This window comes from Electrophorus electricus, chromosome 1 (assembly GCF_041902795.1).
Source record: "Electrophorus electricus isolate QZ-2024a chromosome 1, ASM4190279v1, whole genome shotgun sequence".
In the NCBI taxonomy this organism is placed as follows: Eukaryota; Metazoa; Chordata; class Actinopteri; order Gymnotiformes; family Gymnotidae; genus Electrophorus; species Electrophorus electricus.
The window spans coordinates 15,290,270-15,362,358 of NC_137497.1; the positions used below are offsets into that span (position 1 = coordinate 15,290,270).

Here is a 72,089-nt window from a genome sequence, read left to right on the forward strand (position 1 = left end):
GTACACACACACTCTCACACACACACTCTCACACACACACACACACTCTCACACTCTCACACATAATATACCTGTCTCTCTCTCTCACACACACACACACACACACACACACACACACACATGAACACACACACCACCTCTCTCTTTCTCTCTCTCACACACTCTCACACACATACAGAGACACACCTCTCACTCACACACACTCTTACACACAAACACATGGTAGATCTCTCTGTGTCACACACACACACACACACACACACACACACACACACACACACACACACACACACACACACACTACAAGTCTCTTACGCAAATGTATACACACACACACTCACACATACACAGACACTACACTTCTTTCTCACACATACACGGTACACATCTTTGTCTCTTACACACACTACACCTGTCTCTCTCTGTCATACACACACACGAACACACACCTCACACATACAAACACACAGTACATCTCTCTCTCTCTCACACACACACACACACACACACACATATTTTATGTCTTTCACACTCAAACATGCACTCTACACCTGTCTCTCACATACACACACACACACACACATAATATACCTGTCTCTCTCTCTCTCACACACACACACACCTACCTCTCTCTCACACACAAACAGTACAAATCTCTGTGACACACACACACACACACACACAAAACACCTCTCTCACTCACACACACTCTCACACACACACACTCTCTCTCTGACCCCTCTCTCTCTCTCTCACACACACACACACACAATACTACAAAATACACCTGTATCTTTCTCTTACAAACATACACACACACCTCTCTCACACACACTCTTACACACACTACACTTCTTTCTCACACATACACGCTACACATCTTTCTCTGTCTCTTACACACACTACACCTGTCTCTCTGTCATACACACACACGAACACACACCTCTCTCACACACAAACACACAGTACATCTCTGTGACACACACACACACACACACACACACACACACACACACACACACACACACACACACACACACACACACTACAAGTCTCTTACACAAACGTATGCACGCGCACACACACATACACACACACACAAGTGTCTTACACAAACGTATGCGCACACACACACACAAAAAACACCTCTCTCTCTCACACACACACACACACACAACAAGTGTATTACACAAACATATGCACGCACACACACACAACACCTCTCTCTCTCTCTCTCACACACACACACACACACACACACACACACACACACACACACACACACACACACACACACACACCTGTATCTTTCTCTCACACATACACACACACACACACCTCTCTCACACACACTCTTACACACACTACACTTCTTTCTCACACATACACGTTACACATCTCTCTCTGTCATCTTTCACTCTATACCTCACACTCTCTAACACACACACACAGAAACTCACACAGACACTCACACAGACACTCACACAGACACTCACACAGACACTCACACAGACACTCACACAGACACTCACACAGACACTCACACACACTCTAAACCTCTCTCTCTCACACACACACAATAAATGATGCTTAAATAATAGACTGAGCTGCAGTTGATTTCTGTACATATGACATAAATACTGTTCTACAAGTTACACATGCTGTGGAATCATAACCTCACTGTGTTAAACTCTGTACAAATCTACACATTAAAGGTGGAAATCTTTGGAAACTGAAAGGTTTTTCATTCTGTTTTCTGAGTGTTGGAGTGACACACATACAGATGTTGTACACAGTATGAGTGAAATGTATTATAGAAATGTATTGTAAATATTTGAGATGAAATATTATTCTTATAATATGTTACTAGAGTGTAAGTATAATGTTTATCTAGCCAGAAAAGTCTGTATATTTGATTGAAGTAGGTAAAACAAAAGTAGATTAAGAGAAAAATAACTTACCTGTGATTATTTTTGTGGAGAGGCTTCCATGTTGTTTTGGAGGGAAAAGAAACCGTAGTATGTTAAAGGGGACTTTTATGGGGAATATGCCTGCCCAAAGACAGGAAGTGACATCACCTCATTTGCTGTTTTTCCATATTTAAGTTTCTAAGGGAAAATTCAAGAGAGTGGTGTTTTGATTTTGATTGATATTGGAGAATTTATGATTGCTGGACTTTTATTCTTGTAAATGCTAAACTTTCCTTTTTTGAACATTTTTGTATGTTTTTGATGGGATGTGTTTTTTCTTTTGCACTGGAGCACTGGGAGCCAATAAAAACCTTTTCTTTTGTATCCATTTGGAGTGCTTAATGTTACCGCCAGATATTACTGCATTACAGTAGTCCAATCTTGATGTAATAAATGCATGGACCATCTTTTCTGCATCATGTGAGGAGAGTGTTTTGATTTAAATTGTGCATGTGCTCATTATACCAAGGTACTAATTTTTTGTCCCTAATGATTGTATTCTTAAGTGGAGCAACATCATTAAAGGTGCACAGGAACACCACAAACAAAGCACACGGGGCAGAGCTGGGCAGAGATCTATTAATAATAAAGACAGAAACAAGGGCAGTTAAATTCCAAACTTATATCATTCTAAAGGTCTGGAGTACCAAGAGCTGAGCAAAGAGAACAGTGCCCTCACTCAGCTGGTCCGGAAATACAGTTCAGCATTAACACAGTAACACTACACTAACACACACTAACACTACACATGCTGAGGACCAGAAAATAGCAGCAAACCCAATCAGAATCACCAGAATTACAAACAACATCACTTATTGGGAAACTCAATCAAAATGTTATCTGGCCCTAAATCAAAGGTACAGCATGGCAGATTACCTAAGAACACTGTCTGATCTAAAACTGAGGTCCACCCTGACCAAGTACAGACTCAGTGACCACCGCCTGGCCATAGAGACCAGCAGACATAAACAGTCCTGTTTACCTGAAGAGCAGAGACTGTGTCAGCAGTGCCAGGACTATAAGACCCAGACAAAGCTGAACTTTCTGAATGAATGTACAACATTTAGACAGATTAGAACTAAATTCTTTAAGAAAATTAGCCACATATTCCCTGAGTTTAAAAACCTCCCTGATGAGGAGAAGCTGCCGTATGTTGTTGGTGAACATAAAGAGTTCAGCACACTGGCAGCGCTGTACGTTCACTCCTGCCACAGTCTGAGGGACAGTGACTGACCAAGTCACATACCAGAGACACTGAGACATTATTATTATTATTATTATTATTATTATTATTATTATTGGTATTGTTATTATTTTTATCATTATTGGTATTGGTATTATTATTATTATTATTGGTATTATTATTATTATTATTATGATTAGAGTTATTATTATTTTTGGTATCGGTATTATTATTATTATTGGCATTATTATAATAATAATTATTATTATTGGCATTGGTATTATTATTATTATTATTATTATTGTTATTATTATAATTATTATTATTATTATTGTTATTATTATAATAATAATAATTATTATTATTATTGTTATTATTATTATTGGTATTATTATAATAATAATAATTATTATTAGTATTGGTATTGGGTGTGTTGTAGTTATATTATTATTGTTGTTGTTACTAATATTGTAAGCGGTTATAATATTGTTGTCATCTGCTGTTAGTGTTAATGTCTTTATCAAAGCTTTGGCAAGAGAGAGGGAGATGCACACTGGGACCCAGACTGCTGATGGAGGGAGAGAGAGAGAGAGAGAGAGGGGGGGGGGGGAGGAGGGCCACACTGGGACAGACTCTGAATGGAGGGAGAGAGTCTCCACTTCTCCATCTGGAGTCCTGGTCCCCTCCCTCTCTCTCCCTACATCCGTAGTCCCGTGCGGCCCTCCCTCTCTCTCTCTCTCTCTCTCTCTGTCTCTCTCTCTCTCTCTCTCTTTCCATCTGGAGTTTGGGTCCCCATGTGGCTCACCCTCTTTCTGTCTCTCCCTCTATTTCTCTCTCTCCCTCAGTCTGGAGTCTGGGTTGCCTCTCTCTCTCTCTCTCTCTCTCTCTCTCTCTCTCTCTCTCTCTCCCCGAGACCTGGACTCCAGATGGAGAAGGGGGAGAGAGAAATTTTGAGATTTCTCAATAAACTTTATTAAACAATTATATACAAGTACATGCAAACACAACATACAGTTTCAAAAAGGAAAAAGAACATTTAAAGAAACACCAAAAAACACTCCCTCATCTTTCACAAAATATCACTGTAACCCCAAATATTTTCAAAAGTAGTTATATCATTCATAGCAGAATAAAACTTAAATCTAACACTATATGACTCTTCACCACCTTTACAATGCTACTGTCACTCTGACCCTCAAACACTTCCTACTGAGCCACACTGCCATCTTATTAAATTCAGAAGTTGACATTGTGCTTTCTTCTTCTGTGTGTAATTATACCCACAAATAAAAAGTGCTTTCTTTTGTGAGACTGTCATTGTTCAGCACATCCTCTCCACCCACAGACCAGAATGATTCATAAAACTCCACTGGCAGTCCATCAATATCTGGGGCTTTCCCACCCTCCATGCTCTGAAGGGGAACCTGCAACTCCACCAGTGACAGTGGCCCCTCGAGACCCAATACAGCCTCTTCTTCTACATGAGGGGAACCATCTAAGTAAATATTTTCCAACTCCTGGTGTGATCTATACAGATTTAGATCCTTTCTCTCTCAGTACATTCACTGTAAAGCTACTAACCCCTCTGTCTGATCACAGCCAAATCACTGTGTTCATTAATAAGACAGAGACTAGCAGTGCTGCACCCACACAGACCAGTAAGCTCTTTAATACCAGGAGACCATACAGATGGGCCCAAAACAGCACAGAAGAGTTTCAGAAAGCAATCAGCTCTCAAGAAATTCAAACATTTTTAGACACATTTCTTCAACACTCTTAATAAATCTAAATCAGAAGAATCGGCTTTTCAAAACAGTGACAAATGGATAACATATTAAATCTCTTTACAATCAATTACTCAAAAAATACAAGACCTGAACAAAAGCATATAACTAAAAAATGTTATATATTAGAACTACCAATAAAAGACTTCTAGAATCCCTTAGACTTAGAAATCAAATTTCTACACTTAAAACCAAAAAAAGGTGGACGCTTTGGGAGCCGCGGCCCATAGGATGGGGTTCTGTCATGGACTGCTCCTCCCCCATAAGTCACGTGGTACAGCTTGCCACGTGCAGGGGGATTCACAAATGTACTGTGTCTCTGTTTGTAACCACGACCCCCGGGATGGCACACACGTGTAGAGGGTGTAACGTATGGAGGCTTAAGCAGGATGTGGGGATGAGACACATTGAAACAGACATTTATTAATACACTTAAACAATAAGACGTAGCAGGCTAAGGTTTCAAACACCAACAACATCCATGATAAGACAAGGGACTTTTATACACACACAACAATGACATACAACAAGAATCAGTGAGAAACATGAGAGGGCGTGGCGATGCAGACAAAACACACATGGAGATGTTTGGGGCGGGGAGGGGCCATACCGTGACAGAGATTTTAATGTTAAGGTCTTATGTGTCTATTTAAACTGTCCATGTGTGCTCCCTTTGTTGGTCATTGTTGCGACTTTGTGTTTACATCAGTCTGTACGTACATTGTAGCAGTAATGTGGGTTTTTGTTTGTTCCTTATTGATGTGTATGTGTTCATTGTGCTAATTATTTAAGTATGTTCTCCGTAGATGTTATATGTGAGTGCCACTATTGTCCACGTTTTATATTAATAAACATCCTTCACAGATGAGGGGGTCTGTGCGTCCTGCTCCGCACCCATTGGCATTCACATATAACATCCAACGTTACAGTGTGAGTGTTTGTAAAAGCTGATATCTGTCTGTAAAGCATCCTTGAGTCTGAGAAATGTATATATTATTATGTAACTAATAAGAGGAAGAGGAGGAGGAGGAAGAGTCTACTCTGATGTGCAGGGTTCCCCTCCACTAGAACCTCTTCATGTAGGAGATGTTCTACTGTACAATGTAATCAGTGTGGATGGACCACACATAGGTGATGTATTTTCTGTTTATTAAGTTTATTAAGGAACGGTTCATATTACTGGTCAGTAAATGAGTTTATTATTCAAAACTGTGAGTTTCACTATATTTTGATTGTCTTCATACTGAAGTATATAGTGAAGTATATAATGAAAATATAAAACAGCAGATTATACTCACCTTTTACTGAAGGCACAGTCATTTTCTTTCCTACAACAACATCAGACTTACAAGCAACCAGATAGAAACATAAAAAAAATGAAATCTTGCTATTTGATTTACACATTAGGTTACCTGAGAGTATCCTGAACATGACTGTGCTCAGGCAGGTTAAAGTCTTACCTTCTATGGTGACTCTAAAGGTGAATACAGTCTCCTTATTACTGATGTCCCATATGTAAACGCCACTATCAGACGCTTTCAGCTCCTTCAACTGCAGACTGGAACTGAATGACACTCTCTGCTCATACTCAGAGACACACTGAATTTCACGACCTATGACCTCACATAATCTGACAATGTTTGGACTGTCATCACTAGTCCTGTTAATAAACATCTCCACTGGCTCCGATATGGGCACATCCAGGATAAGAGATTCTCCAGAGGTAAACTGCATGGAAACCTCAGGAGCTGCAAGGACACATAGACAAACACACACACACACACACACACACACACACACACACACACACACAGATGGACTCACCTTATTTTTTTATTCTCCAATTGCAAATGTTTAGTAGGTTAAATAAAGGAGGACACTTACCCTCCATCCGTAGACTCACATCACACATGTCTACACCAACACACTCACAGGTGTACCAGGTCCTCTTAGTGTAATCAGCATCAGTGATGGTGAGGGAGAGGTTTCCCTTCAGGTACTGATCATGTGACATGTGAAATCCCTCAGGAACTTCAAATGGGTTCCAATCTAATTCACCCTATTAAACCTAAATCATTAAGGGTTCGTCAGCAAAGACTGAGAGAACAAACCCTTACCCTCCTCTATCTGTAGACTCACATCACAGATGTCTTTACCATTACAGGTGCAGGTGTACCATGTCCTCTTAGTGTAATCAGCATCAGTGATGGTGAGGATCTCCCTTCAGGTACTGATCATGGGACATGTAAAATCCCTCCTTTGACTGGCAGGATGTCTGGTCACACTGAGCCAGAATGTCATGTGGTTTACAGGACACAGTCCATGTGACCAGACCAGAACATGTCTGAATGCAGGGGAGAGTAGCATTGTCATGAAGATTCACCTTTAGTGAGCTAAGAGATGATGCAGAATGAAGAACTGGAGAAGAGGAGAAGACGGAGGATGGAAAACTCTGTGTTACACAGCACACACTCAACACATTCAACAGCATACATTCAACACATTCAACAGCACACATTCAACACATTCAACAGCACACACTCAACTTTCTTCAGCTGCTAGATCTGAACCAGTCTTAACTTTTTCATCAAATTAACACTACCTGTTAAAACATTTTATACATTTAATCTCACTACAGTGTAAGTGAGAAAAGCTCATGATTTATGAGACAAGATCACTGCACAAGAACCAGTTCATACTTTCTGGCTGCATAAGTCATTGCTATACCAAAACACCTACTATGAAATACTGAACCAAATTCCCAACTAACAACCTAAGTCACTAACATCTTTGTGTTAGTCAGTAACATCAAAACATATCTTAATTGTGCTGAATTGTGCTGCATTACATGAAACATGATTGAAAAAACTGCAGATACACAGACAGAGAGAGACAGTGTAGAATACAAGGAGAAACTGTGTCCCTCTTCAACTTTATATTTGATTTGCCTATGAAAAGATAGAAAATTTAATAGATAGAAATTTAAACTTTGAATTATCGGTTACAATCTGCAACCCTGGTTACTTATGCAGTGGTGCCATCAGAAAATATTTAGTGGGGGACAGATGGGACCAGTGAACATGTTGTGGTGGTACACTAAATTGTGTTACAGCCAGTGGGTTAGGGTTGTGGTAGTACACTAAACTGTGTTACAGCAGAGGGTTAGGGTTGTGGTGGTACACTAAAAAGGCCTCACAGCACAGAGTAGTTTCAGGCTATGCAGGTTAATACAAAGATACAAATCAATATTATAATAGTGTATAATAAACTGAACACAATTTAATTCCTTATCAGATTATGATATTCTCATGCGATCAGCCAAGGGATCATCAATAAACCTATGAAATTCCAATTTGAATTAATTATCACCAATAAATCAAGGGTGTAGGTTAATGAAACATAAATATTAATAATTAGCTGAGAACAAAAGGTTTTATTTATGTCCAGCACAAATTACAAAAATATTTACAAATATATTCCATTCAGATCAATCTGCTGTAATTTGTTCATCTTAATATTACTAACAGAGGCAGAGATTGAAATGTCAGTATACGAGTGCAAGCAAAAAAGCCCAGATACAGGCTACAGACACAGCATAACACCTAGATACAGGCTACAGACACAGCATAACACCTAGATACAGGCTACAGACACAGCATAACACCTAGATACAGACTACAGACACAGCATAACACCTTAGATACAGGCTACAAACACAGCATAATGCCCAGATACAGGCTACAGACAATGCCTAAAGTAGCCAAACACACAGAAATGTAACATGTAACCCCAGTAAATACTGCATAAAGATACACTAACCAAATGCACAGAACTGTACATGTAACCCCAGTAAATACTACAAACACTACAATAACCAAATACAGGGAACTGTATGGGTATCCCCAGTAAATACTGCATAAAGTCTAAATTAGACAAATACAAAATTGTAAATGTAGCCACAGTAAAAAAAAAAAAGTAAAATAAAAATAATAACAAATTACACTAAGCGTCTAAGAAATTGTGCTTTAAAAAGCAACAGTGTGGGTATATGAATGTTATTGTGTTTATCTCATATGGTTGTTCAACAAAAAATGTACTTAATGTGATAATCTGTAATTGGAGGTGTTTAATGTATCAGACGTATTCTGATTGACTCTTGAAACGCACTAGAGGACTTCAGGGAAAGAGGCCGTGTAGCCTGAGCAGAGCGCTGGAACATTTGGAAGCAGCACGGTTGCAGCTGTTTGTACTTTTAATGAGCCAAAGTATAAATGGAAATGAGCAGAAATTGTGTATAACGTATTTCTTAAACATAAAACAATAAGTTTTATAAATACTGTTTTCCTGGAGGCTTCTTGGTATAGTTTGTGATGGGTGAATGACACCCATTTAAGCTCCACTTCTGAGGGTAGCACATCTAAAATGTCAATTTAACAAAAAAGTAACACGACTTAACAAACCAGATATACACACCAATAAACTACAGCTGTATCTGCTACAGACTAACCAACACTAGCCAGCCACATTTAGCCTCACAAGTAAATTCTCAACTTGTAGGAAATAGTGTCAGTTCGGGTGGCTGCAGATCCCCTAGCCACCCCTTGGGGGCACCACTGTACCTAAGGTGTTCGAGTTATTTTAGCTGTTAATGTTTTTCCAATATAAAAATCCTACCCAATATTTAATTTATGAGGTTGTCAGTATTTGTTCCAGAACTATAAACAGGTAAAACCTACCAGCTAAGATCAGTAGACCCATCAGGACTGATCTCAGGATGCTGTAGTTGTGCATATCTGTGGAACCCCTGAAGAGAAACACACATCCCTGAGGTTAATACAGGTGGTAGGGCTTCGGTTTAACTATGAGAAACACACACCTCTGAGGTTAATACAGGTGGTAGGGCATCAGTTTAACTGCAAGGTTTAAAGTTGGGCTCTTAGTTGCTTCTGATTCATGTTTTCCACTCCATGCTCTGTTATTTATTTACTTGAGTTATAAAGCATATGTTTATACTGAGAGTACATATGTAATATGTCAGAAACTGAAACCTCAGACTGTATATAATATGTTTATATGGTTGAAACGCTGGGGGAACTTAATTTACTGCTTTGCTTTTGTATTTGACTTTTAGCTAATTGTAATTCCGCTAGACAATCTGCTAGAAACGTAATTTGTATTCACCATGTGTTGAGTCAATACCACTAACATTAATTAGCAAGATAACTTATCCTATTTATAGCATTATAGCCCAAAGCTAATGCTAAATAGCAACTAACATCATGAGCATTAGGCTGTAATGAAGCATTTTATTACTCAGTAAAATGCTTTTCATTCTCAAATGTCAATTGTCACTAAATCGTTAATGTTCCAGGTACACACTCAGCCCTGTGTCTGTTCATGTGCTTGACATACACTGTAGTCAGTGCTGATCTCTTTCACTCGTCACTTATGGACAGCACTCTGTCACTTTACGGCTTTGGTTATGGACACTTGCCAGACACTTCTTATAGACAGTTGTTATACATGCATTTCCTCTTCACACGTGTACAATCATCCTGCACATTTATTTATTCATATTTAAAACTGTGCCACTGTGTTTTAGTTGTAGTGTTCTGTTCTTGCTCTATAATAATAATGTAAAGTCCAGTCCTATGCAGCACACATACTTATTTATTCAAACTCCATAACATGAATGAAAAAATGAATCTTCTTAATTGCTGGATGCTGGGCATGTGAGTCTCTTTATTTCAAGTAAAGAACTGAAAAAAAAAGTATTTATTTTCCTGTATTTGGTATGTCGGCAGGATTTATATTGTATTTAATAATAATCATAATAAACATTACTTACATTATGAACTGTGAAGATCACTTTAAATTCAAGCAAAAGCACAGCTATCAAGACACTGAGTTCTATTTGTGGTTTTACTGTCAGTGTGGGATTTTTCAGAGAAGCAAACTACTTATTTTAACGCTGCTGGCCCGAGTGCCGCAGGACGCACAGACTCCCTTGACGGTGCAAGACGTTTATTAACATTAAACACAGATGACAAAGGTGGCACTCACATACAACATCTACGGTGAACATGATAACACGTTGAACATTGGACGACTAATACATACACATGAAATGGAGATAACACAAACAGCCGTTACGGCTAGAGCGTTATTAACATATATTGACAGTTACACAAAATAGCAACAATGACCAACAGGGTGCACTCACTGAAATGGGTTTGAATAGACAGACAAACATTCACCATTAAACCCTGGGCAGGTGTGTGCAATCCTGGGGGCGTGGTTACAAACACACACGAATCCCCCTGTACGCGACAAAGTACCACGTGACTCGTGGGGGGCGGAGCGTGACACTTATTTAAACATAAATGCATCTAATATGAATTTAATGACAAACTGCTGGAACTGATTCATTTAACACACATGTTCTGAAAGGCAAGTTTAAAAATCTTCCTTCTTATTCAACTAAGCTGAGATTTTCCAATACAATAAAGCAAAACAATGGATTCCTTTAACCAGTTTATCATGCATTCCTTTATTCCAATAAAACACATGTATGTTTATCCCCGAAAATACAAGCAAATACTAGTATTGTAATACTGTATTAAAATGTTTAAACTTCATGATTAATCATGATTAGTCATAGTCTATTATTGTGATTAACTTGATTAATTTTTAATCGATTGAAACCATTTATTATTAATGAATTAGTATTATATACAGATTATGTTTGGTTAGTGATTTTCTAAAGATTTTCAGTGCTGGTTCAGAATCCCCACAGTCCTGATATTTGTTATAGTTAATCAGTTAAAAACCTTGAGTTGTGTGCAACATGTGTAATACATTTGGATGAAAAAGCTTTTGTATATCTATCAAAGTTCCCTCAGCACACGAATACTGAAATGGCCGTATATGTGCACATTGTTTTGGAGTGTATCTTTGTCCTTAATCATCAGTTCACCACATTTACAGTACAGTATAGGTGGTGGTATCTTTGTCCTTAATCAGTGTACATCAGCTGTTCTCTACATTTACAGTACACTATAGTTGGTGATACCTTTGTCCTTAATCAGTGTACATCAGTTGTTCACTACATTTACAGTACACTATAGGTGTGGTACCTTTGCCCTTAATCAGTGTACATCAGTAGTTCACTACATTTACAGTACACTATAGGTGTGGTATCTTTGTCCTTAATCAGTGTACATCAGTTGTTCACCACATTTACAGTACAGTATAGGTGGTGGTATCTTTGTCCTTAATCAGTATACATCAGTAGTTCACTACATTTACAGTACACTATAGGTGTGGTACCTTTGTCCTTAATCAGTATACATCAGTAGTTCACTACATTTACAGTACAGTATAGTTGGTGGTATCTTTGTCCTTAATCATCAGTTCACCACATTTACAGTACAGTATAGGTGGTGGTATCTTTGTCCTTAATCAGTATACATCAGTAGTTCACTACATTTACAGTACACTATAGGTGTGGTACCTTTGTCCTTAATCAGTGTACATCAGTAGTTCACTACATTTACAGTACACTATAGTTGGTGGTATCTTTGTCCTTAATCAGTGTACATCAGTTGTTCACTACATTTACAGTACACTATAGGTGGTGGTACCTTTGTCCTTAATCAGTGTACATCAGTAGTTCACTACATTTACAGTACAGTATAGGTGGTGGTATCTTTGTCCTTAATCAGTATACATCAGTAGTTCACTACATTTACAGTACACTATAGGTGTGGTATCTTTGTCCTTAATCAGTATACATCAGTAGTTCACTACATTTACAGTACACTATAGGTGTGGTACCTTTGTCCTTAATCAGTGTACAACAGTTGTTTGTCCACTGCATTTTGGTGCACTACAGGTGGTTGCTTCAACACACTTGACACTGATCTCCACGGTGACACCTACTAGCCACTTTTACTAACATTTTGATAATGCTATTCTGTGAAATAACAAAGTCTAAACTACATTGCCTAGATATTATTCTGGTGGGTTATGCCAAGTTATCAATACATATGATCAATAAATATTTCAGAGAAATCATCATACAATAATCAAAGAAACAAAATATTTCACATTGCCAGAGACAGCAAGTTGGGACTGTAATTAACGGTGTGTTTCAATACATTCTCTGTTGTGTTCTGTAAGTTTCATGTTTATTATGTGACATTTACAAAGATAACAAAAGGCCAGTATGTTTACTGGAATAAACAACAACATGGGTTCTGTGGGTTCACATGTACTCTGTAGAGTTGTGTGGGTTCACATGTACTCTGTAGGGTTATGTGGGTTCACATGTACTCTGTAGGTTTCTGTGGGTTCACAAGTACTCTATAGCGTTGTGTGGGTTCACATGTACTCTGTAGGGTTATGTGGGTTCACATGTACTCTGTAGGGTTCTGTGGGTTCACATGTACTCTGTAGCGTTGTGTGGGTTCACATGTACTCTGTAGGGTTCTGTGGATTCACATGTACTCTGTAGCATTGTGTGGGTTCACATGTACTCTGTAGCGTTGTGTGGGTTCACATGTACTCTGTAGCATTGTGTGGGTTCACATGTACTCTGTAGTGTTGTTTGGGTTCACATGTACTCTGTAGGGTTGTGTGGGTTCACATGTACGCTGTAGCGTTGTGTGGGTTCACATGTACTCTGTAGCGTTGTGTGGGTTCACATGTACTCTATAGCGTTGTGTGGGTTCACATGTACTCTGTAGGGTTGTGTGGGTTCACATGTACTCTATAGCGTTGTGTGGGTTCACATGTACTCTGTAGGGTTGTGTGGGTTCACATGTACTCTGTAGGGTTGTGTGGGTTCACATGTACTCTGTAGGGTTGTGTGGGTTCACATGTACTCTGTAGTGTTCTGTGTGTTCTGTTCTATCAGGAGGGACACGTCCACTCCAGACCAGAACCGTACCACTTACCTGCCCCGATGGCAATCACCTGTGTTCTAACAGGAGTCACCTGCTCCTCATCACAACCTAACACTATTTATATTCCTACAGGTTCGGAGGGAAAGAGCTGTGCATTATCGGACAGGGTCACAAGTGTTGGTGCAACACTACTCCGACTCAGGAGATTTAACTAAACCCATTTATTGCTTCATTAGAATTCAATGGAAAATAAAGAACATATCTGTTCGACTTCGCCTCTCGCTTCCTCTGTGCCGCCTACGTCACAGGAACATGTTTCATCTATGGCAGAATGAAATGTTGTGAATGTAGATAATTATGATTATGGATAATGAAGATAAATAAAGTAAAATAAAGGAACAATGTCTCACATTTATTATAAGATTGTATTTTAAAATGTTAGTTGTTCTGCTGTTTTGGGGCTTCTTTTTTTCGAAATTAACTCTTCAATCTGATTGGTGATTTACTGTAACAAACAACGGCCCTTCCATCAATTTAGACTAACTGATTGGTTGGTTACTATAGCCAGTGGCAGAGTCAAGGCCATGCCTACAGATGCCTGGTCAGTGTGGCCACCAGATTAAACAGAATCCAGTGTTTGAACAGTGTGGCCATCAGATTAAACAGAATCCAGTGTGTAAACAGTGTGGGCCACCAGATTAAATAGAATCCAGGGTTTGAACAGTGTGGGCCATCAGATTAAACAGAATCCAGTGTTTGACCACTGTGGCCACCTGATTAAACAGAATCCAGTGTTTGAATGGTGTGTGCCATCGGATTAAACAGAATCCAGTGTTTGACCAGTGTGGCCACCAGATTAAACAGAATCCAGTGTTTGAACAGTGTGGTCCATCAGATTAAACAGAATCCAGTGTTTGACCAGTGTGGCCACCAGATGAAACAGAATCCAGTGTTTGAACACTGTGGGCCACCAGATTAAACAGAATCTAGTGTTTGAACAGTGTGGCTATCAGATTAAACAGAATCCAGTGTTTGAACAGTGTGGGCCACCAGATTAAACAGAATCTAGTGTTTGAAAAGTGTGGCCATTAGTTTAAACAGAATTCAGTGTTTGAACAGAGTGGCCACCAGATTAAACACTTGAATGATTGAACATATCTTGACTGAAATGCTGAAATGATGACGAGCTGTGTCGCACACAGAAACACATAACAAAACAGAAATCAAAGCACGAACAGCGATACATGTAAAAGAAATGTTGCAAACACTAAGTAGGACACTAAACACTACAGAATTGGGTGGTAACAGCATATGTCAGGTTAAACACTGACAAGGGCTGACTATTACTCAAGGACTTACATATACACGTTAATGATGACTAACAAGGAACAGGTGTTAGACGCAACTAACGAGGGAGGGCCGTGATTCACACACAAACACACACACACACACACACACACACACACACACACACACACAGATATGGGGAGGAGTAAGAATAGTAAACAGATACTTCATGTCTCTTACCATATATATTTAACATCTCACAAAGCAACTCTGCCTATTGCGGATAATTTTGACCTCGCCAAAAAATTCCCTTTAGCAGATGTTTTAATTGCAAATATCTCCAAATTTGTGATCTGGGCAAGTTAAATGCCTGCACCATGTGGTTGAAAGATTTTAATGAGTCTTGATCCAAAATGTTTTTTATACCCTTCATAAATCATAAATATCTTCTATCTATACATATTTAATATAACACAGTCAACCCACTCCTTTCACATAATGGGGGATTTTGCAATACATAACTTTGGGTTTAGTGAAATGTTAGAGGATTCAAATAGGGATTACATTTAAACATATGGCTTTATTCCACATCTTTATTCCATAAATTTAGCAAATCTGAAACCAGAGTTTGAACTACTGCACCATGATACTTTTACTGAGACACAGTGTAAACGTGGCAGTGGGGCTGATGGTACCGTACCATGGGGGAGACCTTTCAGAGTGGAGTGACCAGTGAGCCAAACGTCTAGGGCTATAGTATAATAATAAAGTAAACGTTTAGGTAGCCCTAGACCACCACTCACAACAGCTTGCTGTAATTTTCCCATTTCAAATAAATCTCACACAGAGCATCGAATTGTTTAAAATATATCACAGGAACCTCCAGAGTAAGGGACTGTAGTAGATCATTAATTTTGGGTACACAGTTCACTTTAAGAATATTAACCTTCCCTCAAAAAAGGATTCAATAATTATAATAAGTGTGGGTACCGAATTAACTGGGTCAGTCACAAATAACAAAGTATCATCCAAATAAAGCATCAAATTATGAATTTATATCCACACTGTGATACCAGGAAAGAAGGTGAGAGTGGGGATCCCTGACAAGTTCCTCGCGAGAGCTTAAAGTAAACTGAAATATATACATTAGAGTTTTAGATCAATACTTTAGATCAATTTTTAACCAGTTGGTGCTCTAACATAAATCCACTGATCAAAAGTTTTTCTTTTAGTGCGCTGTTTTTACTTGCTAACACTTGTTAAGAAATAACAGCTATTTCACATGAATCATTTCCATAAAGGCTCCCCCAAATTATCAAACATTTTAAATGCCTCAAACATTATTAAAAGTATTCATTTTGTGTCTGTTACTGCAATAAATTGTGTTCAAACTGGGACTTGTAACATTTACTTCAAAATATCAAAAATATCAATCAGACTAATCGACAGTTTCAGGATAAACAGAGCATAGATGCATTTAAAATATTGTATTTTGGTAACAATGCATTAGGCATCAAAATACAGTAATACATTTAAACAAAAAGTTCCGTAAAACATGATTTCTTCTTGTATTTCAAAATAAACGCATTACATCTTATATGTCTGAGATAAAAAACAAAAAAAACAAAACACATGGCAGGTTTTTACCCATAAGGCACGGCAAGAGAAGCAGTTGGATTTGCAGAGGCACAGAGCAAAACACCTCATTAATATTCATGAGCAAAGTTTAAAACATCATTGGCTCAAAGTAGTGCTGACAGATGAAAAATAAAATTTCTAATTTTTTAAAGATAAACATTAAGCAACTCCTGGCAGTACAAATTTTGTAATGATGACATTTTATCTCCCTGAATTTGAAGGCTACAGCCACCAGGCTTGGCAAAGGGACTCAACAGTGGACCTCAAGCTTCAATGTAACGCGTGGTGGCCCGAGTGCCGCAGGGTGAGGCGCAGGACGCACAGACTCCAGTGACTGGGACGTAATTTATTTACACAGAACGATAACGGCACTCACAAGTATTACTCACGAAAAACCATGAACCTGTAACGGTTAACATGAAACAAGCACAATACACACGTATACGTTTAACGATAACAAGAACATTAACCATGACATTAAGAAGTTACATCCACAATGACCAACGATCTTGCACACTATGACGAGGGTTTAAATACTTATAAACAAATGAGGTGCAGGTGTGGCCACAAATGAGGATCCTCCCACTGCACGTGGCGGGCCAAACCACGTGACTCGCGGGAGTCGAGCGTTCCGTGACATCCAAACTACATATTATACCAAAAGCACCAGTCTGTGTACTCCTTCTCCTTCTCTCCTCTCCTTTCATTAATGCCTTCATCCTCCCTTTGGAATCATTTATTTTGATACTGATCCTTAAAGGTTTAATGTACAAGCATAAAATTTGTCAAATGTTCAGCTTATTACAAATAAATGTAGTTAAGCACATATCTGCACTTTATGAGAACTCTACTGATTCTAATACAACTCACTGTTTGTTTACAATCTTTACTTTATAGTTACTTAATGCCTGTTGATTCATCTTGTTATCTATACGCATCTCAGCTGTACCTCTAGTGAACTACTCTTGCCCTTAGACAGATTACTCCACAGACACTGTTAACTAGCAAGTGCATTTAATAATAGCCAGCTGATAAAAACAGTAAACATCACAGGGTCTGTCAATCTTTCTCAAAAAGAAATGACATGAAGCAGGCCTGTTTCCATAATACATGTCTGATTTACTTAATATTGGAGATTGCTTTACCTGGGCAGGCAAACCGTAGCTACTTATTGAGCAGAATGCTTTGAAATTAATGCGGCATTACAGCATTGGAAAAACCAACCACAACAACTGATCATAATCACCAAGACCACAAGTGAACTCTTGAAAATATAACCTGGACAATAAGGGGAGACTCTTAAATAAAAGGCAAATAAAATTTAAAAGATGCTACAGAAATAAAATACCTGTTTTTCCATGACTTGACACAAAAGCATTTACATGTGCATTAAATTACATCACAGGATCGCATAATAATATTTACATAAACATCTTTATATTACATTTGTACATAAACATCTTTGCATTACATTTACAGTACTGGGCAGATGCTCTTATAATGACTGAAGTATGTTTATCAGTATGACATCATGTGTGCTCTCTGAGGATCAAACCATGATTCTGGAGATGCATCTTACTGTACCTGCTCTACCAGGTGAGGTCAGGAGTGCTAACGTCAGAAAACTCTGATCAGGTACGATCAAACACACACTGATCTCTGACCCCTGAATGGTACAGAGAAAGGCAGTGTGGGTACATGTGTGTGTGTGTGTGTGTGTGTGTGTGTACAAGAGAGCCAAATAATGTATCATCTCTTTTAGACTTCCTCATGGTTATTACTGGGAGATCACCTCTGCTCTTCATCTGAGTGGTTTAGTCCATTCATATTAACTCCTCTGTTGTCATGGTTACAGTCTCCATTCACTGCTGATTTTTTTCCTCAGCTGCACAATCACCAGCACTGCTGCCACAAGCCCCGCCCACGTCAGAGCCAGGAGCACCGTCAACACCGTCACTGTGGAGCTCTGATCTGGACATGGCTGGACTTCTGCAACAGACACAAAGAACTGTCAGTAAATATAAACCACTATTTAAACAGTATTGAGTTATAATCATGTGTGTATGTACCAGAGTGAACACTGTGATGGGATCGAGAGGGATTGTGGGACAGGGGCAGTTCAGCTCCAGTTCCTGACAAAAAGATCACAACAGCATCACTACACAAGATCTTAACAAGTAGGTATGCATAATGTTTCACCAGTTACCATAGTAACCACTTCTGTAGAAGTGTCCGTGTCCTCTGGTGAGCTCAGCACCTCCCACCTCCATATCAGTATCTAATCAAATTCAATCAGGAAGTAACTATTACAGCGATGGAGAACTGTTTAGAAATCAAACTAAAACAAATCTGGATCTTGTAGAGAGATATTGTTGTAAATGTAGAATAGAAATATATTCAGAGTTCAAAGTGAATGAACCAGTGGAGAGAATGAGCCACACAAAGGGGGGGGGGGTACACAACAACAACAACAACAACAACAACAACCACCCTGATCACCACCTGTGCTCCATCATAACTATGATCACTGCTGAAGCTCCGGTCTGTCATATTAACACCCAGCATAATTACTGCACCATCACTGACTACATTTACATATTAACACACAGCATAATTACTACAGTGAACAGTGATATTGAGGGTGAAGTATTTGTTGATTTATTGAGGGTCGTATGTAGACGGATTGAGCTTCAGGACAAATAAATAAAAAGAAAAAGCCATACTAGAAATAAAAATTATTATTATTAGTTGGTTACATTTATTTAGCACCTTTTTCAAATTAAAGGACACTTTACAGGCATAAATCAGCTTTTACACTCAAATCACTCACAGACAGATGAGAAGCAGCAGCAAATTTACACACAGCATTCTCTCTATCAGAAACTACAGACTCCTGCGGGACTGAACCAGGTGTAGGGGAAGGGGAGGAGGTTTAGACCAGGACAGAGTACCAACCATCACTGAACACACACACACACACACACACATACACACACACACACACACACACACACACACACACACACACACACAGACACACACACAGACACACACACAGACACACACACACACACACACACACACACACACACACACACACCATGTTTTTGGGAGGTTTCCTCTGGGGTCCTACACAGACACAGGAAGAACACGGAAACTCCACCCAGATAGGGACTCGGATGCAAACATGCCAACCACCAAGCCCTGCTGCCCAAAACAACCAACTCTCCCAACTGAACACAAACAAAATTAAGTACAATAACCCTCCCTATTCCCAAAAACTAACAGAAGTAAAGAACTGAGCAAATAAAAAAGGTGTCAAACTCCACACTTCCCAACTACGATTCACGTAGGACTACTATAATACACTATACACAGAATAATATTTATAACAGTGAACACGTCCAGAAAAAGGGGACGCGATAAGTCAGAATGATTTAACAAGCAGAGGCCTAAAACCACAACAATCGGCAAACACTCCCTGAACAAACACAAGCAGCCATAGCAACAGTGGATATGAATTGCAGCCTGTTGCTCCTTCCCAGTCTTCCCCTTATGTGCGCGGTAGAATGAGGCAGCCAGTCAAGGCGCAACACAGCAGCCCAGGACAAAAGATTTGATCAGGTGGAGGAGGAGAATCATGAAGGGGAGGAGCCACAGGATGTAACATAAATGTAAACAAACACAAATAACCCTACCCATAACACAAACAAGGTTGTAACACCTTCAAATTCAAACACTTTAATTTTTCCAACTCAGTCACTCATGATTGTTTTGATATCAGTAAGCAGGCATCACACCAAGTGCTGTAAAACATCAGTGGCTGGATCCAAGAGTGTCTGTGTGAGAATCCACCACAAAGAGTCCAGTGAAAATCAACCGGGTCCACATGCTCTATTGGGGATATGCTTAGATAAACAGGACCTCAACTAAGACCAAGACCCCAAACTGAGACACTCAGTCCATGCTGTTTACATGATCCTAGCATTCATAGTCAAACTAATACTGAACCACTGATGTGCATGTAAACATAGTTACTGATACTATGTTGGGAGGGGGTATGCGTAAAGTAATTCTAGGCAACATTAAACTCACAGTAACCACACTTACCTTCCACAGTAACTGTGTATGTCTGAATAATCTCTTCATTCTTAATATCTCTGATGCTGTAAACTCCACTATCAGATGGTGTGGTTCCTCTCAGCTCTACAGCAGAGATGAGTGACGCTCTCCGAGTGTATTCAGGTTTACACTTCAGTGAGTGTCCAGCCACTGTGCAGATCTGTCCACTAGAGGGAGCAGCTGCACCTGTGCTGGTATAAATCACCTCAACTGACTCTGATATGAGCAAGTCCAGCACCAATGGTTCACCAAGCTTAATCTGAAATGAAGAATTACAGGCTGTGGAAAAAAACAATTAGCAACTTCTATGTAATATACAACTGATTTGCAGTAACCTCAGAACTGCAAATCTGATATAAACATTTAAACATTATACAAGCTCCTTCTGTTCTTCCCCACATATCTGATGTTTGTGAAGTTTCCTATGTTCTACCTTATATACCCCAGATAAATAAAGTTCTCTCTGTCTACATAAATAATGGTATAGTAACAATTACTATGTAATCCATGAGGACACTTACCCTCTATCTGTAGACTCACATCACAGATGTCTTTACCACTACAAGAGAAGGTGTACCAGGTCCTCTTAGTGTAATCAGCATCAGTGATGGTGAGGGAGAGATCTCCCTTCAGGTACTGATCATGGGACATGTGAAATCCCTCCTCTGACTGGCAGGATGTCTGGTTACACTGAGCCAGAATGTCAAGTTGTTTATAGGACACAGTCCATGTGAGCAGACCAGAACACTTCTCATTGCAGGGGAGAGTAGCAGCATCACGAAGATTCACCTTTACTGAAGGAAAAGAGCCTGAAAGAGACATTAAGAAAAGAGAGTTTAAAATGTTACACTGGTGCTTGAAAGTTTAGGAACTCTTTAGAAGTTTCTATATTTCTGCATATATATGAACTAAAACTTCATCAGATTGTCAAACAAGTCCTGAAAGTAAAAAGAAAAACAAATCAAACTAATTAAACCAAATATTAGACCCAATATTAGTCTATAATAATATTATTTATAGAGGAAAATGATCCAATGTTTCATATCAAGGCAATAAATATCAACTTGTAAACAATATTTATTATTTAGAATGTTATTTATTTTATCTGTTATATCCATGCATGATACAGCATATATAATACAAAAAATAATTCCCTACACAACTGAACCACAGTGGCTTTTAATGGAAAAATATCAGATTGGTATTGATATTAGACGACAATCAAATGCAAGACATCAGTATCAGATCAGTAAAGAGAAACTGGTATCATGCTCTCTCTATAAATACAGTAAAACAAAAAATAATTAACCCATTCACTTAGGCTACATGAATATTCTTGGTTACTCAAAGATGCATTTCTAAGTAAGAGCAGAACTGACTGATACTGCTCACTAGTACAACTGCAGAGACATCTGTGCCTTCTATGTCTGTGTCTACATGACCATTCTGGTGATCTTTTAATGAAAGGGTTCTGAAATGCAAGTCTATTAGCAAAATGACAGGCAATCTGTCCAATGAAATTAATTAATTTTATGTTTCTCACTCCGTGGGCGGGCCTATAGCAGCCTAAACCTTCTCAGTGTTCTGAAGAAAGGGTTACGATATTATTAGTGAATCATCACTGTGTTCATGCTGCCTTAGCCAGCTGACTATGAATGGGGTCTATGAGTGAGACAGACACTGTAGTTATACAGTAGGTACGACGAGCCGAGCATCCACAGTGAGTTATATAGTACAATTCTCATGAATAGCAGCAATGCAATAAATATGTTTACAATCCTTTTAAATGTTAAACAAATGGATGATATTGTTTATGCTGTGCAGCGCAAAATGAATTATTAGAAACAACCATCAGGATTTATACATTTAATTAATTTTAATAATTATTTTATTAAATATAAAAAAGATTAAATAAAGATAAAGGTCAAGCCGGTACAATAGTCCGGTTAACACACCAAAGTCATGGATGAAATTCTGATGACCTGAGAGAACCTGTTCTGTCCACTTACCAGCTATGACTGTCAGCAGCTGTAACAGCAGAACACAGTGACACCTGCTCAGCATGACTGCGGAGACAAAAGAGAACCCAGTCAGTACTGTACAGAGGAGACAGGAGAACCCAGTCAGTACTGTACAGAAGAGACAGGAGGACCCAGTCAGTACTGTAGAGAGGGGACAGGAGAACCCAGTCAGTACTGTACAGAGGAGACAGGAGGACCCAGTCAGTACTGTACAGAGGAGACAGGAGGACCCAGTCAGTACTGTACAGAGGAGACAGGAGGACCCAGTCAGTACTGTACAGAGGAGACAGGAGCACCCAATCAGTACTGTACAGAGGAGACAGGAGCACCCAGTCAGTACTGTACAGAGGAGACAGGAGAACCCAGTCAGTACTGTACAGGTAGAAGCAGCTGAGTAAATCTCAGAGTGATCACTATTAGTTAAAAAGTCACTTATTTACAGTACCCTGATTATACCCCCTGCCATAAAAGAAACAGGACTAAGGCACCATCTATCCCACAGTAGAAATGGGACTAAACCCCACTACACCTCAGCAGCACAGTAATCCTCCTTTACCAGAGGGGGTTAGTCCAGGGTCCAGAACATCACAGTCCTGCCTGCCAGTACGTTGCGTCACTGTTCAGCTCCCTTATTCCCAGCAGTCATGCTGTGTTTGATATTTCCGGCAACACTAAAGTACTAATCAAACGGGACTCATTTTCCAGTCGTGTACATAAAGCAACTTTACCACAAGACCTCTAGAGTGTATGACAGACTCACACAGGATCAGAAACCTCGGGATAAATTACAGACGTCAGTGGCTACTGAATTTATGTATTACCGTCTCACTAAAACATCCACGTGTGAAACGCAGCTTTAGTTGAAAGAAACCACAGAATATTTCAGACATCTTCTGCACAAATTCTGGCATTTAATGAAACTGCTTATAGTAATAATGACTTGGGTTTGAACATTAGCAGGTTAGGGAAATGTACTTAAAACCTCTGAGAAGTCATTTGCCCACTCGAGAACTTCCGTGACTGGAGAAAAAAGCGCCCAAACTCTGATATGTGAACCCTGGATAGTCGCCCGGGATTAAAAACCCCTGAGATTACAGCAAATAGCCGTTTATAGCAGGAAAAAGGCGCAAGAATTCTTGCTGACGCTGCAGTAGGTAAAATGACTGACATGGCGAGAGTAAAATCACTGAGGAACGCAGAAAATAATTACATTACCACACCTTGCCATGTCAAATGAATCCTGTCTGAATATTCTTAACACACATGAGGTTCTGAACCCTGGTTCTGCGGACCCACCGCCCTGTACAGTTTCCCAACTGATCCAGCTCATGAAAGACTTGATGACCCAGAAAACCTGAAGCTGTCCGCCAGTGGATGCACTGTTACCAGCCTTAAATGTTCATGACAAACACGGAAATAAACCCGAAACAGTTTTTCTTTGGGCTGATAAACTGTTCCTGGCAACATGCAGAATCAATTAGTCTGTAATGCACCTATAAAACAGGAGTATTGTAACGGTCAGTAATTTGCGGACTGTCCCCTTAAGTTACGTTTACGTAAAAGGAGTGTGCACGTAGGCCACGCGGAAGAGTTGCTTTGTACTGTGCGTGACGGACGTTGCTGGACCCAGCTCTTCATTTATCGTTATTTACTTCTTTAGTAACGCGTTATGAGCTGTGGATGTTTTTACAACTCATGTATGAGCTGTCTACAATACTCCAGGAGCGATCCTGTGCCACGTGGTGAATAAACCAGCAAGTTTACTACTAAACTGATTCTGGTCCGCATCTCCTCCACGTTTCCTCCAAGATTCTCTCTACCAGTTCCAAAGATCTGCTAATCTGGGTTGGAGTATAATTTAAACAGGACTAACTCCAAGCGTTACAGTATGTACTAAAGTAGACAGTTACTGTATGTGCAAGGCAGGTGTTCTTAATAAAGTGACCGCTGAGTTTTTGTAGCAACATTCGTACTTGGGCTGTTTATCTAACGACCTCGCAAATATTATTGTGGAGACAAATGTGGGATAAAAAATAGAGGTTGTGAAACCCACTGGCTAAGTACAGAGTGTGACAGTGTTTTTTGAATATTATTATTTAATAGCAATAAAGGTTTGTACGCCACATGGACATTATCTCCTACCAAACGCATTTACTCTGAGGTAACTGCACGCAGGAGACACACAGTCCATCTACTGAACTGCAGCATAAGAAGACAGAACAGCACGCGGAGGGAACAAAGCGCACAGCTACTATCGCTCAGTGCACGAGCTAAAGTCCCTCAATGAACACATGAACCCGTTCAACAGTCCGCGAGACCAACCAGAGTTCTTAGCAGACATGCACACTTTAAAACAGCTGCACTAAATATTACATATTTACTTATTATCTTTCCAGATACTTTTTCCGTCCTATCTTGCTGAGTCCTGAGCTAGCGCTGTCAGAATATATAAACACTTTTAAACTAACCGCTAGAGATGTTGGAACTTGAAATGTCAAAGTTTTTTTCTACTCCAAACCCTTCTCTTTCCCTTTATGGTTCTTTCAACCTACAATTCACCAAGACACACAAGTGGCAGGCCAATCCGTTTCAACTCAGGCAGGCATGTATGCTTGCGGATAAATGTAAACAAACAAACAGCTTTCCTTCTGTAAACTGACGCACGTGGACCGGCAGGCAGAGAAGGAAGGAAGCAAGCGCGCGCGCGTGTGTGAGTGTGCGGTTTATTTGTTTTTTCACGTGAAAGTTAAGAGGTGCGCTGTGACTGCGCAGGATGCGAGCGCCCCTGTTCCTCTCCGAGCAGAGGATAGGCAGCCGTATCCACGCAGTCTAAGCCACGCCGACCCGAAATGGGAACCCGAGTTTGACTTCAGCTTTCTGTTCGAGTACAGCGGCCGAGGCGGAGACACGGACACGGAGAGACGTTTGGAGGCAGGTCGCCGATTGTCGCGTAAGCTCAGGTTCAGCCGCCCAGTTCAGTAAGATGATCAAGTGTATCTATTAATATTTTATATTAACTGTTACCTTATAGAAAGCATCACCCTTGCCGTTCCTGGCAGCTTCACGAAATATTACATATTAATTTATTATCTATGCAGATGGATACTTTTTCCGTCCTGAAACTTGATTCAAAATGTTTCAAAAATTAAAACCGCGTGTAACCTCTGCCTAAAGGCGCCCTAATGAAATCATTCAGAGGGAGCACATCTCAGAAATTTCGTGTTAGATCAATGCAAGTTAGCGCGGTGCCTCCAGAAATGTGTCTAGTACTATGTTGATAGTAATAAATCCTTTTAAACCCTCTCATGATTAATGACCCGAATGATTCACAGATCAGTAAATACAACAAATGACACTTAATTAAAAAAACAAAAACAGTCAATCGAGTTTAGAGCTTAAAAACAAGTGTCATGTTTGTCATTTCAGTAATGGTTTGTTATGGTCGGTATAAGATATGTGCAGATTAAGATTAAGGGTAATTGTATCTCTTATGACACTAAGGGTCATAGCATATATTTAATTAGGCTAATATTTTTACAAATAATACTTACACTGACAATCCTCCCTGAGAGTGCACACTAGTCTGCTTTCCAGTCAGGAAGGTCTTTATAGGTTGGGGAGGGAGGACAGACAGCATTGCAGCATTATACTTCCAGATCTGAAGATACTGTGACCTCATCTGTTATAAACACTCCTGTGGATGGACTGAAATACATTTTAGAGCTGCCGTATTTTTCTGATAAATTGTAGCCATTGAAATAAGACAACCAATTCGATGACAATCATCTTTTTTTTTTTTAAATGGGCCACTACAAAATGCTCCCCGTCAGAGCGAGCACAAGTAGCAACCCTCTTGGTGGACTTAACCAGCACACCTTCCACTAATTTGTATGTCTCTGCTCTCTCAGCTGTATATGTAGCCACTCACCTCACCCTCACAGGCGCTGGCCTGGAATATGGAGATGCCAGTTTGGAAAACATTCTAAGGGATCAAGAGAAACAAACCAAAATTAATGCTAAAATTGATGCCTAAACATTTTTTAAATCAGCATTAATGTACATTACTCAGGACTATGTTAATAACATGTGTTTGAAAATGGACTTTGATAAACGGAGCTTCTTTGCAGTTAACCAGATAACTCTGTATCCCCAGCTAGTGAAGCTTAAGTGCTATTTAATTGTTGTTTGAAATAACAATCAGTCATTTTCAGTAGCACAGGTCATTGTACCGCAAATGTTAACTTCAGATGAAGTGGAAAGGACTTCATTAACTTCATTCATTCATTCACCCACAACTGATAACCAAGATGTCTGAGAGAAAACTTGCACTGTGTCCGACACAGACAGGTTAACGAGCAGCTAGTTAGCTCGGTCTGTCGGTCTGGCCACTAACTTTGCCCATTAAATCTCACTTTTACAGTAAAGTCTGGACGTACCGAGATGGGGAATAAAAGCCATAGAAATAAATTGAGCGCAACAAATTGAAGGGAAAATGTAAAAAAGGGAGCCTGGCTTCACTTACCGAATGCTTTAAGTCAGAAGTGTGGCAGGATGCTGGGACAGCAACGGGAGAGCCAATAAAAATTGGAGAAGCACGTTGGAACAGACCAATGGTGCTCTGCGGCGTTTTGGAGAATATTGGAACAGGCCAATGAGAGGACGCAAGCTCTCTGGAACACACTGGAACAGAAAATCAGGGTCAGTGGAATGAGTCAACATATTGAGACGGACAGACCCACAAAAGATAAAGAAAATGAAAGCTAAACACGATAGAACCAATACACTGACAGAAACACAACTGGGAACAGGTTACAAGGCAACAACATGAAATGAAGAAGGACCTTAGTATAAATGGAGGCTTAGTACAATAAACACAGGCTGAGTGAACAATAACCAGCGACAAGACTGGAGAGACACTAGAAATATATACACAAGTTAACAAGGAATATACACACGAGTTAACAAGGAACATATACACGAATTAACAAGGAACAACTAGAAACAGGAGAAAAGAGGCAGAACAACCAGACAAGGGGGAGTAACAGAAAAATCAAAACAAAGAAGCTCATGGAAAGAAAACCAAGTTGGAAAGCCAAAACAGAGCTTGACAGGATTGCTAAAGTGACCGAGATGACAGGGAGGGGACAACCGTGACAATGCAGAGTAATAATAATAATAATAATTACTCAGATATGCAGGAATATACAGTGCAATAATAATTACTCAAACATGCAGGAACATAGAGAGTAAAAGTTACTCAGGCCTACAGGAACATATAATTATTCAGTCATATAGGAAGAGTGTTCCAAAGTAGGACACTGAAGGCACTGACGTTTATACCTAAAATGTTTGTTGAAAGACATTTACTCTACAACACAGTGCTCCAATATTCCATCATCATCACCATCATCATCATCAGTCTTTTCACCCTCGTTGAAGCACACTGGGATGTGACGCAGCTTACATATGTAGTACAGACCTCATCCTGTATCTCATCATCACTACATATGTAGTACAGACCTCATCCTGTATCTCATCATTACATATGTAGTACAGACCTCATCCTGTATCTCATCATTATATATGTAGTACAGACCTCATCCTGTATCTCATCATTACATATGTAGTACAGACCTCATCCTGTATCTCATCATTACGTATGTAGTACAGACCTCATCCTGTATCTCATCATTACATATGTAGTACAGACCTCATCCTGTATCTCATCATTACATATGTAGTACAGACCTCATCCTGTATCTCATCATCACTACATATGTAGTACAGACCTCATCCTGTATCTCATCATTACATATGTAGTACAGACCTCATCCTGTATCTCATCATTACATATGTAGTAGACCTCATCCTGTATCTCATCATTACATATGTAGTACAGACCTCATCCTGTATCTCATCATTACGTATGTAGTACAGACCTCATCCTGTATCTCATCATTACGTATGTAGTACAGACCTCATCCTGTATCTCATCATTACGTATGTAGTACAGACCTCATCCTGTATCTCATCATCATTACGTATGTAGTACAGACCTCATCCTGTATCTCATCATCATTACATATGTAGTACAGACCTCATCCTGTATCTCATCATTACATATGTAGTACGTATTAATACTACTATATAGTAGTATTTATTTAGGTAGTTTGTTAGTTATCTATGTATTTATTTCCAGCTTTTAAAACTGTTCTGTTGCATCGAAAAGCATGACATTTGTTGTTTCAATAAAAGCAACTAATAAAACCAAATGGACTGTTGTGCATGTCATTAAAATCTCATTGCTGATTTGGGTACATACATCCAGGGTTTGGCAGAATACTTTGATGGTTGAATAATGTGATGTATTCTATTACAATACATAAAACAGTAATTTATTCAGAATACATTTAGAATGCACCCAGAACACATCTTACTAAGTCACATTTAAGAGCAAAAATATTTTATATATTTTAAATTGAAGTTCTAAATTGTGAACAGCTTATCATTAAACAAAACTGATAAAATGCCATCAATTTATGACTTTAGAAATTAAAGAATTATAATTATTATTATAATAGTGCTTTTATAAAATACTCTACCTTATTTGATGGTAAAAGTTAAAAGTGTTCAAGCTTCAAAACGCTTTTTCTATTTCCGGCTCTGTGGTCACTCTAGAATGAATCAAGCACGAGCACAAATCCATTGGTTTCATTTCTGAAGCGCGAGGTTCAAGTGTGACATTTAGCGGTGAGTTTAAAAGTGTTTGTATGTCGATTTACTTCTGATTACCGTCCAAATATGCGCGCTAGCTGTCAGAAAGTCTGATTTATGAACGCAACTAGCCAGCTACATAGATAATAAGTTAATATGTAATGTTTAGTGCAGCTGTTTTAAAGTTTGCATGTCTGCTAAGAACTCTGGTTGGTCTCGCGGACTGTTGAACGGGTTCATGTGTTCATTTAGGGACTTTAGCTCGTGCACTGAGCGATAGTAGCTGTGCGCTTTGTTCCCTCCGCGTGCTGTTCTGCCTTCTTATGCTGCAGTTCAGTAGATGGACTGTGTGTCTCCTGCGTGCAGTTACCTCAGTAAATGCGTTTGGTAGGAGGTCATGTCCATGTGGCGTACAAACCTTTATTGCTATTAAATAATAATATTCAAAATATTCTTAATAATAATAATAATAATATTGAAAAACACTGTCTCATTCTGTACTTAACCAGTGGGTATCACTACCTCTACTTTTTAAATCACATTTTTCTCCGGAACAATATTTCCGAGGTCGTTAGATAAACAGCCCAAGTACGAATGTTGCTACATAAACTCACCGGTCACTTTATTAAGAACACCTGCCTTGCACCTACAGTAACTGTCTACTTTAGTACATACTGTAACGCTTGGAGTTAGTCCTGTTTAAATTATACTCCAACCCAGATGAGCAGATCTTTGGAACTGGTAGAGAGAAGCGTGTGAAGCACGTGGAGGAGATGCGGAGCAGAATCACTCAGTTTAGTAGTAAACTTGCTGGATTATTCACCACGTGACACAGGCTCGCTCCTGGAGTATTGTAGACAGCTCATACATGAGTTGTAAAAACATCCACGGCTCATAACGCGTTACAAAAGAAGTAAATAACGATAAATGAAGATCTGGGTCCAGCAACGTCCGTCACGCACAGTACAAAACCAACTCTTCCGCGTGGCCTACGTGCACACGCCTTTTACGTAAACGTAACTTAAGGGGACAGTCCGCAAATTACTGACCGTTACAATTCTCCTGTTTTATAGGTGCATTACAGACTAATTGATTCCGCATGTCGCCAGGAACATCTTATCAGCCCAAAGAAAAACTGTTTCAGGTTTATTTCCGTGTTTGCCACGTACATTTAAGACTGGTAACAGTGCATCCACAGGCGGAGAGTTTCAGGTGTTCTGGGTCATGAAGTCTTTCATGAGCTGGATCAGATGGGAAACTGTGCAGGGCGGTGGGTCCCCAGAACCGGATTAAGAACCTCATGTGTGTTAAGAATATTCAGACAGGATTCATTTGACATGGCCAGGTGCGGTAATGTAATAATTTCCCTCGTTCTTTAGTGATTTTACTCTCGCCATGTCAGTCATTTTACCTACTGCAGCGTCTGCAAAAATTCTTGCACCTTTTTCAAGTTTCATGTTTCAAGTTTCAAGTTTAATTTCCTGCTGTAAATGGCGGTTTTCTGTAATTTCGGGGGTTGTTAAGTTTTGGCGCTTTTTTCTCCAATCACGGAAGTTCTTAAGGAGGCAAATGACCTTTCAGAAGTTTTAAGTAAATTCCCCTACACGTATGTAATTCTGTGCAGATATGTGAAAAATATTTACTGGTTTCTTTCAACGAAAGCTACGTATCACACGTGGATGTTTTAGTGAGATGGTAACACGTAAATCCAGTAGCCACTGACATGTCTGTAATTTATGCTGAGGTTTCTGATCCTGTGTGTGAGTCTGTCATACACTCTAGAGGTCTTGTGGTAAAGTTGCTTTACATACATGACTGGAAAATTAGTCCCGTCTGATGAGTAGTTTAGTGTTGCCAGAAATATCAAACACAGCATGACTGCTGCAAATAAGGGAACTGAACAGTGACACAATGTACTGGCAGGCAGGACTGTGATGTTCTGGACCCTGGACTAACCCCCTCTGGTAAAGGAGGATTACTGTGCTGCTGAGGTGTAGTAGGGTTTAGTCCTGTTTCTACTGTGGGATAGATGGTGCTTTAGTCCTGTTTCTTTTATGGCAGGTGGTGTAATCAGGGTACTGTAAATAAGTGACTTTTTTCCTAATAGTGATCACTGTGAGATTTACTCAGCTGCTCCTACCTGTACAGTACTGACTGGGTTCTCCTGTCTCCTCTGTACAGTACTGACTGGGTCCTTCTGTCTCCTCTGTACAGTACTGACTGGGTTCTCCTGTCTCCTCTGTACAGTACTGACTGGGTCCTCCTGTCTCCTCTGTACAGTACTGACTGGGTCCTCCTGTCTCCTCTGTACAGTACTGACTGGGTTCCCCCTGCCTCCTCTGTACAGTACTGACTGGGTCCTTCTGTCTCCTCTGTACAGTACTGACTGGGTTCTTCTGCCTCCTCTGTGCAGTACTGACTGGGTTCTCCTGTCTCCTCTGTACAGTACTGACTGGGTTCTCCTGTCTCCTCTGTACAGTACTGACTGGTTCTCTTTTGTCTCCTCAGTCATGCTATTCTGCAGCAGATGTCACTTTGTTTTGCTGTTACAGCTGCTGACAGTCATAGCAGGTAAATGGTCAAAACAGGTTCTCTTAGGTCATCAGAATTTCATCTTTGATTTTGGTGTGTTAACTGAACTATTGGACTTGCTTGACCTTTATGTATTATTTAATCATCTTTATATTACATAAAATTGAGAGTCAGCTGGCTAAGGTAGCATGTACATAGACAGTAGTGTTTTATTAATAACACGGAGAACACGGAGAAGGGCCAGGCTGCTATAGGCCCACCCCCAGAGTCAAAATTATTTAATTCATGAATTTAATTGGACAGATTCCCTGTCATTTTGCTAATAGACTTGCATTTCAGAACCCTTTAATTAAAAGCTCACCAGAATGGTCATGTAGACACAGACATAGAAGGCACAGATGTCCCTGCAGCCGTACTAATGAGCAGTATCAGTCAGTTCTGCTCTTACATAGAAATGCATGTTTGAGTATCCAAGAATATTTAAGTAGCCTGACTGAATGGGTTGATATTTTTAGTTTTACTTTATTTATAGAGAGAGCATGATACCAGTTTTTCTCTGCTGATCTGATACTGATATCTTGCATTTGAATGTTGCCTGATAAAATATCAGATCTGTATTGCTTTCATTAAAAGCCACTGAGGGACTGTGGTTCAGTTGTGTAGGGAATTATTTTAGTGTGGGATGTATTATATATGCTGTATCATGCATGGATATGACAAAAAATAAATTAACATTCTAAAGAACAATAAATATTTTTACAAGTTGATATTTATTGCATTGATAGGAAACATTGGGTCATTTTCCTCTATAAATAAATGACAGTCTAATATTTTTGTTTGATTTGTTTGTCTTTATCCACTTTCAGGACTTGTTTGACAATCTGAAGTTTTAGTTCATATATATGCAGAAATATCGAAACTTCTAAAGAGTTCATAAACTTTCATAACGTTTTAAACTCTTTTCTTAATGTCTCTTTCAGGCTCTTTTCCTTCAGTAAAGGTGAATCTTCATGATGCTGCTACTCTCCCCTGCACTCAGACGTGTTCTGGTCTGGTCACATGGACTGTGTCCTATAAACAACTTGACATTCTGGCTCAGTGTAACCAGACATCCTGCCAGTCAGGGGAGGGATTTCACATGTCCCATGATCAGTACCTGAAGGGAGATCTCTCCCTCACCATCACTGATGCCGATTACACTAAGAAGACCTGGTACACCTGCAGCTGTAATGGGAAAGACATCTGTGATGTGAGTCTACAGATAGAGGGTAAGTGTCCTCATGGATTACCTAGTTATTGTTACTAAACCATTATTTATGTAGACAGAGAGAATTTTATTTATCTGTGGTAAATAAAGTAGATCATAGAATTGTAAACTTCAAATATCAGATATGTGGGGAAAAACAGAAGGAGCTTGTATGTAATGTTTAAATGTTTATATCAGATTTGTAATTCTGAGGTTACATGGTCAAATCAGTTGTATATTACATTGAAGTTTCTAATTGTTTTTTTCCACAGCCCAGAATTCCTCAATTCAGATTAAGCCTGGTGAACCTCTGGTGCTGGATTTGCTCATATCAGAGTCAGTGGAGGTGATTTATAACAGCAAAGGTGCAGCTGCTCCCTCTAGTGGACAGATCTGTACAGTGGCTGGACACTCACTGAAGTGTAAACCTGAATACACTCGGAGAGTGTCGCTCATCTCTGCTGTGGAGCTGCAAGGAACCACACCATCTGATAGTGGAGTTTACAGCATCAGAGACACTAAGAATGAAGAGATTATACAGACATACACAGATACTGTGGAAGGTAAGTGTGGTTACTGTGATTTTAATGTTGCCTAGAATTACTATGTTGGGGAGGGGGTTGTGCATAGTATCAGTAACTATGTTTACATGCACATCAGTGCTTCAGTATTAGTTTGACTATGAATGCTAGGATCATGTCAACAGCATGAACTGAGTGTCATAGTTTGAGGTCTTGGTCTTAGTTGAGGTCCTATTTATTAAGCATATCCCCAATAGAGCATGTGGACCTGGTTGATTTTCACTGGACTCTTTGTGGTGGATTCTCACATGGACACTCTTGGATCCAGCCACTGATGTTTTACGGCACTTGGTGTGATACCTGCTTACTCATACCAAAACAATCATGAGTTATTGAGTGATGAGTCAGAAAAATTGAAGTGTTGGTATTTGAAGGTGTTACAACCCTGTTTGCGTTATGGGTAGGGTTATTTGTGTTTGTTTACATTTATCTTACATCCTATGGCTCCTCCCCTTCATGATGCTCCTCCTCCACCTGATCAAGTCTTCTGTCCTGTGCTGGAATTGTCCTGGGCTGCTGCCTCATTCTACCGCACGCATAAGGGGAAGCCCGGGAAGAAGCAACAGGCTGCGATTCATATCCACTGCTGCTGTGGCTGCTTGTGTTTGTTCAGTGAGCGTTGTTTGCCGATTGTTGTGGTTTTGGGCCTCTGTTTGTTAAATCATTCTGACTTATTGCTTCCCCTTTTTCTGGACGTGTTCACTGTTGTAAATATTATTCTGTGTATAGTGTATTGTAGTAGTCCTGTGTGAATCGTAGTTGGGAAGTTTGACACCTTTTTTATTTGCTCAGTTCTTTACCTCTGTTTGTTTGTTTTTGGGAGTAGGGAGGGTTATTGTACTTAATTTTGTTTGTGTTCAGTTGGGACAGTTGGTTGTTTTGGGCAGCAGGGCTTGGTGGTTGGCATGTTTGCATCTGAGTCCCTATCTGCGTAGAGTTTCCGTGTTCTCCCAGTGTCTGTGTAGGACCCCAGAGGGAACCTCCCAAAAACATGGAGGTTAGGATGACTGGATACTCTAAAACTGTCCTGTATCAATATGAATTGTGTATGAATATAGATGTGTGTGTGTGTGTGTGTGTGTGTGTGTGTGTGTGTGTGTGTGTGTTTATGTTCAGTGATGGTTGGTGCTCTGTGTGTGTGTGTGTGTGTGTGTGTGTGTATGTCCAGTGATGGTTGGTGCTCTGTGTGTGTGTGTGTGTGTGTGTGTTTATGTTCAGTGATGGTTGGTGCTCTGTGTGTGTGTGTGTGTATGTTCAGTGATGGTTGGTGCTCTGTGTGTGTGTGTGTGTGTTTATGTTCAGTGATGGTTGGTGCTCTGTGTGTGTGTGTGTGTGTGTGTGTGTGTGTGTGTGTGTGTGTGTGTTCAGTGATGGTTGGTGCTCTGTCTTGGTCTGAACCTCCTCCCCTTCCCCTACACCTGGTTCAGTCCCCCAGGAGTCTGTAGTTTCTGATAGAGAGAACACTGTGTGTAAATTTGCTGCTGCTTCTCATCTGTCTGTGAGTGATTTGAGTGTTAAAGCTGATTTCTGCCTGTAAAGTGTCCTTGAATTTGAAAAAGGTGCTAAATAAATGTAACCAACTAATAATAATAATAATTTTTATTTCTAGTATGGCTTGTTTGTTTGGTTGGTTGTTTTTTTTTAGTTTGGCCTTGTCCTGGAGCTCAATCCCTCTACATACGACCCTCAATAAGTCAACAAATACTTCACCCTCAATAACACTGTTCACTGTAGTAATTATGCTGTGTGTTAATATGTAAATGTAGTCAGTGATGGTGCAGTAATTATGCTGTGTGTTAATATGTAAATGTAGTCAGTGATGGTGCAGTAATTATGCTGTGTGTTAATAAGTAAATGTAGTCAGTGATGGTGCAGTAATTATGCTGTGTGTTAATAAGTAAATGTAGTCAGTGATGGTGCAGTAATTATGCTGTGTGTTAATATGACAGACTGGAGCTTCAGCAGTGATCATAGTTATGACGGAGCACAGGTGGTGATCAGGGTGGTGGTGGTGGTGGTGGTGGTGGTTGTTGTTGTTGTTGTTGTTGTTGTTATGTACCCCCCCCCCCCCCCTTTGTGTAGCTCATTCTCTCCACTGGTTCATTCACTTTGAACTCTCAGTATGTTTCTATTCTACATTTACAACAATATCTCTCTACAAGATCCAGATTTGTTTTAGTTTGATTTCTAAACAGTTCTCCATCACTGTACTAGTTACTTCCTGATTGAATTTGATTGGATACTGATATGGAGGTGGGAGGTGCTGAGCTCACCAGAGAACACACACAAATCTGTAGAAGTGGTTACTATAGTAACTGGTGAAACATTATGCGTATCCACTTGTTAAGATCGTGATGCTGTTGAGATCTTTTTGTCAGGAACTGGAGCTGAACTGCCCCTGTCCCACAATCCCATCACAGTGACCACTCTGGTATATACACATATGATTATAACTCTGTACTGTTTAAAGAGTTGTTCATAATTTCTGACCATTTTTATGTCTGTCTGTTGCAGACGTCCAGCCATGTCCAGATCAGAGCTCCACAGTGACGGTGTTGACGGTGCTCCTGGCTCTGACGGGGGCGGGGCTTGTGGCAGCAGTGCTGGTGATTGTGCAGCTGAGGAAAAAAATTCAGGAGCTCTAGAAAGGAAGTACAGTGAATGGAACAGTAACCATGACAACAGAGGAGTTAATATGAATGGACTAAACCACTCAGATGAAGAGCAGAGGTGATCTCCCAATAATAACCATGAGAGTCTGAGAGATGATAAATTATTTCGTTCTCTTTTACACACACACAAACGTATCTGCACTGCTTTTCTCTGTCCCATTCAGGGGTCAAAGATCAGTGTATGTTCAGTCATGCATGATCAGAGTTTTATCACATTAGCTCTGCTGAAGCTCACCTGGTAGAGCAGGTACAGTAAGATTTGATCCTCAGAGAGCACACATGCTGTCATACTGATGAATATGTATCAGTCACTATAAGAGGATCTGCCCAGTACTGTAAATGTAATGTAAAGATGTTTATTTAAATATTACTGTGAGATCCTGTGATGTGATTTAATGCACGTTAAATACTTTTGTGTTAGCTCATGGAAAAAACGGACATTTTGTCTGGAGCATCTTTGAATAGTTTAAATATTTTAGTTGCCATTTGTCAACATGTTTTAATTAAGAGTCCCCCTTATTGTTCAGGTTATAATTTCAAGAGTCTCCCTTATTGTTCAGGTTATAATTTCAATAGTCTCCCATGTGGTCTTGGTGATTATGGTCAGTTGTTGTGGTTGGTTTTCCCAATGCTGTAATGCTGCATTCATTTCAAAGCATTGTATTATGGAAACAGGCCTCATGTCATTTGGCCTGCTTCATGCCACTTGTGACAAATCATTAAACAAATTTACTTGTGTTATCTTTGTCCAATATTTAAAACACAAAATGCAGTTTTTAAATGAAGGTTTTTATTATTAATGAGAAAATAAATAGGACCTGCGAGACAAAGTGAAGTAGACCAAAAGATCCTCAAAGCTAGACAGCATGCTGCGAGCCAAAGAAATTCAGAAACTCATCGTCTTACTTTCAGATATGTAATGAGCATTGATTTAGGAAGAAATTCACCAGGACACTTCACAACACAGTTAGTAATGCTATAAAATGTCATTTAAGATATAATTGGTTCAGTAATAGTACAGTTTTGAAGAGAACCACAACCGAGGCATACAAGGGCTAATCTTTTTGTATATCTGTAACGGCGTCAGTCGTACCCACAAGCCTTTCTCTGCCCAAACGTAGATCACTGTCGCCTGATTACTGATTAATTACACCAGTCTCTCATTTTAGTTTCTTTTATAACCTCCCTTTTCCCATAGTATCCTCGCGAAGTATTTTATTCTCATGCATACCGAGCGTTTCTTGTTTCTGTTGCTTTCCCCCTAAACACCACCTCACTCTTAGCCCCTTACACAACCTCGGTTTCTACCTTCTGGTTTGGACTTGGACTGCCCTCGACTCTCCCCTTCACCATTCCCCTCCTGTTTACGACTACCCTTCTATTTTGCCTCACAAGTCCTTCCTGCCTGTACTGAAAATAAACTCTTGCATTTGGATCCACACTTACCTGTGTCCTGACGATTCCTTACAACATCCTTGTATGATGCACTTACATACGCGTGACCCACCTTGCTCAGACCACGTGAGGCTGTTGTGCATGTAGATATCAGGAGCACACGCAGTGAACTTATTCCAAGGCTGTACTTCACAAAAGGAGCAGACCGTGGTGCACTTACAGGTGTGGGGCTGCACCCAAAACGTTCTCGCCCCAGTTCTGAGAATCCTGATCTGTGCAGCCAGTGAGGATTTATTAGGACACCTTCACTTTTTTCTCTCTTTGCATTCAAATGTATAATTATTCCATTTTTGGTGTATACAGTGAGTCCCTTTTCTATCTAATTTAATCTTATTTATTCAAAAGAGGCACTTTTTTCTCTCCAAACAGAAAATGTCTCCTGATAACTTAGGTTTATTTTAGGTTCGGTTTTAAAATTAGGTTTATTTTAGTCCGTGATAATCAAAACCGTACCATATGGAGCTGTCTTCAATCGTATTAGCTTTTCAAAGCTTCAAATATGAAGTTTTACATTCATTTTTGTAGACATTTTTTAATTCCAGTTGCCTAACTCTTTCTGGCATCATCCACTGGTTCACTGCATCACTGTATGTGACAGTTTCACTTCCGCCAGCTTGCCTGAAAGTTGGCATATTTTGACAGTTTTCAGTCTGTTCTGCAATGCTTTCCTTTATACAGTTATCCATGCTTGGTTAAATATGTGGATTCAGAGCTGGAATAAATACTAACATACCCATTAAAGATGTTCCTACATGCTGCAGTATGTTTTTCCATTTTTTATTTTTGTTTATTTTTTTGGACAGCTAATAAGTTAAAAACAATTTGCAGACACTTCAATACTGAACAAAGCAGAATATCCTGATACATTTTTAGACAGTTTACATCAGTGTCCAGGATACAATCCAAGAACATCTTAACCTTTACAGCATTTGGCAGGTGCTCTTATTCAAAGCCAATCACATTTTAAAGCAAATTCTAGCTGGGTATTCATTAATAGGTCTTTGTCATTGCTGTACATCAAAAAAGCTGTAATACCAATAATATACAAGAAATACTTCTAAAAGAGCAAGAATTTGCCTCTCCAAAGCAAGACATGCCTCTTTCGTCTGCATCAAAATTTTTGCTTGTCTTAAAAGTCAAATCCTAAAACCTTGGCAGGTTAAACAACCAGAAGTTTTGATGCACCTTGTTCCTCACTGCGCTAGTGCTCTGCATATGTAAAAATGAAGACCCAGAACATACAAAGATGTCAAATATAGAATAGTTGCTTTAAAGAATCTAAAATCTATTAAATCTATGATTGTCAATATTTGTTTATCACAGCTGCTAGCTAGTGTAACTAGTTAAGAGTGCATTATGACCAATATTTAGCTAAGGTTAGCTACTTTGAGTGGGTTTACCTACCTAACCTAGCTATCTATTCTACTTGGCTATTTTTTTCTGACATGTTCCAATCAAAATGAAATGACTAATCTCTTCTGATTGTTTTCCGAATCAATTCTTGATGATTCAGGGTAGCTAGCTTACCTAGTAAATTTAGCCACCTGGTCAAAGTGTAAAAGCCATGATTATTAAGGTTGTCTGCCAGATTTAATTAAAAAAAAGAAAGAAACAAGTTCACATGAAATGGGCCTTTATGAAGACATTGCTTTAGCCAGCGATGCTGACTTTTGTATCATAGCAAGCTTTAGCTAGCTAACCTAGCTAGTTAGATACTCGATAGAAATCTGATCATTTCCAATGTACCATTACGGGAGGAGAAAAAACACCAAAATAATCTAGGGTGAAGTTTAAGGTAGCATGTTAACTAATCATTGGCATGTGAGTGACTATAACAGCTGATACCTGCCTGTAAAGCGTCCTTGAGTCTGAGACAGGTGCTATATAGATGTTAATAATAATAATAATAATAATAATAATAATAATAATAATAATAATATTAGCTAGCAAGATGAAACAAAAAGCATCAGGGAGATGAGGAAGAAAATGTTACTTGCAGGTTTGTCACCATGTGGAGATTCACAAGTGGGTTCTTACAACGGGCCACATAAAAAAGTGAACGGAGCTCAAATGATGTGATATTGTTAAGGGACTGAAGGGGCAAAACGTTCCATTATTATTACAAATACAAGACATTTAATACACGTTCACAGTAATCATGGTTTATACATTGACAAAATGCATCAAAAACAAATAAGATGAACAGTTCCATAGCTGGATACGCCTAATATATTAATATATTAACAGAACACAGGAGCTTTATGGCAAAACAACCTCTGTGCTTGAGAGGAAATAAGATATTTTAACTTACACTAATTATCAATCACAAGGTCCAGTAATACACAGTCCAGTAGTACATTTTAGTAATGCTAAAATGAGACAGCCGTGTATATGTCGTCACACCTGGTGTTTGTGACGTCACTGAAGCAGATATTTAAAAAGGCTCATCTGGCGTCATGGTTACCATTTGGACAAAGTGCGCAAACTGGACAAACCAAAATACAAACTACAAGTATATTCAACAATTGTTATTTCACATTTTCCTGTGGTTAAATTGGATTATTGTCAGTTATACATTTCTCCGATATCAAAGATAGGCCTAAATATTCTCTCTAATGCAAACCGGGAAACGTCTATATGAAAAGAGTGCATAAAGGAAATAATTTCTTTCTATGTTTCGCTTTGATTGCGACTTTAATGTCTTTATATTAAAAGCTTAATTTTGCTTTGAAAAGTGCTGGATTTTGGATTCATTTCAGATGTCCCTTAAATTCGCGTTCCTTTCGTCATCGATGGCACGCGCCTTCACTGAAATCAGCGCTTGGTCTAAAAGGAAGAAGGTCCACAAAACTTGTCGGCGTCGAAATGTATCAGCACTGTAGTGGAAAATATATTTGTAATACAACTTTTCTATTTTGATTAAAAAAAAATTCGTTTCACGAAATATCAGTTGCGCTGCGTTCTGACATTGTGTGAAATTATAAAAGTTTTCAGATTATAATTATGAACGTTTTCAGATTCTGTCATTAGAAACACGATGACTAATACATGCATGTTACTTAAATTATTTAATAAATGAAGGAAAGATTGCTTGTAGATGAAACATTAACATTTTCACTTTCAAAAAGTGGTGGGCATAAAAACAGCCATTTAGGAATGTTACAATCTGATTTTCAGCCGTAGTGACATGTAGCATCCCCATCATGATTTACGCACATGCTCGTGAACAAATTAAAATTGTTATTTGTGTGTTGATCAGTTTAAGAGACTATTGAATAGATTAAGAAAAGTGTGACGGCCCGAATCCTGCAGGGCAAGGAGCAGGACACACAGACCTCTCTCGTCCCAGACAGACATTTATTAAACACGAAAGATTAGTAATCAACGTTAACTGCACTCATATGTAACGAACCATTGCAGCAGAACACAGGGACAGGCAGACACACACACAACGAGTACAACCAGTAAACAATGAACGCTAACACTAACATTAACGTAAATGAAACACACGAAACACACACACACACATAAACGAAGAACTGGGTGCAGGTGTGTGCTAACGAGGGGGGCGTGGTTACAAACAAGACGCACGTCACACCGAACAGTCAACAGGGAACTCCCACTGCACGTGGCGGGGCGTACCACGATCAGTGGGAATGGGAGCTTACCGTGAGAAACGTTTGCTGAAGAGTAGTTGGATATCAACTAAGGGGTTTTTTGTAAAATAATGTACAAATAAAATAAAATACAAATAATATACACAAATTATGCGTTATGTAAGATGATTAATCAGAAACATTCTTTAGTAGAAACATTTAGACTATATATATATATATATATATATATATATTAGTTAATATGCAGTAGGAGCTGTAGGAAGCTCTTTTAAATTTATAGGAATTTTAATTATATTTTTAATTAATTGTGTCGAGATTAGTTTAAATACATTAAATTAAATTGTTCAGATTCAGAGACGATGAAGGGGATATTAAAGAAAGTATACATACAAATTATTTAATATTTGTTTTATTTATGTGTTGTTTAGCCTAGATAAGGAGAATGCTGTATAGTTTAATCTCAGAGAATGTGTATTAATATACATTGTGGGATATCAATTGATAAACTTCAAATAATATATTACCAAAATGCCGCCAGTGTGACTCCAAGGTCGAAGCTACCCGGCACCACCAGCATGACCTGAGCTGCCACACACCGCTGCTCATCAGGAGGGCGAGCTTACATAAGGTAGAGAGCAGAGCTGCGTGCCCAGCTCCGCCTGCCCCCTCCCTGGTGCTGCAGTGCAACCGTGTGCCCTGGGTGTGCAAGACTGAGGAAAAAACAAAGAGGCAGGACAAGTGCCAGGCTGGCCAGGCTGCCTCTAATCCCCCTGGAGCCTAAGACACATCTGTTGTGAAGGTTTATTTCTCTCTGTTGTTAACAAGGTGGGACAACAGACAGGTGAGCATAGGGGACCTTGGATCAATGGGTTAAATAAATTACTTCTGACGTTTACTTCACCCTAGAATACTAGAGAATTGAGTTAATTTTCTATTAGGTTCGTTTCATCAGATAAACTAGAAAATGTATTAAACGATGGCACCTCTAAGGATATTTGAGAATGGAGTCTGTAACGAAAACCGCAGCAAGAGAAACAAGAATGTACTAAAGAGATTCCATATAAAACTCCTAAATTAACCTTATATTTCATAAGTAGTGAAGAAACAGTCATTTTAGGCAATAGTCCTGTTCAGATTTGTTTTATTTGTCTGTTGTGTCTCAGCACCTGCACATGTGAAATGAATGGACTTCACCTGCTCTGCAGATGACCAGGGTCAGTTGCCCTACAGCCTCTGTAAGCAATAGAAACCTTCAGGGCCATGTTTGCAAACTTGTTCTCCAACCTGATATTGTCTGACATCCAGCATTCCTGACACTTGTGCATATTACTTCCTGAGAAAAGTCTTTAATTAAATGTAGTTTTAAATGTATGCAGAGATGTTGGTCTGTGATATTTCCATTTCAATCCCCTTGAGTGTGTCTCCGTTTCCTGTAGGATGACTAAAGAGAGAACCTCCAGTGCAAATGTAAAAATGGGGGTACGTTTGTTGTCTTTCTTCACAACTGCTTCCTCTCCAACATACACATACTTGTGTTCTTTTCTTTCTACTAGACAAATACAACACACATTACATTTACTTTGACTTAAAGCACAAAGTTCCACTTCTGACTCTTGGTCTTTCCTGATTCAGAAAACACCAGTTCTCTTCTGCTGGTAATCATGGAAAGAAACTCATTACATATCTAAACGTTTTATGTTTTACACAGTCACAAATGACCCCAAACATAAGTAACCAAAGCTGATTTTAAATTCCTTTTATTGTAAAGATTTTTAAAATAATACTAAAAAAGAAATTCCCACTAATATCCTGCAATTATGCCAACTGCAGAGTCGTTAAGCACAGTGCTGCTCACCTCCTCCTTAAGTTAGTAATAGGACTGTGATGAGGTCATCGGGATACAGGACTGTGATGGTGTGATAGGGATACAGGACTGTGATGATGTGATGGGGATACAGGACAGTGATGAGATGATGGGGAGGCAGGACTATGATGATGTGATGGGGATACAGGACTGTGATGAGGTGATGGGGATACAGGACAGGGATACAGGACAGTGATGAGGTGATGGGTAGGCAGGACTATGATGATGTGATGGGGATACAGGACAGTGATGAGGTGATGGGGAGGCAGGACTGTGATGAGGTGATGGGGAGGCAGGACTGTGATGAGGTGATGGGGAGGCAGGACTGTGATGATGTGATGGGGAGGCAGGACTGTGATGAGGTGATGGGGAGGCAGGACTGTGATGATGTGATGGGGAGGCAGGACTGTGATGAAGTGATGGGGATACAGGTCAGTGATGAGGTGATGGGGAGGCAGGACTATGATGATGTGATGGGGAGGTAGGACTGTGATGATGTGATGGGGATACAGGTCAGTGATGAGGTGATGGGGAGGCAGGACTGTGATGAGGTGATGGGGAGGCAGGACTGTGATGAAGTGATGGGGATACAGGTCAGTGATGAGGTGATGGGGAGGCAGGACTGCGAAGCTTTAGGCTGCTTGACAACTCATTTAATATGAATAGCCGCTTAAACACTTTACCTGCACTCTTTACATGTAAAATAGGGTGACATATTGTCGCCCTTTTCTCTCTCTCTCTCTCCTGTGTTTTTTCCTCTTTTCATTTTTGGTAACCAGATTTTTCTTTTTAATTTGACATGATGCTTCATTTCCAACATGCAGTGCACTTATTGCAGTTACAGTTTGCATCTTTTTGAGGGCTGAATCGGATCTTAGGAAGTGTGAAAAACAGAAGTAGGCAGTGCCCAATACAGAGCTAACACACTGAGAGGACTTCAGGGAGGGTTTTGTTCATATAGAAACTTTAACCAAAGAATGTGCAGAAGGTTTTGATTGGATTTTGTTTATTATTATATTATTATTATTATATATTATTTTTATTTAGGTTTTGTCTGGCTCCCAAATGGTGTAACTCACTTCCACTGGCTGTCTAGACAGCAAAGTCCCTTGCAATCTTCAAATGCTGACTGAAGACTCACCTATTTGTGAAATATTTAGAATGACCATTGATCCTGTTTGTTATTGCATTTATTGTTGCCTTGTTTTTTGCACTCATGCACCCTGTTTTTTGCACCATGTATTTCTACAGTATTCTACTTCATTGGTATGTTGGACTCTATACTGTACTGGCTAGGATGTGTTCTATGAGGAAATGACAAAGCACCTTTGTAAATCTGTGCCTGGCTCCAGCTCTGGATTTTTTCCTTTTTCTAATAGGGCTGACAGGGCATGTCAAGGTCTTCTCCCATGGACCCTGCAATCAAGGCATCCGCAGGGGGTGGCTGGCATACGGCTGTTTTTCCCTCCACTGGCAGGGGAATGTCCTCCAGAAGCTGATCTGCCTCTTGTGTGACCAAGAACACTGGCAAGTCTTCAAACAGGCAGACTAACCGGCTATTTCCAGCTATTTCCCCAGCCAGTGGAGTCCCTCCTGAGCAGCTGGTCGACCATGTTCTTTTCTCATGCTGTTTTCCTCACACACCTGTTCACTAATGTCGGAGAGGCACATCCAATATTGCACTCCTATGAATGGTCCTTACTGCGTCCACATTGGGTCTGCCATTCTGTGACATGATGAGCATCAGGGGAAAAGGACAGGATGCAGGCACAAGTCTCAGAACAGAAATACGCTGAATTAAAACAAAAGTAAGGCAAATGTCATTTCAGTAATTTCTGCAGACATGGTAGAGCAGGCATTGCATACACAATGACTGGCAACTTGACCGGCAACACAGTGCTGATGTTCCTTCTGCCTCTTTCTTTTAGCTGTGCTGCCGGAGTCCATCATTGCACTTTATAGCTCCCGAATTTACACACCCTTGTACCTGCCTAATATTCTAGTCTCTCTGCTTTTGTTTTGCTCCATTCTATAGCTGGTATCCATAGCAAGTCTTGGTGATTTCACTAAGGAGGTTCAGGCCAATGCAGAACTGAAGCAGGGACAGGGTATATCCTTGGTAAATCCCACACTTGATGGTGACTCATGATATTGGTCTGAAGTTAGCCTCTAGGTTTGTCTTCTACAGCCCCATTTAATTCTTGATGAAAGCTGTTGGAGTCCTGTTGATGTGATATAACCTCATTTAAGGATCCACTGAATCATAGGTTTTCTTTCACCAGCAGCTGGTGCTTGGCTCCTCTAGTGTTCTTGCTAATAACATTTTTGGCCACGCTCATGTATTGGGCCATGTGCCTACTTAGCTGCAATGATGCCTGACAGGAGCTTCCATGTTGTACAGTGGAAGGATCAGGACTCTCCTGCCTCCAATTAGCCATTTAGGGTGGGTCCCATCCATTAGCAGCTGGTTCATTTTTGCTGTGATGCACTCATGGAGAGCAGCCGGCTTCTTCAGAGAGTAGGCTTGGACCATGTTAGGGCCTGGAGCTGTACAGTTCTTAATGCTTGTGACTCTTTCTTGGATGTCTGCTAACATGATGGTTACTGGATCCTGTTCATCTCTCAGGTTCTGTATACACTGGGTATTGTTGTTGCGATGCCTCCTTCTCCCATATGTCTGTCCAGTAATGTTCAGTCTCGAGCTTTGGTGGGTCTGTTCTTATGCAGATTCCCTGCCACTGAGAGTACACAGTGGACGGCTAATGGGAGAACATCCTGTTTATTCTCCTGGCTTCGACTTCTCGTGTATTATTACTACATCTCTTGTAGTAATAATTCTGATGCTCTCATCTTTACTCTTATAAATCCCACACTACCCTGAAAGGTATGACAGGTGTGTAGCTTTTGTATGACTTTTGATCTGGGACCTGCATGTTCTACCGAAAATACATATCTTCCTCTTTTTGAAGGAAAGCTACACTGTTCTCAAGTCAGCAGTTACAGGATATTTCAAGTAGTTCTGCATGTTGTGTATGACTGTACTTGTACAGTCTGGCTGCATTCCTGTAATGTTTGTCCGAGTGCCACAGGGCGTGGAGCAGTACACACACTCTCTTGACGTGAAACATTTAATGACACAGTAGCAGTGAACATACACACACTTAACACTAACGATAAAGATTGTAACATAAACACAGGCTAGACAAACATGGACACTAACATATGCTCTGACTATGACAAACAAACAATGACCAACACTAAGGCACGCACTAACGGGTGTTTAAATAGACAAACAAACACTCAACTTTAAACTCCGTGCAGGTGTGTGCCATTACAGGGTTGTGGCTTTAAACAGGAGTGAACCACCTCCTGCACGGCAGGCCGTACCATATGACTGCGGGGGGAGTGTCCCGTAACAATTCTTTAACGCATTCTTACCTGTGAGCCACTCTGGGCCCATTCCTGTTATTCAATACTGGGAGAATCACATGATAAACTGAACAGGACAAAGAGATCGGTATGAGAGAGACTGAGAGAGATTATCATTTAATTAGACACATAAATCTAATTCAGAGGAAAATGAGTGAGTATATAAATATCTACTGTAGATTCAGAATGATCAGAATTTGAACTGAAATTCCAGTAGATGGTGTTAGTGGAGACAGACAGCAATAATAGAGGTCCTTAGTCCTTCTGCTGTACTTTAACTTTTTATCTTGTTAACCAGCTCATTTTATTTCTAATTCAGCCATGTTATTTTGCTTTGCTTACGTTATGTGAATTGTTTGGTGACTATAACACTTATCTACTGTGGACATGAACTTCTATTTTTGCAGCAAAATCATTTATTCCTCTTTGGGAACATGCCACATTTGAGTTTGGCCCCCACTTTTATTTGATTTTTCCGCATTTTACTGAAACTCAAATATATTGAGTTTTACTGAAACTCAAAGAGTTCCTGGGCTGTGATGCCATTTTCACAGGCATGAATTCGCTAGGGTCTTTTTCACTGATACATTGTTCATTTTAAGTTGTTAAAGGAGAGCATGAGTTCCAGACCCTGAGACATGTGTCAGTTCTTCTCACTGGCACTACTGTTCTGTTTATGGTTACAGACTGGCAACATTCAGCAATAAAATATGAAGATACATTTTGTGAAGTAGTAAATAAAATTATTTATTGTACAGCAGACAAACTCTTAAAGCACCTGAGTTAGACAAAGTTTAAAATAGACACACCAGAAAATTTAATCTTAGCTTTAATTTGACAGAACAGTAATCTACAATGGGAAAAGAAGAAAACAGATCAAGGAGTAATTTCTTATCAAACAAACAACAACAAAAAACAAACTAACAAACATAATTTGAGGGCAGTTCCACAATGTTTGACTTCTTGGTCCTCTGTCCTCTAGTACATGGGATGTGTGTGGTGATTCAGTGTTTGATTTGTTGGGACTGATCTCTAATACATGGGAGTGTTACAGTCCTCAAACAGACTATACATCGACTATATACGTTTTCAATCAAATACTATACATGAACATTGTATTTTTTAATGTGTTTTAATTATTATTATTACTATTTTACAACACAACATTACTAATGTTTGGGTCCAGATACCTAGCAATTGTTTATAATGGCAAGGAAAAACTTCCTGGGTGAAATTAAGTAAGACATTGGGACAACCCAGATTCAAGATGGAACCTATCCACCACTGGGCAGCCCAGCTAATAAACAGTCCATGCTTTATTATATTATATATAATCCATTTAGTATACATGTATAGTTCAGTACAGGTGTCAGCTTCTCCAGTGGGTCAAGGGAGGGCGAGCTGTTTCTGCAGCTGTTCCTCTGGGTGTGCTGGAGTGGGTGGATGAATACAGCAACATCAGTTCATATACTGGCAGCACTGGGACAGTTTTTTCTATTATCTCAGATTCTTCATCACTGATGAGCCGGTCTAGTCCATATGCAGTCCATAAGCAGTAGTCATGTGCCAGTGATCTGCATACAGTTCCAGCAGGTTTATCAGTAGCACCAGAACTAAAAGGGAGAACTAGGGGGTGACCATAGTGCTGAGGGTCTCTGAGACATTGTGTTCCACCCACATTATCATCACAAATTTGAGTGATTGCTTGCAGTGCCTAGGCAACACTGTCAACACCTCAAATTTCTAGAAAACTCTTTCAGTTGGGGCCCTAGGGTCTGCACCTTTATATACAGGTAACTAACCAACCTTTTGTGTAAATAATTAAGTCTTCAGCATGGATTTAAAAACTGCCAGTGTGTCTGAGTCTCCCATTAAAGTTGAAAGGTTGTTCCATAACTGAGGAGCTTTAAAGATTGTTTTTACTTTGGCTGTAACTAATTCTAAGGGAAATTCTGCATTTATCTTAGGAACACATACTCACTCGGATACTGCTGGGCCAGAACATTTAGAGCTGTATAAGTGTGACACTCAGATACTGTGGGCCAGAACATTTAGAGCTGTATAAGTGTGACGCTTGTCGCGATGTGGAGTTAGAGCAGGATGCGGGATGAGTTTCGTAAAAGATAGGCATACATTAACACACAAAACAATGAAGACATAGCATGCAGGCTATCAGGGTTAAACACTGACACAGTCAAACATAAACTATAGACTTTTATATTTATATTTACATTTATGACATTTAGCATTCTAATGCCACACAATGAGGAGCAGGTGTGGAACACAGGGAGGGTGTGGCCACATGGACGAACATATGCACACACTCAAACACACACGGGGAGACATTTGGGAGGAGGGGCTGTACTGTGACAGAGTCCTTCCCCAATGGTGCGACTCCCAGCGTGCCAACCTATCGGGCTACAGCCCCGAAGCCAACGGCCAATGGCGAAGCCGGAGGACCGAGCGAACCAACACGGGCCAGTGAGAGCAGGACAAAGGGGTTGAAGGACAGGGACCATGATGACAACAGACACAGGACAGACACACTGACAGGGACAGGCACTGACATAAAGGGGGACTAATTGACCAGCACAGACAGCGTGATGGGGACAGACACAGTGACAGGGACAGCTACAAAACTACATTGAGGAATGTTAAGGAGTCCGGGGAAGCTGCCAAGAGCCCCAGGCTGTCCCCCAGTCGTTAGCTGGGCTGAAGTACAACCGGCCTGTGGAGGATCGCCCCTCGCCGATTTGGGGGGCTGTGACTTCTGCGCACCCGTATCAGGAAGCACACAAGCTGTTTTGCCTGTCTCTGGGGTGGGCACTGGTGTCACTTCCTTCTTGCCTCTGCCAGGCTTAGGTATGGGTGCACGAGTTCCAGGGCTGTGTGCCCTAGTGGAGGGAGTTTCCTCCTCGAACGAGGGATGGCTTGCTTGTTCCTGAGCGGCACTCCATGGGTGGAGCCTTGGGTGGTATTTTAGGTGCCATTGGCTCATTGCTCCTGGAGACTACAGACTCAATGTCACTATCAGTGGGAGGATCCCCATAGAGGATCTCCTCCGCCTCCATTGGTGGATCCTCCACACAGTCGAACCCCCAAGTCCGACTTCAGATTGACAACTCTCCCTCCATAATCGGTGTAACCTTCATAGTAGTCCATGGACCCTGCGGAGTCCATTTCCGAGTACTGCTTCCCATAGTCCGGCTCGGTTCTGTAAAACTCCACAGAGTCCGACCCTGGATCATACCCAGGGCCCCCTTAAAATCCACCAGTGGCCTTCTCCCCCATTGTGGGAGTAAGGAGTGAGGCCAGGATGATGGAGGGTCTCTCTGCGAGGGTTGTGGAAGGGTGATTGCTTCCTTTCTTCCCTTTCCTTCTTTTGCTCCCCTTCCCAGGCATCCTTCGTCAGTCAGTGTTTCTGTCACAATGTGGAGTTAGATGCGGGGAGTTTGAAAAATATAGGCATACGTTTATTAACACACAAAACAATGAAGACATAACACGCAGGCTGTCAGGGTTAAACACTGACACAGTCACATATAAACCATAGACTTTTATACATGCATACTAACGACGCACAACGAGCAGCAGGTGTGGAACACAGAGGGCGTGGCCACACGGATGAACATACACACACACACACACACACACACACACACACAAACAAACATACAGGGGGAGACGTTTGGGAGGAGGGGCTGTACCGTAACAACACTCAGATATTGTGGGCCAAAAAAGTGTGTAGGATACAGACATGAGCCATTTACATCAAACAAATGGATTTAAATGAAAAATGAAGTTAAACATGGAGAAGTACAAACTTGTAATGCAGGGCAACAAGACTAACTAGACAAACAAAGCAAATAGTCCAAATAAGTGACACTAAAGTGTTGAAAGGAACAGACTTTATAGGGGGTGTTGTGAAGTGGAACACGGGACCTCTGTGTTCTGTGAGGATGTGGCCTTGAAATGAAAACATAAACCACATGGAAGATAGAAAACAAACAAGGACCATGTGGAAAGGAGGATGCTGGTGAGGGGCATTACAATATGTCAAGATATCATCAGTCTTTCTACAAGTTGGAGTTTGTTTAACTGAATTTTTAGAGCATCCAATTAGAATACTATTAATATAAATATAATCTTGCATATATATATATTTTTCTCTATGCACCCCTGTTTTCTTTTCTTCAGTTTGGACAGAGCACTCTCCACACTGCGAGTTATACTGTGTATGACTATGTATGTGACAAATAAACCGAACTTGAACTTGAACTTGAACTTGATCTTGATTAAATAAAAGCATGGACCTATTTCCCTGCATCTGTTGAGTAAAGTATATGCAATGTAAATGTGAAAATGTAAGTTTTACTTGTTTGTTCTACTTCACTGAAATGTGGGACATGAAAAGGGGGATATTGTATAAAAGGGCTGTAATTCCTATCTGGTTCATCCTGTAGAGATGTAAATACTCGGATTATAACTGCTATTCTGAGCTGTAATCTCATGGCCATTGTTTTATTTTAAATCCAGTCTTCTGGAGTAAAGAGCCAAAATCCACTAAAACCATGCTATTGTCCATTTCCTTACAGATTGCACTGAACTACATGTTAAAACAAGAAGGAATTTGAGGTGATCTGACAGAATCAAATACTTTATGAGATGTGAACACTCTGGACAGCACCAACTTGTGAAGAGAGGAACATTATGCACTTTGTAGAGGAGAGTGTCTGAATCTGAGCTTTATTTATACGCCTCTGCATGGAGAGCAGTTTTTATCTGATTTTTGACCTAATCAAATGGGCTTTCTCACCATGTGAAGGTTTTCCTGTAAGTGAACAGTGATAAATCTAAAACAATGGTTTTGGCGTGAAGTCAGTATTTATCCTGCAGTGTTTCTGATGTTGAGCTGGCCTTTGGTTCATTTTATAATTGAATATCCTGCATTACTGAATATATTTATTGTCGTGCATTATGTATCTGCATGCGTTTTTGCAGGTTTACAGCTGTAATCTGTAACAGGAGACATGACCTCCAGAATGAGTCTCTGAGGAACAGCACACACAGAAAGGAGAGAGCTGAGAGAATAGAGGGATTCTGTGGAAAACAAATTTTCACCAGCACTGATCAAAAAAACTCAGAAATGTATGAAAATACCTCAATGCCTTAATCCCTCAAATATTGGTGAAAATGAATGACAATTTCATCAAATGCACTAATTGTAACACGGGAGGAGGTGGAGAGCGAACACATGTGTGAAGTGATGACGCCGTAACGAACCAAACTGATTGACAAGAATAAATAAATAATAAGTTTCAATAATCGACACAGACTAACAATACAGAATAGAATGAAGAACAAACAGGCTAACAGGAGAATAATGTGATAGCAGGGTTATGGCGAGAAATGGGCAACCAGGGAATACAACATTAAGGAAATACTAACGGAGAACAATAATAAAGCATAACGGTGAGCATGAAGACAGACAAATGGGAACAACACAGAACTGGGCTACATAAGATCAACAAACAATACTGATGACGAAGATACAGAACTAAACAAGGAAAGCAACATGCAGCAAGAGTAACTAAACACAGAGAACAAACAAGATTGAACTAAACAAAGAACAAATGAGATCAGACTAAATACAGAGAACACACGAGAACGGACTAAACACAGAGAACAAGCGATATCGGACTAAACACAGAGAACAAACAAGAATGGACTAAACACAGAGAACAAGCGATATCGGACTAAACACAGAGAACAAACAAGAATGGACTAAACACAGAGAACAAGCGATATCGGACTAAACACAGAGAACAAACAAGAACGGACCACACACAGAGAACAAACAAGAATGGACTAAACACAGAGAACAAACGAGAATGGACTAAACACAGAGAACAATCGAGAATGGACTAAACACAAAGAACAAACGAGAACGGACTAAACACAGAGAACAAGTGATATCGGACTAAACACAGAGAACAAAGGAGATCGAACTAGAAACACAATGATAGAGCCCAAACGAGAACTGACCAGAAACAGTGAGAGACACTCTAAGACCAACAAACAAGATACGTAGGGACAGAGTTTTTATACCACTGCAATCAGGACAAACTAGGAACAGCTGGAGTGAAAGGGGAGGCGACAGGGAACAGTGGAGATGAATGAAAACCCAGAAGTGATTTGGTTGCCATGACAACGGGGAATGCTCAGGCTTGTAGACGTAACACTAATCAGATACACTGAGTGGTTGGTTGTGTTTTAGTCTGATTCAGGGTAAGAGATCAGACTCACCTGAACCCAGCTATGTGTCCATGAAGAGTAACTGGTCAATGGGAGCTCCTGAGCCCTTCAGAGAGAGAGAGAGAGAGAGAGAGAGAGAGAGAGAGAGAGAGAGAGAGAGAGAGAGAGAGAGAGAGAGAGAGAGACTGTTCTACTGAGCTCAGGTAAGGATGATGTAGGGAATGTGACTTCTACTGAGCTCAGATAACGACGATGACCTTTCTATGACTGTTGTCACTTTGTAAATAATTAACTATAAAACTAATATTCTGCCTTTGTGTCATACACAAACTCATCTAGAAATCTGGTCCTACACTTCACTTCCCAGAATCCTCAGTAGAGTCAGGTTAACATCCCCTATCAGCAATCATCTAGTCAGATGGACTTATTGAAATCATCATCTCCGGAGTATTAATTAGATCAACTTGCTCCTCATTTCTATTCCTTTGTAAAAACACTGTTGATGTTCTAAGACTTTGTAAAGTATTGCCTCTGTTTTTCTAGAGCTTGCCAAGCTGTTCCATTGTCTAGTCAGCGTTTCTGTGTATTGACCGGGTTTTGTATTCATTGACATTGTTTTTGGATTCTCCCTGTTTGGATTTGTTTCCTGGTGGAATACATTTTCTGGCTTGGCTTGGACTGTTTTTGACACTCCTATTGCTCCTTTGCTCCAGCAATGCCACTGTTTCAGTTTTGATATAGGCCTGTTATCTGAATTTGTTTTTTGATTATCCATATACCAATAGCATTTTGGATCATAAAAACATTTTTTATTATTTATTATCTGCAAGTGTTGCATTAGCCTTATTCCTAAGCTTCACAAAGCAATCATAAGAGTAACATTGTAAAATATATATAAAATAAAATGAATAAAACAAAAAGAAATCCAATATGACAATGTATGTATGCATGGCAATTCACACATAGTTTCCAGTATCTTCTCCCCAATTGTGCGTTTTAGTCTGACTGAGGGTAAGAAGTCGGATTCACCTAAACCCCGCTGAGTGACCAGTCATTGGACCATCTATGGAACTTCAGAGGTGGAGAGTGTTGTAGTGATGAGAGGAAAGTGTCGTTCCTAGATCTTCCTAAGTTCACTCAATACACACTAAATAGAAATAAAGATGCAGACTCTGGAATTAATTGAAGAGAAGAGCTGGTCCCGTCTTTATTCTGAGCTCAATGTTACAAACGAGGCATTGTCCGGAGAATGTTTAACAGTCTCAGGTGGGCACTCCTTTTATACATTTTCTTCTTAACCATTTTTGTTTTTTCATAAAAACTTGGCCAGGTTCCACTATTGTTCTCTAAACCATACATTATTCAATGTATGCAAATTGATATTCAATACTTACACCAACGAGTTCTTGGTACCATTAGGTTCATCCTGAACTACTTCTATTTTTTAAAGGCGATCATATTCTTTCCTGCATGAAACCAGTTTATTCTGGACCATCCCTATTTTTCAGTTTTCAATATTATTTTATTACCTCATAAGGATAGTCTCCTGGTTTAGGACAGTGTTCCTTACTTACAGTCCCACCTGATCAAACTCACTCAGCTCATCATGAAGCCCTTCATGAGCTGCATCAGGTGTGTTAGAGCAGGAAAACACTAGACTATGTAGTGCTGTAGGACTCCATCACAGGAAGTGAGGATCACTGAATTATGTGATTAAATCAATTCATCCAACACTGGCAATGAGGAACAATGGATTAGAGAATTAAATCAATTCATCCAGCACTGACAGTGAGGAACATTGTTTTAGGGGATTAAATTAGTTTATCCAGCCTGAATTGTACAATTGTGCTGGTGTATATAATGGTGTGTGTTATATAGGTATGAATGTGCTACACATTCCCTATTAAACTCAGTGCTGTGTTTGTCCACACTGTACAAAAGGAGAAATCCGCAATCACCTCCAAAAACAATGTGGAATTCATATTCAAGGTGTGTGCATGTATGTGTGCGTGAAGGCAGTAACAAATGCATAGAGTGCTCTCCATCATATAATACAATCACATCATAATTTTCTTTTTTGTAACAGTGTGTTCTTATGACTGTCTGCTGTTTATTCCCAACCAGGAGCTGGAGCACAAACTCATCTCTCTGGTAACGAAGGAGTTGAAGAGGTTTAAGAAGCTACTAAGTCCAGATTACCCACATCCTGCAGAACATGAACCAGACAGACCTCGCTAACATACTACAGACCAGTAAGAGTTCTGGGTCATGGCTTTATGATGGCACTGTTACTCTAACAAAAATTTTGTTTTAAGGTTTTTATTAAAACGTTAGCTGAGCTATGTTTGTTGCCTTTTAGCCTCCGGTATTGACACTGTGTATTTTCACTATGTAGCCCCGCCGATTTACGGCGTTCGATTTTTCGGCTTTTTTGACTTGGAACTATTCTGTTTACACTGGTGTTTGTAATGCTGAGTTACAGAAGATCGAGGTAAAATTATCAACGGCTTCCACCAATGAAAGAACCTCATATGGCTCAGAACCCCAAACGAGCACAACACACTTTGGGGTTCCTACTGTCTCACTTTGTGCAGTACGCCACTGTCTTCGTACAGTTTTCCTGAAGGTACAAAAGGAATTCTGTACAGGTATTGCTGGGTCACAGGTGACAGAACCATGGAGTGGCCATTTTACCTCTGCAGCTGAATGTGTGCATGGACTTTTGTTCAGTGCAACTGGAGTGCATGTGGAGGATAGGATGGACCTCCCTGAGAAGTTCCACAGTTCAGTCATTGAAGCTGTGTATGATGAGCTCCTCAGAAGAATTAAGGCCAGGAAAAATGTGAATGTGAACCAAGCATTCATCAGTGGTGGTCTGGTGCTTGGAGGAGCTTTATCATTTGTTAAGGTTATTCAGAGGAAAGATCTGGCCCAGTTCCTCTACTGTCCCTCCATAGACGGCCCCGGATCTGCAAAGCCAACAACAGTAAGGACCACTGTATCTGGTGTGGCTGAAGCTAAGACCAGGCAGACACACTGGATACATCACCTAATGGGGAGGATCTCAAGAACTGTCAGGAAGGTAAAGTAGTGGTCTATTTTATATATTTATGTTCTTAATGAATTTAGTAGCATGACAGTCCATGGAGGAAGAAGACCAAGCTTTGAGTTCTGGTGTGCATAAAAGTAGCTCTTCAGAAGCAGAGAAAAACAGTTTGCTTTTTAGAAAGTGCGAATGTTAAACACCATTTTGTTTCTGATGGTATTTCTTTCTCCTTGTTTTAGATCTACACCAGAAGCCGAACTCTCTGGAGAAGATGTGTCAGAGCTCTTTCTCACAGAGGATAAGCTCCATGTTTAAAAAAATAAAAAGTAAACACTTCACAAGTGATGATGTGTTTATGCTCTCCTTTATGAAGAATTAGTTCCATGTTTAAAAAATGTGGAAATAAATAAAGATGTACTGATGTAAAATGTAGACCAGTCACTTCACTCACTATCTGACAGGATATATAGACACATGTAGAGAGAGAATAAGGCACCATAAACACGTAAATTTCATAGAACAAGTTTCAGTATGTAAATTCTCTTTAAGGTGTTTACAACATGTAGACAGTGGAAGGATTTTTGATGTGCTGGTAATGGTAGCAGTTCCTGGGATGAGCAGAGACTGGACATTGAGACCGCTTCCAAACGCACAACAGCCTTGACAGACACATACGCCTGCTCCCTGCTTTCATAGACCCAGTCAGTGCAAATACCAGGAATTATAGGCAGAGGCATATCGGAATAGCGGCGAATGAAGAACAACAGGGTCCCTTTGTAACACGTTTCAAGTAGAAACTGCTACTGTGTAAATTATCTATCATATGTCAGGTTTATATATGCTTATATTGTGTGGTATCTGGAATTTCTAACCGTCATTTGAAAATTAAGTACCAGAATCCTTTATCGTTTTATTTGAAACTATGCTTGATATTTAGCTTACTTTGAACTCTGTTCTCAGACATATATAGCGACGTGTACGGTGCATGTATGAATATTAAGTCTTTATCATCACGGTGCACTACTGGGATACTTGTAAAAGGAGTTTGAGTTACCTCCAAAATGGAGGCGCTGTGTATTGTATTCACCCACTGACATCGAGTACTGTATATTAATTTGGGGGGAGTCCAGTTGTAAATTTGTTGACTTCTCACTTACTTAAAAAATGGAATAAAGTGACTTGGCCCTAAGATGAATGAAAATATAGTCTCCAAAGCTCCCGCTTCTCAGGGCTGCAGTCGTGTGTGTATACCGTGCGAACTTCTCCGTCTGTCATTCACGTTTAATTCCGTTACACCGCTTACCTGAAGCGGGTCACCACAGTAATGTGTTGTCTCTGTGATTTATAAAGCTGTCTGCTGATGACATGTAGATTCTTCAGTCCAAAGATGACAGACAAGGCATCGACAACTTCATCAAGTATTTGTGAAGGCCACAAATACTAGTAGATTTACTATTTAATGCTGTGTAACTTAGCTATCTGCTAACAGTACAGTTCCATTAACAGCGAGTTAACGTCGTTCAGCATAAAAGGGTTTTTATTCCAGTACAAATGAACAAAATTGCTTTGATTTCCTTGAGATACACTACATACCAAGCGAAGCAAATCTTTAAAAACAAATTTAGAAAAACCTGACTCGTTGGATTAATATACAAGCAGGAAATGTTCTGGTCAATACTTTGCTAGCTAGGTAGTGTTTGCTAACTAGCTAGTGTTAACACAGACTTGCCAGTCAGACCTGGGCGTTTTGTTATTTTCATGCTGACTTATTTCACCTGATCAGTCATTGATGGAAAAATTATGTTAAATTATATGCTGATGGTGTAGGGATCTGTGCTGTGTGTCTATGGATAGAGGGTAAGTGTCCTCCTTTATTTTCCTTACTAATTATTTGCAAATGGAGAATAAAAAACAAGGTAAGTCCATGTGGTGGTTATCTGTGTGTGTGTGTCCTTGCTGCTCCTGAGGTTTCCAGGCAGCTTAATCCTGGAGAATCTCTTATCCTGGTTGTTCCCATCTCAGTGCCAGTTGAGATGTTTATTAACAGGACTAGTGACCCCAGTCCAAACGCAGTCAGGTCAGTGTGTCTCTGAGTATGAACAGAGAGTGTCATTCAGTTCCAGTCTGCAGCTGAAAGAGTCTGACAGTGGCGTTTACATCATATGGGACATCAGGAATAAGGAGATTGTATTCACCTTTAGGGTCACCGTAGAAGGTAAGACTTTAACCTGCCTGAGCACAGTCATGTTCAGGATACTCTCAGGTAACCTCATGTGTAAATCAAATAGCAAGATTTTATTTTCTTTATGTTTCTATCTGTGTGATTTTTGGTTGCTTATAAGTCTGCTGTCGTTTTAGGAAAGAACACAGACACCGACATGACTTTGGCTCCAGTAAAAAGTGAGTATTTATTATAATCTGCTGTTTTGTTTTCATTAGTTTGAACTATATACTTCAGTATTAAGACAATGAAAATATAGTGAAACTCACTGTTTTGAATAATAAACGCATTTACTGACCAGTAATATGAACCGTTCTTATTGTTTTAAGTAACTTAATAAACAGAAAATACATCACCTGTGTGTGGTCCATCTACACTGATTGTACATTGTACAATAGAACATCTCCTACATGAAGTTCTAGTGGAGGGGATCCTGCACATCAGAGTAGACTCTTCCTCCTCCTCCTCCTCCTCCTTCTTCCTCTTCTTCTTATTAGTTACATAATAATATATACATTTATATATATTTCTCAGACTCAAGGATGCTTTACGGATAGATATCAGCTTTTACAAACACACACACACACTGTTTGGGTGATAAAATAATCAATCCCACTTTTATCACTAATGCAAACAGTATTTAGATATTTCCATATCAACATTTCTTAAAATGATCAAAAGTGCCTTGTAACAACTATTGAAGGGAACATGACACCTTGGTCTGTGTAAAACAAAATATTTTTTTATGGAGTAGAAATACATTTAGAAAAGGGGCAATCATCTCTTAGGTTTCAACTTGGACACACACATTCTCTAAGTCTTGCTTTCTGGGGAGGATTAGTACCATCACCTGTGAGCTGTGTCACAGCAGGGTGTTTATTTAAAAAACAAAACACCCAACTTTTTGGGTAATGTGACCAGCCAGCAATTCATTATGATAAACTTCCAATCACTGAATGTTTTACCACTGTTGTCTTACCTTTGTTTCTAAATACAGTATATTTTAATTATGATCAGACAAAGCTAGAGAGGTTTTGTAAAATATTTACAGGCAGGTATATTTTTGCACTGAAAATGTATTACATTCCATTTATAAGCACTAATGGAAGAATGTCAGATTTTCTTCTTGTAGAGCCCCCTACCTCTTAACTACTGCCTTGTAGGTAAGGTGAGTTCGTTTTCCTCTGCACAACTATTTATAATGATTATGAAGGCTAGGTTCTCCTGTGTACTCAGGATAATGTGTTTCTACTATAGTCCACTAGTGATTAGGCGTACTATCTAATTATTATCTCGTTTTCCCTCACACTCCAAGCTTTAGTAAAACTCTCCCCTGAAAACATTAAATAGACTAGCTGTCCCACGCAATGAAATCAAAAGGGAAAGGGATTAGTACTTTTTTCACCAATTAACTTATTTACTGCATAAACCACATATTCATTAGTATAAAGGCATTAGTGAGAACTCACATTTCAACAACACTGTTCAGCACTGGCTAAGGTGGCTAACCCACTACACTACTGTTATGTAGAGCATTAACCCTCTTGTGTAACATTATTCTAAAAGCGCCATCACCAGCAGATGCAGGTGGAGAACATGAATGTTATTATATTACAGTAACTCAACAATAAGACCAGAATAGATTCAATTCTGTAGGTACCAAATATGAACAAATGTGTGTTTTTGCATGTTTTGAGTATGTGCTGAATTTATATGTCTGTGTGTGGTACCCCTTTGTATGTGAGGCTGTTTGTGAAAGTGGTGTGTGTGTTTTCTCTCACAGGGAATCTGTTGAAGAGGTCGATGAACATGTCTCCTGTGAATGGGCTTTTTCGGCGAGTCATCAAGGTGTAACGCGGGAGGGGGGTGGAGAGCATACACACGTGCGAAGTGACGACGCCATAACAAACCAAACTGATTGACTAGAATAAACAAATAATACATTTAATAATAATCAACACAGACTAACAATAAAGAATAGAATGAAGAACAAACAGACTAACAGAAAAATAAGATGATAACAGGGTGATGGCGAGAAATAGGCAACGAGGGAATAAAAAATTAGAGAAAGACTAACAGAGCAACAATAATAAAACATAACGGTGAGCATAAAGACAAACAATATTGAGCACTAAGATACAGAACTAAACAAGGAAAGCAACATGCAGCAAGAGTAACCAAACACAGAGAAGAAATGAGATTGGACTAGAAATGCAATGATGGCAACCAAATGAGAACTGACCATATAAGCTGAATAACTGAATATAAGCTCAGCTATAGAACAGCTATGTGGATTACTTTTCTGTCAATAATTAATTAGAAGTAATTTATTATCAATTAATGGTATTATTCCAATTCATGTGTCATGGACAAACATTACCCATTATGATACTAATTATATGGGTTAGCCCATATTACTTCTTAAGAATTTTATGTACTCCTGTTTAAATTATTGTTATTATATCTGACATGTACCGCAGTCTGGTTTGTTATTATAGCTTTTTAACCATATGACATAGTCTGTACAAGGCTTTCAAGACGACATTAATCAAGAATGTTCCTTCTGTCTTGTTAATTATTGTGAATAATGTGTTAATATCATGATTGGCCGTTTTATGAATATTAATACAGTTTCACAGCACTCCCTGCTGCCTACTTCATAATGGCTGCTGTTGGGGCAACCAAGTCTATTATGACGCCACATAGCGAGTATATATATTTTAGTGCACAGCGCAGTTTTCTGTTATAACACTTTGATCGCATCATGGCAGAATATCGGATAAGTTTTCCCTTCCATCCTCATGAAACCGGGAGATTAGAAATGATTGAAATTGTGCGCCGTCGGTTTTGGGGAAAGTGTAGCCGTTGTCGTAACCACGGAGAGAATATCGAGGTCCAGAGCCGAGTAGCCTTTATTTGAATGAGCTAACTGTCCTGCCTAGCTAGCTATCAGTGGTAGGAGAAAAACAATTCCCAGACTTTGTGTTTAGCAGCAACCACAGAGGACGTCAGTTTGGGTATTTAGTTCACTATGCTAATGCTAGCTAGCTTGTTAACTAACGGTAGGGTTTAGGCATTTCATATCTAATATTAGCTAGCTAGCTAACTAGCTAGCTAACATTAGCTCAAACATGTGGTTATCGTTAGCTGAGCTGTTTGTTGCCTTTTAGCCTCCGGTATTGACACTATGTATGACTTTTGCTCCAGTAAAAGGTGATTATTTATTATAATCTGCTGTTTTGTATTTCCATTAGTTTTAACTATATACTTCAGTATTAAGACAATCAAAATATAGTAAAACTCACTGTTTTGAATAATAAACACATTTACTGACCTCATAAATGCCTCATGCAGTGTTTGAGTGGACTTACTATGCTATACAATACTGGCAGTGCATGTGCACGCGCGCACACACAATCATCAGAGCCTTGGTTTTATCGAGTGTGGTCCTGTTGGTAATGTAAAGATTGTTATTCCCACTGAAGATCAGGGAGGTCAAAGCACAGGGATTTCTGATGTAATAATTCAATATAATAATAATATTCCCTTATTATGACTATAATATTTGCTTAATCTAATAACCGAATAATCCTGAAATATTCATAAACAACTAAAACCAGAACAATGGCTATTTTTTTCCACTTTGAATATAATTCCCCTCTGATTATGCCTGACTAGCAGGTGGGATTCCCAGGGTTCCAGATTAATGGGGCCAAGATACTGATGGCGGAACCTTCCAGAAGCTCCTCGTTTCTCGGCCAGGACTCTGGCACTGGGGATGTGAAATCCCATAATCTCCCATCATCCTCACCAGCAGCTCCGCCCAGTCTGGGGTCTGAACCAGTGACATGCTCAGCAACAATGTTTCTATGGTATTAAGAGCAGACCAGTAGATGGACAGGTAAGTAAAACATCATGATGTCAGCCATCAGGAGGTAGAGTAGTCTCTGTAAAACTTTATTAAAAGGAAAAATAAATGTAAAAAAAAAACAACAAAAAAAAACAAACCACAACATGTACAAAAATTCCAGCTGTCTTAGAAAAATTCCTCCTCTCTCATGTTATCACACAAAAAAACACAGGCTGCACATTTAGGACAAACATCAAATGTGCTGCAGTAAAACGCGGTTCCCACCTCTGACGCATCGCGGTTAAGGGGGCGGATATTTACACATATTACTAATTTGTCATTTCTGTTTCTGATCATGTGTCTCATCAGAACACAGCTGGCCCAACGTGACCAGGACACAGACACACACACACACGCACTATTTGAACTGGTTATCAATAAGGGTTCCCTTCATCTTTGCCTTCTTAGCTTCTAGTTCAGGCTGAAAAAAAGAAAAAGAGCAAAGCAGTTACACACACACACACACACACACACACACACACACACACACAGAACATGTACACATTAAAACACACACTGTGCCACACCAACACGCATTGAATATCTACACACTTCATTATATTTAACACACCACAAAGGTGTTTTTCATTATATATAACACACTGAACATGCCGTGTGAACGCAGTCTCATGTGGAACACACAGCCTGTGCTGTTCACCTAATCAGACAAATTTTCCCCTCAGTTCTACACGAGAGCTTTTACCCTCGCCTGATAGTCAGGTGTGTTCCACCGTGTGAGGGAGACGGTGGGTATATTTATTTGGTTATCTTTGTGAGCATGACTGTCAGAAAGTGTGTGTTCTCACCAGCTCTTTTCTTTTGTGTGTGTATGTGTGTGGGGTCTCACCAGTTCCTGCAGTCTTTTCTTACTCATTTCTTTCCTCTCTAGTTGTTTCTCAATTACTTTTGCATTCTGAGTATAACAGTCTGCCACCTCCCTCTGGAAGAAGCAGCCAATTACAACGTTCACATCACTTATTGTTTTAAATATTCCCTTTTAGAAAAAAAAGGAATCAAATCAATTACTACAATATTCATTATAATGTTGATATGTATGAATTTGAATCTTTCAGGTATTTCAAAGCAATCACAAGTGTATCACATCAGACAACTGGTCACATCACAACAGGGAGGCAATCCCACTACATCTGAAGGACATGTGGAACTATGCAACTGCTTACACCAGGCAAGGGCACCCCAGGCGAAGCCACACCAGCAGGTTCCAGGTCCAGCCCACAGGACCCCTGGTCTGCATATGACTGTACTTCATCTAGGCCAACACACCTTCCTAAACTCATCAGGTAATTACCAAGCCCTTCACACCTCACTCCGGTGTGTGGAAGCAGGCCAGTGATCTGTGCAGAGTATAACGCACATCCTCAGCTAACTCAGGTAACTCCAAATACCCTGCTTAAAGAATAAACACTGTGTACTAACAACAGCCAAACACGTATTCTGGCTAGAACTCTAGAATAATCTAAATTTTTATCATGAGCGAATCACAATCCATGCGGTTTGGTTTCAGTACAAAGATCCAATCGCAGCACAGCACTCACTGCCTCGATCCCTTCCTCTTCCTCATCAATGATTAACATGGTAACAGATCTGTACTTGCCCATGTCTTTGATGCGTTTCATCAGCACCTGGAAGACCGTTGTAAACACACACACACACACACACACACACACACACACACACACGTGATAGTTAGGCAGCTAGACATGACAAAAAAGTGAAAGGTTCATTCAGCCAATATGAATGATCTGAGTTCAATACTTAATTAAATCTCTGTATTAACAATTCACTATTTGCCATACAGTAGACAGCTCTGCCTTGAGATCTGAAGTAAATTTATTTTTTATGTAATATGGAATGTAACGTGAAAAATACATTCTGGTTTTAAAAAAATTCTCTTTTCTATCACTGTCAGTGTTACAACGCTACCACCTATTAGTAGATCGACTCAGTCTGGTTTTGTAGATTCATTTTTTTCACTTTATCAGATGCCTAAATGACAGAAAAATACATATAAACAAGTGTAAAACAAGCAATGTAAACACAAAACTCCACCAACAAACATATGTACAAGACAAGCCTTATAGGTGCAAAAAAACACAGAACCAAGGAGTGAAACTGATCGATCTTGAATCGCTAAATTGCAACTCTACCTAGAACAGTTTTATTGTTTTAGGATGGTTTGCAGTTTTGGGGAGTTTTGTTTTGTATTTTTGTTGATAGAAATATATGACTAGGGTTGCACAAGGCAGTGTGAACAGCAGGGCTCTTACACGCGTTTCCTGAACTTCCAGGGAGTCCCGTAGGGATGCAAGAATTCCCTGAACACGGATGTGACTATTTTAATGAAAGAGGAATCATTTTGGTCAATTTTTTAAATCTAAATGCAGTTAGCATAAGTTCCAGTGGGATGAAAGGCGTGTTGAATTCTAACTTCTGCTCTTTGGATATCAATAGGTGAAATGGCTATGACTGTGTGGATTATTCTGTAATCTGGATTAGGATGAAGTGAATCAAAAGAGTTCCACTTTATTGAGGAAAGCACAGAGTATATATGTGTCCTATATCTACTATCTAAATCTACAGGATGACGGGGAAAAATGAGGAATGTTCTAAGGGTCTACGTAGACAGGAAAGAAGCAGGTTAGTAAAGATTAGATGCAGTCAGCATGACCCAGCCATGAGCTGCTTGCGTGTGTAGAGAGAGATAGGGAGAGCGAAAGAGAAAGGGAGGGGTAAAGTATGCAAGAAGAGGGAGCGGATGACCTCGGGTGAGGAGCCCTCGGTCAAGCAGTTACATTATGGCTGATAAGCAGAGACGGAGTCTATCAAAAATGACCTCAAATGGAGAAAATTTGGTGGCGGCATTGGGTGTCATTCTGATCTCACACAACACTGCTGGCAGTAGATCTATCTACTTCTTTCCTGTTTCCATCATGAGATGTGAAACTTCCAGTCAATAGTTAGGTAGGTGCATAGTTTCTGAGTTACCTTAGAAATGAAACATGGTCCCTGATCTGAATGTATTACCCAAAGCACACCATACCTCAATATTATCTCCTTGGCTAGGATTTTAACCACAGTGCGGGCGTCTTCCTTAGAACAAGGAAACACATCAGTCCCCTTGGAAAACCTGTCTACAATCACTAGCAAGTACTTCCAACTGACTGAAAGGGATATTCAGGAGCCAGTAAAGTATCATATTTGGCTTGTGTTTTACCTTGGTTGCTTCTGGCACAAGTTAAACAGCAATCTAGGAGGAGTTTTACAGTTATATGTATACAAAACTGTTTTTGAATGTTAGCCATCACCCCCTTTGTGCGATGTGAAATCCCATGAAAATGATGCACAAGAAATGGCAAAAATAGATTTAGGAACGGTGACATGCCCCTCCAGGTCACGGATTAGACCATTTTAATCAGGACTACAGCCCTAATCAACTCAGTGAGAGCAGTCCTGTTGTGTACCCTGAGTTTGTAAGAAACGCACATTGATATTATTCAGCACAAAGCAATGAGAAAAAATGGTGATAGCTTCACACATCGAGGATATAGTGTACGGGCATGAGGGAGCATTAACAGCTGACCAACGTGCGGTCTCGTCTGCTAAGGCATTGCCAGTGGCCGTGTCAGACTCAAAGGTTGAGTCATGACCCTTGACCTTTAACGATAGCTAGCTGAGCTGGTAGTGTACATGCAGACAAAGGTGCAGACACTAGTCCTGGATTAGAAATGGTCTTGCCGTCCGAGGTGCGGAACCCCCTGGAGTGCCAAATCTTAACAAAGTTATGAGCAACCCCAAACGCATAATGGGAATCAGTGTAGATGGTGACAACCTGATCCCGGAGTAGATGGCAGACCCTGGTAAACGCCATCAGCTCAACTGCTTGAGCAGACCTATAAGGGAGAGAGTAAGCCTCCCAAATGAGGTTAGGCAGAGAGCAGACAGAATAACCACAGGGAAATTCAGAGTCAGACGGTTTAAAACATGGGCCATCTACAAAAATGTGATAGCCGCCTATTTTTAATATCAGTCATGTTAGGAGGCATAACTCTACAGTTTCTCACCCAGCATCATGAATAGAGCAGAAATATTCACAGGGTGGCTGGAGCCATGCTCCGAAGTCTCAACCTGCCGTAGAGAGGCGAGGTTAGTAGAGAGGGCGGGTGTGGCTTGTCGTCCACTCCTCCTCCAGAAGTCCCCCTCTCAACTTCCTGCTTCAGCTCAGATGTGTGTGTGGCCTTCGAAACAGAAACATCTGCCTGAGCAGTAGCCTGTCTTATCAGTGCATGCTTCACAAGTGGAGGAGGAGATCCTTTCAGCTGTGTGGCAGCAAAAACAGCTATTTCAGTCCCAGGAGTCTTATTGAGTTTTACACCATGTGCCTTGTCCCACACCGGCTTGGCCTTATTCCAGGTCTGCCAAGAATTCTTCATATATTGAAAATCCCAGCTAGGGTCCCCATATCCCTCATAAATAAACATAGCACTAAGCACTATAAACTCCCGCTGAAAAGAAATCTGAATACTTCTTGTATTTGCATGTATAGTGTTCACTGTTTATAAAAAACAATATGGTGATGTAAAAGTATACTGTAAATTTCATTATTATTTCACTCTTGGCTAAATAATAAACCCAACCAACTAGACTGAAATTACACAGACATGGGGAGCAGTTGTTTTTGTAGTCAGGATAAATCAATTCTAAAGGAGTTCCTTCTAAAAGAAGCTGCTGACCTGCTCCCTGCGCTCTTCCACATTCTTAGAAGTGTCCCAGCCTTTGCGTGTGTTGAACTTGGACACCTAACTAGTAAATAAAGGTTTAGCAATTTTACAAAGAACCGTAATGAAAATCAAGCTGCACTGATGGAAGAAATAATGTTAGCTAGCTACAGCACCCTTATCGATGGTTTAGCTCGCTGGTCGCCAACCAGTCTATCTATCAAGTCGATCTCACATGTCTAATTTGCTCATAATTCAGAATATGATATTATGTTTATCGATGAAAAGGTTGGTGACCACTGGATTAGGCAGTCATTTAACAAAAGTGTTATCCCAACTAGCTAGCTAGGTTAGCTAGGGTTAGCTAGATTAACTAGGTTAGCTAAGGTTAGCCAGATGGTTTAGCCCGCTAGCATTGCTGTATCGCTAACATAACCTACACACAGCTCGTTCAAGCCTTTGAAAAACCTCCCTAAAAATGTTCAAATATCCAGTTACAACTACTTTCAAATTTTACAAAGAGCTAACCAGCTAACAGCTAGAATTCTGCAGATTGCTACTTTGTGTACTTACGTTTGTGCCGCTGTTTGTGTGTTGTGTACGGTTCAATCATAGCAAAGACCGTTTCTGCTTGGATAAAAGTGCCTTTGGCTCCCCACTGCAGTATGTCCTACCAGTCCCGCGCAAAATCTAATGTCTCCTGTCGTTAATCCGAGTTATGGATGTGACACCGTTTTCGTATTATGTTAAATGTTTAATACTGTTCACTGCTATATTTGTATGTGAGTGGCACTTGTGTTGTCCGTGTTTAATGTTAATAAATGTTTCACAAACACAAGGGAGTCTGTGCGTCCTGCCCCGCGCCCTGCGGCACTCGGGCCAGCAGCAACGTTACACGAAATAATGTTGGTGATTGCTGACTTAAGCTCTACTCAGTACGTTCAAGAAGAACTATCTTCTAATGTTTATTTTGTTTTTTAAATAGCATGACATTCAACTGTAGAGGCAAAAAGTGTGGAAATACTTTAACAATGACAAACATGAAGTACTTTAACGTTTAGTATTTATGAGGAGTTGTGAATGCTGAGATGTCCACCACTAAGTTTAATAAAATGGATTTTACAAAATACAAAAAAACAAAAACGTTCTTGTACTGAATAAAAGTGGAGGTCTTCTTTCACGTTTGCAGTGTTCTCTCTCTCTCTCTCTCTCTCTCTCTCTCTCTCTCTCTCTCTCTCTCTCTCTCATATATATATATATATATATAATCATTTTTACTGGTGTGTAAATGCATAATTGAAGCAATGACTTTGTATTTCATCAAGTGTCATGTGACACAAAAATCTGCTGATTATTTAAACAAATCAGAAGCCTCTGAGTCATAAACAAATGCCTAGTGCCAGAATCATTTTATAGTCCCATATGCGCAAGCTGAACAATATTCATAATTTGCTGTTGTTTTAGTCCTGTTTGGCCATCATTTTGCCTTGTTAATATGGCCATGTGTCTGAAAATCCATTGTCATGGAGAATAATGCATGGTGTTGTAGGATAATGTATGTCTTGGACTGTTTCTCGATGAGGCAATAAATGAACAAAATATGGAAATATTAGTTTTAGCTCTCAGCATTTCTTGTGTTTAAAGGGTCTTAGGCTAGTGATATGTGCATTATTTTTTCTGTGATGTTCTTCTTCTATCCTTCTATGCTACTCTGTTGTCTTTCAGTAACAGTTCCAAAAATTCTGCCTTTGCTTTAGTTCTGCTTTATTAATATATTTGCTTGTGAGAGAATTAGACCAGGGACAAGCATGATATCTCAAACATTTCCTGAGATGTCAATGTTACTCTTCATGAATCTTCATAAATCAAAAATACACTGAGGAACTCTGGCCACATTTCATTTGAGCATACCCATGCACTGTGTAATCTTCAATATGCAATAGTAGACTAATTAAATAAGTTGTACATTTTTCAGGGTTATTAGCATGGAACATATACTTTCAAAGCATCGGCACAGTGGAGGCACTGAGATAGTGAGTGTTGCAAGTGTGTCGTGCCCAGCAGGGTGGCTGGAGTTTTCCTGCATGTCACTGTCACTGCAGAGTGGTCAGCCACCCAAAATATCTTGGCAACTGCAGTCGTTTGGTCAGAAGCAAACCACTGATAAAGGGCTAGAAAATGTGTAGAAATGTGGATGGCGGCAGAATGGACCATGGACTCTAACTATGCAACCACAAGGTGCCTCTTGTAACGCTTGGAGTTAGTCCTATTTAAATTATGCTCCAACCCAGATTAGCAAAGAGCTTTGGCACTGGTAGAGAGAAGCCTGTGAAGCACGTGGAGGAGACGCGAGTCAGACTCAACTCAGTTATGCAATAATCTTGCCGGTTTATTCATTACGTGACAGAGGCTTGCTCTTGGAATCCTGTTGACAGTGCATACATGAAATGTAGAAACGTCCAAAGCTCATAAACACATTAACAGAGAAATGAAATTAAGGACAAAAGAATCACTGGGTCCAGTAAGGTCCGTCATGTACAGTACAAAAAAAAGTCTTCTCCTGTGTGGCATTCATGCACATGCATTTTCCGTAAAACACAACTGAAAGGGACAGCAGACAAATTACTGCCCGTTACACTCTGCACAGCAGTAGGTATTTAGAATATAGTGTATACACAGCAGTAAATTCTGTTTCTATTTCTATTTCTATGTGTATCAGAGGGTTTCTTCTAAAACCACTAGGAATGTTCAAAAGACCTCTGCGTCATACAGAGAACTGGCACAGCCAATAGGAAGGAAGCTTTCATACCGGGGGTGGAGAGAGCGGCGGAAAGTTCATTAATATTCATAAAGCTGTTAACACAATAGGAGCGGGTACTGGCGCAGACAATCACACGCTACTGTGTAAGTGATTTGTAGCTAGCTAGTGTTTGTCCACACTCCAATTATAATCAGTCGTTAGGCTTACTGACCTTTAGAATTCACATCAAAAGATGAGAGGTGTCAGTAGATTTAGAAAAGAGGAAAGGTGGCTGCACAAAGCTGCCACCAATAAGACCAAACCACAGTGCTCAGAAAGCAAACAACGTTCAGGTACGTGTATACACATTTTATTTAAACGCTGAAATGAAGGAGCATGTGATTTTGAATCTTTAAATTGTATGGTATACCTTAAAAATGTTTGTACTGGTGCCTCTAGAATGAAACAAATAGAAATACATTTTTAGAACATTTTAATAAAAGGTTGTTTGGCTATGATGGAAGGTTGTGTATGGTTATGTGTGCTTGTGTGTCAGTATGTAAATTCTTGTGTGAAAAATACCTTGTATACTTTGTTTAGGCTCTTGATGTGGGTGTGCACAGTCCAGAAACTAGAGACAGCACACATTTTGCTCCACTTGTTCTACCTCCAATCAATGGTAGCCATCCACTACCATTTCAGAGAAAAAAAAGGTAAAGAACTATAAAGTCTATACATTCTAGAGAAAATTACATGGCAATTAATTCCTGTTGGTTTTTAACACATGGTTTCATATGAAGAGTCGTAATATATTTTTAAACTGAGCCTTCTCATCTGAACATAGCTCAATTTCAAGATGGCAAAATTAGCTGTTGCCATCTGTTAATTAATAGTACTGGATGATTCTTTAGTATAACTCTGCCCCGTAAATTTAGGTTCATATGAGCAGCTGCAGAAGACTGGTCTGGATGGATGTCTTGACATTGAAGCTTCCAAAGAGCAGCTGGAGATGGAGAGATATAATCTTGAAGCTGAGTATAAGGAACACCAAGTGCTTCTGCAGAGCCTCCTGTCAGAAAGGGATGAACTCTGCCAGTTGAAGAGCGAGCAGCAGATGATAATAGCTGACTGGTTGGAAAGGGAAAACGTGCCAATGCCTGTGTGTACAAGGCGGAGTCGCCATGGCTACCAGGACCAGCTAAAAATTCTAGAGGACCTAAAGTTGCAGTGGCAGTGCAAATCACAGCTCTACCAGCAGCATGTTGAAGAACTCCGGCCCCGGTGCCAGGAGAAGAAGAAGCAGTGGGACTGTGAATATCAAGCCTTCATCATGATGATGCAAGAAGTAGTCGTTGCGGCTCTCGCCCGGCGGCTGGGGAAGCGGGCAGCTCTTGTTGAGGTGAAACGGCTCCTTGCAGCTGAGCAGAAGACGGAGAATAAGCTCACTGCTGCAAAAATACGGAACCTTGCGCTGCAGATGAGGGTACAAAGCCGGGAAGAAGCTATTGGAGAACTGGAGGAGAGGACAAAGGCTGAAAAACTGAAATTTGAAAATGAGAATTATAAGACTATGATCTTGGAGTATGAAGAGGAGGTTATTCGAATAAAGAAAGGAATTACCAGCACTAGAGAGGTATGACGTCCTATTAAACTCAGTAGATTAAGACTAATGTGGGTGCAACTTCTGTTGATTTTTTAGATAGCCATGGAACTGTCAAGTAGACTTGAAAGCATAACAAGACCCATCCCATAAATCTCACCACAAAACTTGGAAATTTTGAGCCCCCATTTAAAACTGAAAATGCAGTAAATTTATTGCCACGGAGTAGGAGGGGAAGATGTATTGTACAGTAGAGTCTTAAAGGCATAGAAAATAATCTCAGTATTGTGTAACTCCACTCTCAGTTCCAGTCACATCTCAAAGAAACGATCAACTTTGTGGAGCTGGAGATCCAGGCCAAACTAGCCAATCTGGCCAAGATAAAGGCAATGATCGGCAACAAGCGGAAAGCTCTGGCAGGGGTAATGATAACTAAAGACAAGCTGCGTGCAGACAATCTGCGCCTGTTCCAGCGCTGCAGCCTGCTGAGAAACAAGAAGCTGCTCCAGGATTTTGAGAAGGTGAAGGATGCATGCGAGGACCTGCAGAGCCAAATAGAC

At 39.9% G+C, this 72,089-nt stretch overlaps 3 protein-coding genes across 5 annotated transcripts in view; 1 reads left to right on the top strand and 2 right to left on the bottom strand.

Moving 5' to 3' along the window:
* Positions 1-16,602: 16,602 nt before the first annotated feature.
* LOC118241401 (uncharacterized) lies at positions 16,603-30,662 on the bottom strand. Its single transcript, XM_081711759.1, has 10 exons — positions 30,240-30,662; positions 29,514-29,585; positions 27,434-27,591; positions 26,840-26,893; positions 26,463-26,515; positions 22,900-22,956; positions 21,412-21,699; positions 20,879-21,169; positions 18,838-18,900; positions 16,603-18,757 (listed from the first exon to the last, which is right to left on the bottom strand). The coding sequence occupies exons 6-10, from the start codon at positions 22,952-22,954 to the stop codon at positions 18,618-18,620; spliced, it is 837 nt and encodes a 278-aa protein (XP_081567885.1). The 5' UTR covers positions 22,955-22,956; positions 26,463-26,515; positions 26,840-26,893; positions 27,434-27,591; positions 29,514-29,585; positions 30,240-30,662; the 3' UTR covers positions 16,603-18,617.
* Positions 29,533-37,395, top strand: LOC118241395 (uncharacterized). Of its 3 annotated transcripts, none has more exons than XM_081711764.1 (5): positions 29,533-29,661; positions 32,134-32,196; positions 33,138-33,425; positions 33,676-33,966; positions 36,499-37,395. In XM_081711764.1, exons 2-5 carry the CDS (start codon positions 32,136-32,138, stop codon positions 36,627-36,629), a joined length of 771 nt encoding a protein of 256 aa, XP_081567890.1. In that variant the 5' UTR covers positions 29,533-29,661; positions 32,134-32,135; the 3' UTR covers positions 36,630-37,395. The 3 variants fall into 3 exon arrangements, with proteins under 3 accessions (XP_081567890.1, XP_081567897.1, XP_081567904.1); XM_081711771.1 differs by lacking the exon at positions 29,533-29,661 and adding an exon at positions 30,837-30,970; XM_081711778.1 differs by lacking the exons at positions 29,533-29,661; positions 32,134-32,196 and adding an exon at positions 30,843-30,970.
* Positions 37,396-50,051: 12,656 nt separating this feature from the next.
* The window catches only part of LOC145659431 (NACHT, LRR and PYD domains-containing protein 3-like), a 105,714-nt gene continuing 83,676 nt past the window's right edge, over positions 50,052-72,089 (bottom strand). Inside the window, exon 10 of the mRNA XM_081722064.1 lies at positions 50,052-50,235. Within this exon, the coding sequence (XP_081578190.1) occupies positions 50,052-50,235 (184 nt within the window). The remainder of the gene's footprint in view (positions 50,236-72,089) is intronic.

Coding starts and splice junctions, on each gene's coding strand:
- LOC118241401 (XM_081711759.1), bottom strand. CDS start 22,954: ATGCTGAGCAGGTGTCACTGTGTTCTGCTGTTACAGCTGCTGACAGTC. Junction 21,170..21,411: donor TGTGAGTCTACAGATAGAGG/GTAAGTGTCCTC, acceptor TTTTTTCCACAG/CCTGTAATTCTTCATTTCAG. Junction 18,901..20,878: donor ATACACAGTTACTGTGGAAG/GTAAGTGTGGTT, acceptor TCTTTTTGTCAG/GAACTGGAGCTGAACTGCCC.
- LOC118241395 (XM_081711764.1), top strand. CDS start 32,136: ATGCTATTCTGCAGCAGATGTCACTTTGTTTTGCTGTTACAGCTGCTG. Junction 32,197..33,137: donor GCTGCTGACAGTCATAGCAG/GTAAATGGTCAA, acceptor TGTCTCTTTCAG/GCTCTTTTCCTTCAGTAAAG. Junction 33,967..36,498: donor ATACACAGATACTGTGGAAG/GTAAGTGTGGTT, acceptor TGTCTGTTGCAG/ACGTCCAGCCATGTCCAGAT.